Source organism: Salmo salar, chromosome ssa03 (genome assembly GCF_905237065.1).
Source record: "Salmo salar chromosome ssa03, Ssal_v3.1, whole genome shotgun sequence".
Lineage (NCBI taxonomy): Eukaryota > Metazoa > Chordata > Actinopteri > Salmoniformes > Salmonidae > Salmo > Salmo salar.
Genome location: NC_059444.1, coordinates 69,497,515 through 69,569,603, shown reverse-complemented (window position 1 = coordinate 69,569,603; position 72,089 = coordinate 69,497,515). Strand labels below are relative to the sequence as shown.

The following is a 72,089-nucleotide window of genomic DNA, read 5'->3' as shown; positions in this document are numbered from 1 at the left end:
CACAGACCCAGAGCTAGCCCCTGCAGTCACAGACCCAGAGCTGGCCCCTTCAGTCACAGACCCAGAGCTGGCCCCTGCAGTCACAGACCCAGAGCTGGCCCCTGCAGTCACAGACCCAGAGCTAGCCCCTGCAGTCACAGACCCAGAGCAGGCCCCTGCAGTCACAGACCCAGAGCTGGCCCCTTCAGTCACAGACCCAGAGCTGGCCCCTTCAGTCACAGAACCAGAGCTGGCCCAGAGCAGGCCCCTGCAGTCACAGACCCAGAGCTGGCCCCTTCAGTCACAGACCCAGATCTGGCCCACAGCAGGCCCCTGCAGTCTCCGACCCATAGCTGCCCCCTTCAGTCACAGAACCAGAGCTGGCCCCTGCAGTCACAGACCCAGAGCTGGCCCACAGCAGGCCCCTGCAGTCACAGACCCAGAGCAGGCCCCTGCAGTCACAGAACCAGAGCTGGCCCACAGCAGGCCCCTGCAGTCACAGACCCAGAGCTGGCCCCTGCAGTCACAGACCCAGAGCTGGCCCACAGCAGGCCCCTGCAGTCACAGACCCAGAGCAGGCCCCTGCAGTCACAGAACCAGAGCTGGCCCACAGCAGGCCCCTGCAGTCACAGACCCAGAGCTGGCCCCTGCAGTCACAGACCCAGAGCTGGCCCACAGCAGGCCCCTGCAGTCACGGACCCAGAGCTGGCCCCTTCAGTCACAGAACCAGAGCTGGCCCAGAGCAGGCCCCTGCAGTCACAGACCCAGAGCTGGCCTCTTCAGTCACAGACCCAGATCTGGCCCACAGCAGACCCCTTCAGTCACAGACCCAGAGCTAGCCCCTTCAGTCACAGAACCAGAGCTGGCCCCTGTAGTCACAGACCCAGAGCTGGCCCACAGCAGGCCCCTGCAGTCACAGACCCAGAGCTGGCCCCTGCAGTCACAGACCCAGAGCTGGCCCACAGCAGGCCCCTGCAGTCACAGACCCAGAGCTGGCCCCTTCAGTCACAGAACCAGAGCTGGCCCACAGCAGGCCCCTGCAGTCACAGACCCAGAGCTGGCCCACAGCAGGCCCCTGCAGTCACAGACCCAGAGCTGGCCCACAGCAGGCCCCTGCAGTCACAGACCCAGAGCAGGCCCCTGCAGTCACAGACCCAGAGCTGGCCCACAGCAGGCCCCTGCAGTCACAGACCCAGAGCTGGCCCACAGCAGGCCCCTGCAGTCACAGACCCAGAGCAGGCCCCTGCAGTCACAGACCCAGAGCAGGCCCTTGCAGTCACAGACCTCAGTGATCCCACTGCTCCAAAGGGTCAGTGGGCAAGACTGTCACCACCAGAGTTAATATAGGCCACTTAGGCCACTTATGATCCTAGCCTTGGGACACTGGATGGCTCTGGAAAGTCTCATTACTAACTTCCCAAGTCAACATACTTTTTCTGTCACGCTATGTGGAGACCATTATACGACATCCAATGGTGTGCTTCTGCTGGAATGGAAAATTATTTTAACAATGTCCCCTCCGTCCCTGAACAGTCTCTGCAGCTCTGGACAGGCTCACACACCGACTCACTGTAACACAGCTAATGAGAGTCCTGCAGTCTGACACTGGTGTGTGTGTGTGTGTGTGTGTGTGTGTGTGTGTGTGTGTGTGTGTGTGTGTGTGTGTGTGTGTGTGTGTGTGTGTGTGTGTGTGTTAGAAAGAAAGTGTGTATGAGAAAGAGAGTGGATGTGAGTGTACCTGCAGCTCCTCACGGACACATTGATTCCATCTCCCCTTGTCAATCCCCCCTCCCACCCTCTACATCTCCTGGCTGCATTCCCCCACACTCTGCTCCTTTCCTCCACTGTCATTCTGCCTCCTCTTACTACAGTCAATAGAACAACATGGCTGCTCATTATGGGATTGCAATGATAGAGAGTCTCTGGCAGCATGGACACATGGAACACCAGCCAGCTTCACAGATACAGCAGGTGAGCCTACAGCACCGACATGATGTTTACAGTGATTATACTATATGAATTCCAAGACAATGTGGACACACTGGACAGTGATGTATACAGTGATTATACTATATGAATTCCAAGACAATGTGGACACACTGGACAGGGATGTATACAGTGATGATGCTATATGAATTCCAAGACAATGTGGACACACTGGACAGGGATGTATACAATGATGATGCTATATGAATTCCAAGACAATGTGGACACACTGGACAGGGATGTCTTGATCTGTCTATAGGCTTGAGGACATGATGACTGCCTGGTCCCATTTCTTAACTTAGACCATTTACTGCGTGTGGATAGCTATTGAGAGCTTGGAGGAAGTGATCCATTAGAGTGTAACTAGACTGTGTCATGTCCATCTAATTGGCAGTTCAGTGGGAGCCAGGATGATCACTTCACTAATGGGCTGCTGCAGCCATTAAGACACCACAGAGATAATCAGCTGCCAATTAATGCCTCTAATGAAGAAGGACTGGCACCACTAGAAATGACCCCAGGTCAGCTCATTGGGGAAGAATACTGGGTAACATCAAATCAAACTTTATTCGTCACATGCGCCGAATACAACAGGTGTAGACCCTACCGTGAAATACTTACAAACCCTTAACCAACAGCGCAGTTCAAGAAGAAAATATTTAACAAATAAACAAAAATAATTTAAAAAAGTAAAACTATAAAATGGCAATAACAAGGCTATATACAGGCGGTACCGGTCAATGTCCGGGGATACAGGCTAGTCGAGGTAATTTGTACATGTAGGTAGCGGTGATAATAAACAGTGAGTAACGGGTCAGATGCTGAGCAGTTGCCATACCAAGCGGTGATGCAACCGGTCAGAATGCTCTCGATGCTGCAGCTTTGAGGATCTGGGGACCCATGCCAAATCTTTTCAGTCTCCTGAGGGGGAAAAGGTGTTGTTGTGCCCTCTTCACGGCTGTCTTGGTGTGTTTGGACCATGATAGTTTGTTGGTGATGTGGACACCAAGGAACTTGAAACTCTCGACCCACTCTACTACAGCCCCATCGATGTTAATGGGGGCCTGTTCGGCCCGCCTTTTCCTGTAGTCCACGATCCGCTCCTTTGTCTTGCTCACATTGAGGGAGAGGTTGATGTCCTGGCACCACACAGCCAGGTCTCTGACCTCCTCCCTATAGGCTGTCTCATCGTTGTCAGTGATCAGGCCTACCACTGTTGTGTCGTCAGCAAACTTAATGATGGTGTTGGAGTCGTGTTTGGCCACGCAGTTGTGGGTAAACAGGGAGTAAAGGAGCACACACCCCTGAGGGGCCCCAGTGTTGAGGATCAGCATGGCAGACTTGTTGTTGCCTACCTTTACCACCTGGGGGCGGCCCATCAAGAACTCCAGGATCCAGTTGCAGAGGGAGGTGTTTAGTCCCAGGGTCCTTAAAATGTAATTGAGTCAGACAAGGAGAAGTGTCATTGTCTGTCCTTCCTATTGTAACAGTGCTCAGGTAGTCACTCAAGCAACGTCTGTGTGAGTACAGTACACTTCACAGTCATTGTCCTTGGGATATGGCTTTTTGGTCAGTTAAGAAACATCATCCAGACATTAGTCATCTCTAAACAAAACCCCATTACTGATTTTCTATACAGAAGACTGAATCACTCACATTCCCTCAAATATACAAAAACACATTGAAAACCATCTTGTAAGTGAATGAACACACATTTAATCTGCACCATTATGTGAGATGAATGGTGTGTGTGGTGTCTAGTGTGTCAGAGTGCAGATGGTTGGTGTGTGTGGTGTCTAGTGTGTCAGAGTGCAGATGATTGGTGTGTGTGGTGTCTAGTGTGTCAGAGTGCAGATGATTGGTGTGTGTGTGGTGTCTAGTGTGTCAGAGTGCAGATGATTGGTGTGTGTCAAGAGTGCAGATGATTGGTGTGTGTGGTGTCTAGTGTCAGAGTGCAGATGATTGGTGTGTGTGGTGTCTAGTGTGTCAGAGTGCAGATGATTGGTGTGTGTGGTGTCTAGTGTGTCAGAGTGCAGATGATTGGTGTGTGTGGTGTCTAGTGTGTCAGAATGCAGATGATTGGTGTGTGTGGTGTCTAGTGTGTCAGAGTGCAGATGATTGGTGTGTGTGGTGTCTAGTGTGTCAGAATGCAGATGATTGGTGTGTGTGGTGTCTAGTGTGTCAGAGTGCAGATGATTGGTGTGAGTCCAGTGGATGATTCATTAGAAGACTTAATTACTTTGGTGGTAAGACACTGGGACTGGGCTAGAGCGTCACAGCCACTTAAGCAATAAAGACAGGATAACTGATCGTGAAGACTGTAGACGTCATCGCCCAAGCAGCGCTGGGGGACCTGTGACGAGGATGGAGGGAGAGGAGAGGAAGAAGGATGGCAGCGGCTAACTGTGCCTCTCTTAAGAGCATACAGGACAGATGAGAGAGAGGACTGTGAAATTATGTTGGGAAAGAACGAGACAGTCTGGGGCTGTTGGACCAGGGAATAATAATATACTACTCCTCATCCCCATTCAAACTCAACAGCCTCTAACGGAAGTTAATAGTTGTATCCCACTGGAGAAAATCACTTACTGCTTGAGGAATAAGTTAAAGACATTTTACAGAATTTGGCAACCTTTTATTGACTATATGGAGAATCTCCCCTCACATCACATTGATTGAATCTCTATATAATTCTTATATAATGTTTCACACGTAATGTATAATATGTAGCTTACGGCAGGTGACCATATGATTCAATGTCTCATTATTATTATTTTTTATTTTACTCTTTATTATGACTTATGTATCATGTATGTTGTTTATGTATTATGTATGTCCGTATATATAATTTTTTTTTTTTTATTACGCTCGTCTGTTACCGTCACTTTGTCCTTTGTTGTCTAACATATTTTCACTTTTGTTTTGAATGTTCTTAATTGGAAAATGCAAAAAAATATATAAAAAAATAAAAACTCAACAGCCTCCCTGTGGCACATGGGAAATAGGAGACTTGAATAATCACATGCCCTGTTTGCCCTTTTCATCAGTGACTCTCATAGGGCCATCTTTCTAGAGCAATTGTCGTTGTCAAGGAAATGTCAATAAAGTTAGGTATCTATTGAGTACAGACCGAAGCCCCTGTGTGTTTCTCTGCAGTACTGCATGGAGCAAAAGATCAGTGCAATTAGGCATAGTCTCTGACACAGGTGGATGGAGAGAACACATGATGGACTAATGATCCAGGAAAAGGGCCTTTAGTAAATTACTGTATGTGTGTGTACATGCGTGTGTGTATCCACACAAGGTGACTCAATCTATCCAAGCACCACCCTGCTCTGACAGCAATAACCTGGATAGACACAGAACATATTAAATCTCTCCGGGGCCAGAACCAGAACTTCCCACCAACCAGAACTTCCCACCAACCAAGTCAGACATCAATCATCTGGAGGCCGGGTCTGGAGCCACAGGGCCAAATCCAACTGAGAGACTCCACAGCAACTCCATTACAGAAATATAGAGCAGTCATACTGTACCTTGCTAAACAATGCATACCAGCACAGGGATGACCTCAGCAGAGTATAAGTACCAGTTCTGCCCCACAGTCCTGGTGATGTGAGTCATCACAGACACATCATGTAGCAAAACATCTGGCTCCTGACTAAGATACACACGCCCCGTTTATACCTAGTTCTAACATGCGTCCTATGTTCAGATCTTGTCCACATTCTGATTGTACCAACATTTTTAGACAGGTGTAGATGATTAAAAGATCCATTGTGATCTGATTGTGATCAGATCTTATAAGTGTAAACAGACAAGATCAGGTCAAGAGTACAGGAAGCGTGTACTGTGTTTAAATGGGGAAAACAAACTCCAGTAGAATCAAAGTTCAGTAGGCTACGGCAGGTCAAGTTGAGTCAAATTCGAAAGACGTGCATTTCAAATCAAAACCTGAGCTGAATACTTATGAACAGCCTTTCTACGGGTGGTGCCCAGTAGGAACCTGGGAGTAAACAGTGTTTTCGTAATGCACAAAGAATGTGTTTGCAGTGACAACACAAAATCTCCATTAAAGATGCTCATTGCAGTCAAAAGCATGTGGCCTAAAACAGATTGTTCTCTGTCTGATCTCAGTCAGCACTACACCTGCTCTACAAAAGCCAGGCTCTTGGACAGCCTCTTGGTTCTGAGAGGGACTTGACTGTCAGTCTCAGCCCACCAGAGGAATAGTGACAAAGCTGATGAAGGCTGCTGAGAGCTGAGCTGCTGATGAGACAGATGCTGAGGGCGTCAGAGACCCAAACTAGTAAACACAGCTTAGAGATGCTCACATGGCTGCTGTGGAAGACGGGGAGAGTGGCACGAAGGCTGGTACTGAAAACATGCACTGACTGGTTGTCCATTAAGCCTCTTTCCAAAAGTAGTGTTAAATAAATGTAATAAGACAATGTAGTATCTTTATTAAAGAGGCTTTTACAATGAATGAGTGACCCATTTGTGTTAGGTCCGTAATGATTACATATGATCATTGAACTAGAGCACATTCAAAACACATTTGACATCAACCCTACGCAGGTCCTAAAACCTGGCACAGTGATATTGAATAATCCCTGGTATGACACAGGCAGAGGAGTGGTGGGACACAGCAATAATCCCAGGATGTGGCTCTCACCCCAGGTCACCATAGGGACCGGCTCCTAATCCAAGGTCACTTTGTCAACCAACCAGTCTGGTCATTACATAACATTATAACTATGTTACAACAGGACAATAACTGAATACATGGGGAAATGTTCCATTAAACTGCTATTTGTGTCCTTATATTTCTTGGATTGTAGAGTTTGTTTACAATATCAGGCTACATACACTACAAACAATTTATGATAGGCTAAATCCATTTACAGCAAGACAAGAACACATTCCCCCACAGATTTATTGTGTGAGTCAAACTGTGAAGAAATACTGGACTTGAAAGTGAGAGACAGCGCCATAAAAATGCAAATCCAAGGTAATTGTAGAGAAGAAGCGAAACAAACCAGATTATTTTATTTTGGACTGAGTGAACTAATTCCTTATTGATGTTACAGAACTGACATCCCTGAGGCCTTTTACCAAGTTATGTATAGTGGACGTAAGGACAGATGCAGTACTTGAGACTTTTGTTTTCAAAACATACTCTACTTTAGAATTTCATAGAACTTACTACTTGATATAAAATTACATCTATCACTCGTTGAAAAGTTCAGTCCTTTTGAGGACAACTAGTTTTGCTTTATTGCATTTATATTAATGTAGATTCTGAATGGGTAAGTAAACTAGCTCCAGCAAGACCTGTGAAGAAATAATAGGCACCACAAGTACTGAGGATCTGTCCATAGCCCTGCCTAGGCAGGGTGGTGGTGAAGGACAGCCTTGTCACTGGTTGCTGTCCATGGTCCTGTGGAGGTGCTGAAAGGACAGCTCTAAATTGAAGTCTCTGTGGTCACTAGGGATGTCCTCTAATGGTCCCACAATCACAATTAAACATTTTCTTTTGTTTTGAGTGACTCGATGTGTTGTTTATTCAAGGTCAAAGTTCTGAACACCCTCCTATCTTGATTCCGCTTTAGTGCATAATATCAACACGTTTATCAGATTGGATGGAGAAAATAATAAAATTTAAACCTGTAAACAACTATTTTTTATGCTGTCATGCAGCGTGTTTGCTGCATCGAGACAGAAAATCAGAGAGCTGCTATTCAACTTCAATAAGATCAAACAAGGGCATGATATGAAGCCATTCTCTCTCTCATTGTGGTAAATATCATTCTTCCCTGCCTCACAGAGAAAAATATTTTCAACCCAGACCAACGGTAAATGAGGACAATCCATTACAATTCACTTTCTTTGATGGGTGCAACACACTAACAAGTGTGTCCTCAACCCAGCCCCTCCCCAGCTCAGTGCTAAATTGTGTCGTGACTGATCTAATCTCTAGCTCATAAATCAAATATTCATGAAAAACCTGGTCAGCAACGGCGTTCCAATTTCTATGGACGTAGGTCTGTTTTGATAATCCCACAATGGCTACAATAATTTGATATCGAATTGACATACACATATATGAAAGGCCTCGAATGAGTCAGTGTTATCATGTAAAGTGTATCCTTACAGGCTTTACAAAGTAAACTGGGTGAACAGTGAAAACCATTTAATGCTTTTAACTAATAGTGGGTTTATAGAGATACAGACTGCTTTAGCCGGTGGTCTTATGACAGATAACCAGGCTTTGATACAGGCCCAGTAAGACCAGTGCAGTGCTCTATTCCACACAAGACGAGCCCTATGGGCTGGGTCAGAGGCCCATTTAGTCCCTGATGGCGTGACTCGCTCTGTAATTACATTATTGTCTCGTGGTGCCTGCGATGCCACAGCTTAACACTAACACAGGGATTATTGTTAACGTTATTTGATTATTTCATTGGCTACCTAGGTCAGCTTTCAGTATAGTAGTTAGAGAAGAGGCTACCATTTGCATTTCACACAAAATTAAATAATTATTTTGAAGAAATGGTTCCATTTGAATGTATTTGCATTATATGCTCTAGTAGAGCAAGTTGCAAAAACAAAGACATAGGATCAAACTCAGTGAATTACTTTAAACTGGACTTCACTGGCTCACAAATAGACAAAGCACTCACAAATGACAAAAGTTTGTGCTGACATCAGCAAATGCAGTCGATGAAAAAGAGCAAACATTTTCCCTCCAAATCCTGGTAACCAATTTTAAGGGAAGGCACAAAAATATCATGACCCCACATACAGATTTACCTGACATTTTTTCCTGCTGCAGCATACCTGACATATCTAGCCTTTAGAGGGCCTCTGCTGCTTTAATATTGATAATGCTCTGCTGAGGGGAAAACTCATTTTGCAGAGATGGAGGCAGGACTGTGCCTGTTTGGAGGAGAGTGTTTGACCTTTAAAATGAAATATGGCAGGCCTGGTAATTAAAAGAGCTTCTCCCCCTCACTTAGTTTGGACTACAGAGAAATATTTCCAGAACCTGAACCTCACTCCTGACGAGGAGGAGTCTACCGTGTCCGGAAGAGACTTCACCATACATTTTCTGGATTCAGGTTCACTCAAACATAATTTTAAGCTTTGTTTTACTATTGACAGTTACAGCTGATTTGTATATCAATTTGCTCTCCTTAAATAGTTGTCATCTGAAGTATTCATTTCAGTCTCTGAATTGTTTTAATCAAACTTTTCCCCACCTGCTCTGAATATCAAGGCATACAAACTACCATCTGTGTCCTGAATTAGCCTAGTGTGCATGTTCACCCAGCTATATCCTGTCCCGAGCTTGTTGTCCCTGGCTAAACTAGCTGGCTAGCTCAACTACGGTAGTTTTCATTGCCAAACTTAATAAATACTGTACCTTAACTTAAAAACTCATTTGCTAGTTATAGGATCATGTAACGAAGAAATTCGCTGGAAAGAGACTTGAAAATGATTTATTGTTTTGTGGAATAGTCAAGTACAGTTTTGCGATCCACCGGCATCATTGGTGTAGGGTTAGCTGACTGAGATACTGAGATACAAACGTCCCTCTCCCCACTTGGCTCCATGGGATATGTAGTGATTTTGCCAACACAGCCAGATATCTACACAGTCTTGTACCCTTAACTTTTTTTTACACTGACTATCTTATTTGTTGATTAAATCTGACTTTATTAATATAATGAGCAATCCAGGAATGTCATGAGTTAATTGACACGAGAAAACTAGAGAAAATAGCAACTCTACAGAGTGCCAATGGCTATAATGAATGGCTGAATTACTTTTGGACACGAAGGGTCCACGGAGCTCCTCCACCTCAGCACTCTGTGCCAGCCTGACAGAGGGAGTTGTTTAGGGTTAACTTCTAGCTCGTCTAGAAAACAGACATCTGTCACTGAGAGGACATGGAGAGCAGACAGCTTGAGCTACAGTAAAATAAAAGTATGTAAGGAATTGCATGAATCAGTAACACCTCTAAGTTAGACTGTAATTGCAAAATGTTCATACTTTCTCTCTGCCGTTTTCTCCCAACCCTTTAATTCAAGACAACTCTTACGAGTTAAGGTGAAGTAACTTTCCTGGCATGTGATGGCAGGCAAAGTTAAAGAGGAAAGGCTGTGGGATCCAGAGACAGACAGCAGTACTCTATGTTAAACATGCCACACTGTCAGATGCAATAGTCATTGTAGCCCTCTCTGCTGAGCTCTTGTTTTCAGAAGTGGGACAAAATGAGAGTACTGTCCAAGGTAACATATCCTTGCTTGATAAACACTTCATGGAGCTCCTCATCAATCAAAGCCATTCTACCGTGTATTCACTCATGTTATTCTTCTCTTGACAAAACAAATGGGAGTAGTGCTCTAACAAATGAATCCAGGCTGGAGAGGAAGGTGTGCTGTAAAATAATGAATCATAGGCTGCAGAGGAAGGTGTGCTGTAAAATAATGAATCATAGGCTGCAGAGGAAGGTGTGCTGTAAAATAATGAATCATACCGACGCCCACTACACTCAGACGCAGACGCAGACGCAGACGCAGACGCACCACACACACACACACACACACACACACACACACACACACCTAGATACATGTATGTTACACCATGGATGTCATTGTTAGAGGAATAGCATGAGTCCACTGCCTTTAACTCACGGGTGACGCATACTGTACCTTGTAGGAAAGAAAGGGTACACATGCTGTTTTCCTTACGGAATAGATGGTGTTATTTTTCCCTTGACCCAGGCTACTGTGTTGTGTAGTGTAAACTAGCTGTGGGTAATGGCACGTGTGGTAGGCCTTCTGAGTGGCAAATTGAGTGGAGGCTGGTTACTGATACATAAAGAGGGTTGCAGAGCGTGAATGGCTTCCTGGTGCCTCGTCATGGTGTTTGTTCATCGTTATGTCTGTGTGACTCTGATCCCCTGGCATCAGTCAGCCCCCTCTCTGTTCTACCATTCAGACCCTCTGAGTAATGGCCTGGGTGACAAAGCCTGTCTGGGTGCCATTTGTCAGCATTTGTGGCCAGCTTCACTGACTGGAAGAAGAGTGAAGTGATGATACATCTCAAAGTGGGGGATATTTAAAGATCAGAGCTGGCAACACAACCCTTGGCCTGGCCTGGCCAAAGATGTGGGCAACCCAATGTAGGGTACGTATGAAATCTACTGGGAGTTTTATAAAGTTGTTTTGTAAATGATTATTTATGCACTGACCTGTAAGGCATCTAAACCAGTCAAGTGTTACTAACACATGTCAAAGAGAACCCTTGAGAGTTCACCAGTTCACATACTTTGTAAAACATGGCATCATCTTACAACACCAATGAATTAAGAACCTTTCTTTGCCACATAACAAACTGCTATTTCTTCAGACTAGAATAGACTGAAAGATAACAAATCAAAACACTGGTGTATGTTCACTACATTCAATGACCGTATTTCCACCATCATTAGTAACTACAGGCAATACAACAGCTCAGCATTAACCCTGCCATCCCTCAGAGCTAATTCAGCCATTAATAACCACGGAGGATTGTTTCTCTAATGGGAGGGATTTTATGTTAATTTCACTGGACTCCTCAGCAAAGTCAGGGTAACTACCAGTTCTAATCTCTAATGGTTCTAATGCCCACTGACTTTCTTTCCAGTCATTAACCCATATACAAAACATTAGAACTGCTGGTGTTTCTTGGATTGAAAAGCAAATACATACTGCAGCTACCATGGTGAGAGTAAAATGTAAGACACAGGTAAGGGAGATCCTGTCCGATTATATAATATTTTTCAAAACGTAAATAGATAAGGATTATTTATTTGGATTGAAAGAGGTGCCGGTTCTCAGCTCCAGTGAGCTCCTGCCCAAGTCAAGAACTGAGTATTTACCTGTTTATCATAAATCACATATGCTGGTGTTATCTACATCATTTGCACAACAGCAGGTGGCAGCTGCCAGCACAGTGTTCTGAGAGGGAGGTTTGACTCTCTTATATACCTGGAAGACAGCAAAGGTAATCCAAAGCATTCTGTTTACATTGCAGAGACGCATCTGTTTGTGTCAGGTGGATGAGACAGGTGGCTCCAGACATGTAGAGAGGGAGGTGTGTGTGTGTGTGTGTGGTGTGTGCGAGTGTGTCCGCAGAGGGTAGAAAGTTGTGCTACAATCATGCGATGTCATCTGGGTGGAGCAGAGCACACACAAAGAATCTGGTCCTCAGCACAGAGAGAGGTTTGATAGAGATCCCAGATTCCCAGAGCAGAGTACAGCCTAATCTCTACCAGAAGGTACTGCGCCTGGAAACAAAATAACACAGATTGCTCCTCATGGACCCTGTATGTACAATATACACGTTCACACATACAGTACATGAATGGGAATGAACAAAGATCCCTCCCAGTCACACACACACAGTTTTCCCTTTGACGATACACAAATAGCAATCTTCGGATGTGATGGAAGCACTCATCATAATAGACAAAGGGAACCATCGTAGCTACACTTAGCATGATGGATTTTAGCTCCACATTCACTAATAGAATGGCTGAACATTGTCGCGCCATTGTAATAACATATCTGCCGCTATTGTGCCAATTTAGTTACAGATATGCCTGTTATTCTAATGCCTTTAGAGGCCTTGGATCTCTCTATTTCTTCACCTCAGTGTTCAGCCCTGTCCTCCCCCTCCTCGTCTCATATTGACATTCCATCTCATGTACTTCAGATCTTTGCCGTTGCTCTTGTTGTCATTGAAGATTCTGACGTAATGCTATTCACAAAGGCTCCAACAGTGCAGCCGAGGGGGAGGGAGGGGGCGGCGACAGCAGCCTTCATCTGTAAACTACTCAAAAGCCCAGTCCCTCATACTTACAAGTGCTAAAAACATCAATGCTTCCATCTCTGGTTTGTGATAAACATCAAACATGTCCAAAAGCAAAATGTACACTGTATAAGTTCATTTATGCTTTGGTCTTCTGTAAACAACGCCCTCACGCCTGTCTCTTTCAAATGCAAACATATGATACGCGCTCGTACGCACACATGCATGCATGCATGCACACGCACACACGCACAAACACACACAAAGAAAAACATGTTAGTTGGTGTATTTCTATCTGGTTTACTCATCTGATGTTTTTTTAAGTGTATCAACCATGTGTCATTTACAGTATCTTAATGCGATTGAAAATTCCCGACCATTTTGAATTCTGATTTGTTTCTATGAGAAATGTATAAATGCTTCTACAACGGCTGGTTTGGGATTCCCACTGTTAGAGCCTCTCCTGCCCATGATATATGAGACAACATACACATGGCCGCGTTCATAGAGGCATCGTTACCTAGCAACGCACTACGCTACTACTTTTACAACTACTAGTCTTAGCCCCTGTAACTCGTCATGGATGATTTTAAAGTTACTTTTGATTTGTTTTATCCACCAACGTTTAATGAATGGTGCCAACAAGAAGAGGAGGAGGAGGATTTTAAAGAAATAAAACAAGAAGAAGAGTTAGTAAATGTAGCATCACCTTTTGTTGAAATATTGATGGTTTGGGAAATAATGTTGATTTTAATGCTGGTAACCCGTTGTATAAAAGCAATAATACACTCGAGTCCATGTGTTATGACATTTTATCATGGTAAAATGTCATAACACATGGCCTCTCATGTATTATTGCTTAAATAGATAATTTCCAGTAATAGTTTCCTGTAAATGTTCAGATAAATATGAGGGAATATTACCAGAATTTACAACCCTACTCCGTGAATCCTTCCCGACCTTTTACCATTGTCCTCAGCTACCCTGTTCTTCTCTCAATGCTGGCCTGGATATTTAAATCAACCATCCAATTTACACCCCATTATCCATCCATCCTGTTCCCACTCCTAATGCCATTATAGTTTTGCAGATAATGCAGCCAGAGCTGAGGATATAGCAACGCTGGATCAGTAGAACAATCAAAAACAACCCAGGCAGGAGTCAACCTAGGATGTCTATCTTCTCCCTGTCCTCTTCCTCCCAACACCACGCAGTCTTAACACTACTCCACTCCACACACAGTCCACCCAGTAGGATCTGCCCATACAAAGAAGGCATCTGGCCAATGACTTGCATATAGAGGAGTAGAACTGGATATGTGTTTGTTTCCACACACCGTGCTGAGCAGATTGATGCTTTCCTTGCCTGGCTGGTTGGAGGTGCAATATTGATCCATGGGATAATACGGCAGCAGGATACTGTGTAGGAAAACATGAGATGGCTCCCAAGTCAATAAAACACCACATTCTCCTCAGAAGGCTATTTACTGTGTAATGGTGCTGAAAGACACCTGGTTCCACACCTCATAGAGAGTGTGATGTGTTTTATAGGCTACGCCTCAGCCCTCAATGGGTGAAATGAAAACACACTCAACTGACCCACATTGAAATGCTGAAAGTGTTTCTGGGAAAAGCCCTAATGTAATGAAAATGCTGAGTTCATCACGGGTTTGAACAACAACTAATCAAACAAACAGCAAGCACAGCTTATAAATAATCATGATGAACAAGCATATACTGTATGAGAGCAGTCATACAACCACATTCTCTTCCATTAGTCTTGTTTTTGATATCAACAAAAGTGAGAACAGAGCAGGAATAATATTCTGTAATAATCTATACCAAACAAATAGCAACTGCTATGATGGGGCTCAGTTCAAACACAGATACTGTATTAACAATGCTAGGACAGGTTAGATAGAGTTCAAACCCAGACTCTACATGCCACTCTATACCCTTGACAAGTCATTAATATTAAGTCCCCATTCATTTTACATTTTCATATTTTTTTTTCATTCATCCATTGATATAAAGCGGTCTCCACCCCTCACATGCACTGGTCAGCCCTGGACCAATAGTTGGAGAGGTCAAAGTAACATCAATTAACCAGTGTGGATGGAACAGAGGCCAGTTATTCCCAGAGTTGTAACCTTAACAGTACACTCTTAGAAAAAAAGGTGCTATCTAGAACCTTAAAGGGTTCTTACAGCTGTCCCCATAGAACACTTTGAAGAACCCTTTTTGGTTCCAGGTAGAACCCATTTGGGTTCCATGTAGAACCCATTCTACATGGAACCCAAAAGGGTTCTACCTGGATACCAAAAAGGGTTCTTCCTTGAACCAAAGAACCCTTCTGGAACCCGTTTTTCTAAGAGTGTAGCTGTGAGACCAAACAGCACAGCCAGCCACAGAGCCAGCCCAGCAGTAGTAGCAGGCAGGTAAAGTTTGGTACTTAGACCTCCCATTAGTCAGGCAGTCAGGCAGGCAGTCAGTCAGCCAGTGTGAGGAAGTGTGAGCTGGGCACTGCCCTCAAACTGCCGCCCCAGCCTCACCCCACTGACCCTCATTCCCAGACTCGCACAGGTGCCCGCTTGCATTGCTGTGCAATTGAACCCTGGTCTGACTAATTTGGGCCACAGGAGTAAAACCCATAAATCACCTTCCCCCGCTCTGTCTGTCACTAAAAAACCCTTCCCCGCCAGCTGGGAAGCACAGCTTGGCTCGCAGGTTAGCAAGACGGGAGAAGAAAACAATAACTCCAGCAGGTATTACCTCGTTATAGACTTAATAGGCTGGCAGGATTCAGAGGGAGGGCAGCAAACATGGGCGCCACTGATTGTTTTATTAATAACGAATTGATTGTAGCTCATAAAAAAGGATTTACAACAGAGAGAGCATGGCTTTGATTGATTCAGGTATTAAAAAGGAAGTTCACTATCCTCAACACAAAAACAATATGCCTATTGTTTGTTATCCAGACCTTGGTAAAGTATCTGTTAAACATCTGTACATTTGGCACATGGTCTTCAGTCTATAGGTGTGAGGTGGGAGCCACAAATAAACAATATAGTGCTAACATAGATAGGAAGCCTAATGTAAGTATAGAGAATACAGACCCTAGCCTGATCAATTCTAACATCAGTCACATCTTATCAGTAGATTGCACCTATGATTCCCACATAAGGCGCCAATCATGGCTCATGCTCGACTAAGTATGATTCATATGTGCACACTCATACCTACCCTCCACTTTGACACTCGTACCTACACTCCCCTTTGACACCCCTTCGACACATCTGAAATCAGGCTACTGATGGAACTTTTGATAAATGCAGAAAAAAAAAATCGACAATCAAAATAAACGTTCTACCACAGTGACCATGATATTTTTTGGAATACAATTTGATTCTGACTTTGGACATATAAAGTTTGTATGTGAAAACTATTTCTAAGAGAGAGAGAGAGAAACATTCAGCTTTTCCAAAGTCACTTCACTCGCCCATAAGAGGGAGGCTTGTGTTACCTGTGCTGGCACATGTACAGATCAAATATACCTCAGGAACCGCAACCTGGACTCATACATGCTGCTATGAGATCCTGTGGTATAATGGCTAAAAACAACATGCTTAATTCATTCAAACAGATGACAGTGCATGGCATGAAACCAGCAATCCAAGCACTTGTTGTTAAGCAGACTGAATGTGTGTCATTCGGACAACTGCGATGACAGCAGGGGAGAGATGGGGCTACAGCTTGGCTGGTTCAGATCGGAACAGACACCTCAATAACATCATTGATTTAGTAACACTTTATTTTAAGGGTCCGTAATAAACCATTCATAAGGCATTTATAAAGTATGTGTTCACCATTTATTAATCATTACTCTCACATTTATAAACAATTTACTAATCATTAGTAAAGTATTTTTGCAGCCCCTAATCTAAAGTAAGCGCTGTTTATGCTTTATTAATACTTTATAAATGTATTGAGTGACCAGTGTAATTTCTCACAAAAAGCTGGGCATGCTATTGGTAGATATTCCAACAGTACCCGGTAAAAGCATAAGCGCACAACATAGGATGTTTAAGGAAATATATATACATTTGTGAAGTACCTTACTAACTTTTACAAATGCAGGAGTAATGAATAATAAATGGTGAGCAAACTGTTGGTAAATGCCTTATAAATGGTTTATAAATGCCTTATAAACGGTTTATAACGGACCCTTAAAATAAAGTGTTACCATTGATTTTCAGTGAGCAACAAACTGATTGGATTGGTATCTGAATCTTCAAATGAAATGGTTAAACGAGACAGGTTGTTAGCAGTGAACTGAGATAGTTACACAGCAACATGTAGTCATTGAAGGGCTTGAACACAAAGAGCTGAGGTGGAAGCACCCAGATCAGGACACAACCTTAGGGTAATGGGGCTGGGCTAGATAATAACACTGGTAACTGTTCCTTTCTATTGCTCTGCACAAGGCAAGGTCTGGGGAAACTATTCAAACTGAAATTACATTTTAGCACTGCAGCCCTCGGGAACATTACAATGAAATTCTGCAAATTTCCAACACTCACCTGAGGCAAAGACCATAATGAATTTTTATTATTCTGTGCAGGCAATCAGTACAGAATTGAGTGAGGACTGTGAGCATTTAAAGCTGCAATGGATCATTTCCGTTACTGCAGTCAGAGAGAGGGAAAAGGACAGTGGGGGTCCATTTTGAATCATCTCCGTTATCACACAAGGGGACGAATACACTAAGCTCAGCACAGTTCAAGTCAACCAGGAGTACCAAGATATCCCAAATCCCCAAACTCTTTATCTAAATCCTCTCATATATCAGGTGTACATCTGCATTGCAGATCAGTAGTGTACTCCATCAGTCCCTGTGCATGTGCCACTTTGAAGACTTCCTAGCTCTAATCACGTTGAGTAGAGGAAATCCCCAGCCTTGGCATGAGCACACCTTACGCCGGTCCCTGCCACAGAGGCCCAGTCTGGACCCTTTCATCTACTGAGAGTGTGAGATGCGTTTAATCCGGACCCGGCTACCCTTGATTCTAACTGACGCTAGGATCAATCAGATTACACTGAAGCATATGCTGGAACAAAGGAGAGGAACGCCAAGGCATCTTGTCATACTATTCACTTTACAAGTACGAGTTATGGGATACAATTCTGACTGCACTGCTAAGAATAATGTAAACTGCTGCTTAAGTATAGGTTACAAACTTCCATCAATTTAAAGTGATGGTACTGTACTCAAGGACTGACCCCCCTCACCCCTCTCTCTTTCTCTGTTGTGATTAACCAGGCATGGTCTAATTGTCTCAGTTGAAGATCCAACAGACTGATCTAACATAGAGATCCTATTCAAATGCTATTATTATTCTAATTCCTAATTCTATGGTTCTAACCATGAACTTGTTGTTGAGTCATACTGATTAAAATGAATGATTAAAATGCCCACCAAATGGCACTCAGTCACTTTGTGATCAAAAACAATATATTAATGCAGTGGATGATATGACAGGAGTGAGAGAACAGGGTCTGACAGCCAGACAGAAACGTTTGCATCTGGAAGACGCGGATAATAAAGTGGAGATAAAAAGCTTTGTTTGACTACGTAGAATAAGAAACCCATAGAATATGCATGAGGTTGTTGGGCTCACTGCTCAAAACCTTTCTTATGAAAAGATTGAGGAGGGCTTAGAGACGACAGAAAAAGATAGATGGAGAGAGAGATCATGAGGACATACAGTATTGTACAGACACAAACATGGGGCTCCTGTCTGGTGCAGAAAAGCAGAGAGGTGACATCCGGTCCAGACATTGCAGCAGAGCAGAGTACAGAGCTGCTGATGAGAAGTGAAACAGCACAACCAGATGGATGAAAAACAGCTTAGCAGCTTGCTCAACCACAGAGCTGTAGTTTCTCCCAAACCCTAACACAACGATGGCATATCAATATTTGGCACATCTGAATTATATTCCTGTACTATCCAGTATATCTAACTGTGGCTTAAAATGTTTTGGATTAAATCGTTGATTAATGCTGATCAATTATTTCCTTAGTAGGCTATGTCCTACATCCTACCAATAGAAATCACTGTCGAGCACTCCATCACTACAGTTTTCCACTTTGATAACAGGGGGATTCACATGAAACTTGACACACGAGAGCATGATCTTATTGTGCTTTTTACAAGGTCACCTATCATAGTCCTCCTCAACACCGGATGTTAACGAGCCTTTTAACTCCGTTTACTGCATGTAATTCCTCAGCACTCCTCAGGACATCATAGAAATCAATTGCCAAGTCAGACGTTTGCTCTCTATAACCTGGACGGGACCTGCACATTTCATAGCGAATTGCTACCAATAAAAAAGCCAGAAAATGTGGTTGAGCGAGGCAATACTGGGGTATATTAATGTACTCCCTGTTTAGTGCAGTTCACTGCGTTGTTGTGTTGGTCTGAGAGAGGAGGACTGAAAGAGGAAGACAGAGAGAGGACTGAGAGAGGAGGACTGAGAGAGGAGGACTGAGAGGAGGACTGAGAGAGCCCATTTGGATCTGCTTAGTTTTATCAGTGCATCAGGGTGTAATGGCAATTTAATGGAACAGGCTTGAAAGCATTTTCCTTGAGAGGCTGACGGTGAGGTTTATCACTCAGTACACCCAACCACAGAGCCTAGTGATGTCCAGTGAGGACACACAAAGAGTGTCAACGAAATAGAAGTAGCAATGTGTTCACTCAGATCAATTCAGTTAAGAGATAGTTGAGTTATTTTACCTGATCCAGAGAGCAAATTGAAGATGACAAGGGAACTTTACAGGTTGAAGATTGGTCATGTGAGGACATGCCATCCATAACAGTCCCCTGGCTGTCTCTCGGTGCTCGTCTGCTTAGCCATCAGGCTAACCATACAGCCAGAGCCATCGAACAGATGCTCCATGTCTCCTATCAGACGTGCATATATGCTCACCACTAAACAACACAGCATCCATCATGTCTGCTGTGGCGAGCCACTCCTCCTAGCCAGCCTGCTGAGAGTGACTGGGGGAATAGTAAATACTACGTACACACACTGACAAAAGGCCATTTCCCATCATCCATCAGACTTAGACGACTTCTTTAGATGGGATGCAGGAAAACATGGAGTATCCAGACTAATGCTAATATCAGCTTTAAGGAGAGCCTGGCAGCAAGATCAAGTCTCATGGGTAATTGTCTGAGATGTATATCTAGTGGTAAGCCCCTCCTTCACTCGCAGGCTCTAACTGGCTTGTTGGGACGCTTTTTCTTCTTTTCACCGTTGCCAAGGTGACACAGACACACTACCATGACCAGATGACCAGACTGGACACCTGCAGTTGGACAACTCCTAGTGAAAAGAACTCTCCATTGAACGCAGATTGTGTTGACAAATACCATCTAATATAGAAAAATTAAGATTGAGCCCAGCTAAACAGTGATTCACTTTTTAAGGTATTGGGGGCAGTATTTTCATTTTCGGATGAAAAGCGTGCCCAGAGTAAACTGCCTAATACTCGGGCCCAGAGTCAAATATTTGCATATTATTAGTAGATTTGGATAGAAAACACTCTGAAGTTTCTAAAACTGTTTGAATGATGTCTGTGAGTATAACAGAACTCATATGGCAGGCAAAAATCTGAGAAAAATCCAACCAGGAAGTGGGAAATCTGATGCTTGTAGTCTTTTCAAGTCATTGCCTATCTAACACACAGTGACTTAGGGTTCATTTTGCACTTCCTAAGGCTTCCACTAGATGTCAACAGTCTTTAGAACCTTGTTTCAGGCTTTTGCAGTGAACAGAGAGCGAACAAGAAGGCCGGGAAGTTGGTGACTCAGAAAATTACATGAGTTCATTGGCACGCTTTCACGTGATGAGGTAGCTGTGTTCCATAACATTTTTCAAGAAATTGGAATTGTCCGGTTGGAATATTATTGAAGTTTTATGTTAAAAAGGCCCTAAAGATTGATGCTATACAACGTTTGACATGTTTCTACGAACGTAAATATAACTTTTTTTCACTTTTCGTCATGAAATTTTCGGCACGCTTCCTACATTTGGAGTAGCTTACTGAACACGCAAACAACAAGGAGGTATTTGGACATAAATTATGGACTTTATCGAACAAAACAACATTTATTGTGGACCTGGGATTCCTGAGAGTGCATTCTGATGAAGATCATCAAAGGTACGTGAATATTTATAATGCTATTTATGATTTTAGATGGCTCCAAAATGGCGGGTATCTGTATTGCTGGTTTGGTTTTCTGAGTGCTGTACTCAGATTATTGCAAAGTGTGCTTTCCCCGTGAAGCTTTTTTGAAATCTGTCACAGCGGTTGCATTAAGGAGATGTTTATCTATAATTCTTTGAATAACAGTTTAATATTTTATCAACGTTTATGATGAGTATTTTTGTAAATTGTTGTGCTCATTCACCGGATGTTTTGGAGGCAAAATATTTTCTGATCACGCGCCAATGTAAAATGGGGTTTTTGGATATAAATATGATCTTTATCGAACAAAACATACATGTATTGTGTAACATTGAGTCCTAGGAGTGTCATCTGATGAAGATCGTCAAAGGTTAGTGCTTCATTTTAGCTGTGTTTCTGGTTTTTGTGACGCCTCTCCTGCTTGGAAAATGGCTGTGTGGTTTTTCTTGTTGACGCTCTGTCCTAACATAGTCTAACTTTATGCTTTCGCCGTAAAGCCTTTTTGAAATCCGACGTGGTTGGATTAAGGACAAGTGTATCTTTAAAATTATGTAAAATAGTTGTATGTTTGAGAAATTTGAATTATGAGATTTTGTTGTTTTGAATTTGCCGCCCTGATATTTCACTGGCTGTGTCCCGACGCTAGTGTCCCACGTAGCCCACAGAAGTTAAACATGTTGAATAGGCATGTGTAGTAATTCCCTGTCTCCTCCGCCAGATCATCAATCAGACAGGATTGTCCTTTCCACAATAAGTGCATAATAGGTTTAGCAGATCAACACTGCACAAAGACTCTGGATGTACAGTCTTATCCTATCTTGACAGGCTATTTACAGCAGTCCATTCAGGCTGCATGGTGATGGGGCTCAAGCCTTCATCCCTGTCAAGAATTCCCAGCCAGCCAATATGGATAGTTATTGAGTGTGGAGCTTGTTCATTTCCTAAACAGGCCATTACTGGCAAGAACATGGTGGCACATATCTAATGTAATTCTGTCCCAGACAGATTACATTTTCCCTTCAAGCACTGCAGGGCCTGTCAGACTCCATCTACTGTCAGTCTGCTGTCAGAACCACTCTTCTCACAGTCCCCACGGACAGACAATAACAACAGCCCCATCTGCATCTCTGGGAAGAATGACTGTTCCTCTTTTGGACAGCAGAGGAAACGTTGGGTGCATCTCAATTGTCTACAATGGCTTCCTCTGTCCATCTCCTTTCCTTGCTTTGCACTGATTAGAATGAGCAGGGCAGGTGAAGCAAATTCCCAACAGACACCTACCAGGTTGCTTTCACCTATCCTGTGTTATAAGATTAGTTCAGATGAAGGAGAGGAGACGAGGGGAGGAAGCCACTTTAGACAATGAAGATGTCCCCCCCGTCTCTATGAATGTACAGCCCAATAACCCTTCCTGACCAGTCTACCCATACCACTACCCTGGGCTACAGCCCCTCAACCAGATGGACAATTAGTGTCACAGTGGATAGCAAATTGGGCCAACGGGCCTATCAGTCTCCTCCACTGGCCTTAACGATGTGTAATCAGGCCCAGACTGATGGTGTACTTACTGTCAGTGGGCCACATAAACACCAGAGAGGAAAGGCATCCCTCCACGGCCTGAAATGAATGATCTTAATCAACAGTTATGATGAAGCAGTTTGTTCATACGAGCTAGGAAGACACACGGGCTACAAACACAGACAGATTGAGTTGGTTGCCAGTATGCATCATGGGAGCGGTTACGGCCTGGCTTACAGTAACGACCCCATCAGTATAGTAAGAGGGTGAAGACATCATCGCTGCCAAAAAGCATTTTCCTCACAGAGCTGTGCTGCTTCTACTTTCGCTCACTTCTCCCTCCCTGGTCTCTGCTTCATTACAGCTGCATGGAAAGTGCATCTAAGGGCTCAGTACAGGTAACTGCCAAAATAAAGGAAACACCAACATAAAGTGTCTTAATAGGGTGTTGGGCCACCACGAGCCAGAACAGTTTAAATGCACCTTGACATAGATTCTACAAGTGTCTGGAACTCTATTGGAGGGATGTGACACCATTCATCAATGAGAAATTCAATAATTTGGTGTTTTGTTGATGGTGGTGGAAACCGCTGCTTCAGATGCAGCTCTAGAATCTTCCATAAGTGTTACATTGGGTTGAGATCTGGTGACTGAGACGGCCATAGCATATAGCATACATCGTTTTCATGCTCATCAAACTATTCAGTGACCACTGTGCCCTGTGGATGGGTGCATTGTTATCTTATGTGGGCATAGCCATGGTAGCCAAAATAATCGCCTGCTCAGCATATTTATACATGACCCTAAGTATGATGGGATGTTAATTGCCTAATTAACTCAGGAACCACACCTGTGTGGAAGCACCTGCTTTCAAAATACTTTGTAACCCTCAATTGCTCAAATGTTTCCATTATTTGGGCAGTTACCTGTACAGAACACTTCCAGAGGTTGCCGTACACAGTTGAATACTTTTTACCCATAGAGACTGAGAAGGGGAAGAGTTCACTGGATGAACAGACAGAGGACTAAGGAGAGTGGGACAGAACAGTGGCATTGTTGAGACGCCCAGCCACTAAAACAGACGTAGCCACAAGCTGCAAAACAGAAGCCCCTGACAGGAGTCCTGCAATACACCCTCCAAAATAACATTTCAGCACAGCATGAGACGGGAGAGAAAAGGGCCAACAGGCAGCCTGCCAATCCCAAAGGATGCCCAGAAGCTAGCTGTCCTGAATCTCTGTGTCTCGGTCTCTCTCTCTCTTTATCATCTGACCTCCAACCCTTTCTTTTTCTCTATTTCAGTTATTCACCTTGTCCCAGAGTATTGAGGGCTGCCATGCGGCCCGCAGCCTGCCGATACAGTCAGCCTGTGTTCACTGAGGCTTGGCAGGTAAGCCGGTAGAAGAAGGATGTCTTAGACAACGCCCTCTCCTCCCTTCCCCACGGTCTGATTGGCCCTGCCGGCAGAGACAGATATGTCCAGGTAATCACAGCAGACTTTTCCCTCCTCTGCACCAACCATGGTTCCATCTAGACTGGGCTCATTCTAATGGGTCAGGGAACACAGACTGAGAGCAGACTGCTCTGAGCTACACAGCTGGGCTCTCAGTCTAATCTGTTTACAGAAAATCGTATGCAAAAGAATATTCTAGCTATATTGACTTTCATGTCTTGTAGTACGTTCAGAATGTTTTTCAGTTAGTCAGTACCTAGTGTAATTCAAAGAGTGTACATTTTCTATTGCTATTTCACAACATACCAACCTGAGCCATTAATAATTGAAGAAACAAAAGATATTCATGAGCTGAGCCTGGCATTCAGGCTGAAATTGATGGGTGCCCCACGTCAGGGAAAATGGATGGCTTGATGTTCTCGTAACATTTAGGAAGGGCCAGCCTATACCTGACGCACCAGTCCCGCCCTCAGTTTAAGGGGTTATGGAACGGAAATGTCAAGTCTGGACGGCGGTCGGCCAAAAAAACACACCAGAGAAATAACACCAGGATTGATCTTCAGGAACCAATACAAAATGTACTTAAACATAACAGAGACAGATAGCTACAAACAAGGGCAATGCTTGGAAAATTGTCCTAAATTGAGGATAGATTGATGGCACTATTGTTCCAGGGAAAGCAATGCAGTAAGATATGAGAGATAGGATGAGGAATCAGAGAAATAGACTTGAATGTATCTATCTTGTTGTGGACAAATCAGGCCATCATAGTGTATTACAGAATATGAATTTGGTTATTCGACAGCTTTTAATACAACTGAGATACTCAATGTTCTCTGAGAATATGTGTTCCCATGGCTAAAAACTGATCAGTATTCTCTTATTAGACTAACCTCAATCAAAGCGCTGAGGCATGGAGTCAGAGCTGTAGAAACTTTAGACACCGCAAACTAACATGGCACAGGCATTACTTTAAACGTTTCTGTTCAACTTCTTCTTCCCTAAACATTATTTTCCAGACTCATCCGGAATTCTCCTTTTCAATTAACAGGAAGGTCAGGCTTTTCAGATGGAAGCGAAAGAAACACAGCCCTGGTTTTTAATGAGAAGCCAGACTCAGGAGCATGACTTTCTAGCCGTCTGTCTGGTTACACTTACTATGGTCATATGGAGCACAGGACTGAGAGATGGACAGAATGTAGCCTGGGGTGCCGAAAGAGAAGAGGGAGAAAGAGACAGAGAGGGACATAGAAAAGCAAACACATACAATGAGATGCCCTATTGACATCAAACAGAATGAGGCACAGTAAATAAGGTATAGCTAGCTATTCAACATGAATAGCACACAGCATACAGGAAACAAAGTGCAGAGTGGCAGGCAGCAATGACATGATGGTATCACTCTACTTTATATCAATGGCTTCCTAAGAGATTTCAGCCAACTCTGGAAAGTGGCACATGGTATAGAATCATCCCCCCAGCACTATGCTCATAATAGATCAACATCAGTGACTCATCCTGGCAAGATAGCAGCACTCCTCCCCAGTCTGGACTGTGTGTGCATCCTCAGCATACTGTCTACAGAGGTCCTCCCTAACCGCGGCAGCATGTCTATGGTTGAGGTGCCACTGCAACATGGCCAATGCATACACAACCCTGGAGATGAAGGTTATTTCCTGAAGTCAATCACCATCTCTCCACTTTAAAATCAATGGCTGAGCTGTAAGCATGGCTGAGACGTTCAAATTCCTGGGGTCCATCATCTCCCACAACCTCAAGTGGGAGGACAACATCACAGCAATCGCCAAGAAGGCACACCAGAGGATGGTTCAGGTCAATCATGACCAAAACCTCCCGCCACCTGGTTCACGATGATCTTCTCATTCATGGACTATGCACCCTGCACTATCATCCTAGAACTGCACATTGGTCTTTGCACTCTCTACACATCCTCATATGCACCAAACTCATAGATATTTCCCACCGCACATCATCCAGTACATTTAAAAAAAAATAAAAAAAGGTAAACATCTCTACATACATAATTTAAAATGTAGCTTAGTGAAGCTTGTAGTTCTTAGCTTACATAAGATTGTACATACCGCATGTTGATGTGTAAACTCTGATTCTACAGGTTGTCTGTATATCTTGTGCATTGTATACTCCGTGCTCTTACATTTTCTTTTATTTCACCTTTATTTAACCAGCTAGGCCAGTTGAGAACAAGTTTTCATTTACAACTGCGACTTGGCCAAGATAAAGCAAAGCAGTGACAAACAACAACACAGAGTTACACATGGAATAAAAAAACGTACAGTCAATAACACAATAGAAAAGTCTATATGTGTGCAAATGGCGTAAGGAGATAAGGCAATAAATAGGCCATAGTAGCGAAGTAATTACAATTTAGCAAATGAACACTGGAGTGATATATGTGCAGATGATGATGTGCAAGTAGAAATACTGGAAATACTGGTGTGTAAAAGAGCAAAAAAGTAAATTAAACAATATGGAGATGAGGTAGGTAGCTGGATGGGCCATTTACAGATTGAGGCGGAGCTAGTTTGTCTGTCTATCTTGTATATATACAGTTGAATTTGGAAGTTTACATACACTTAGGTTGGAGTCATTAAAACTCCTTTTTCAACCACTCCACAAATTGATTGTTAACCTGTTGGGGCTAGGGGGCAGTATTTTCACGGCCGGATAAAACATGTACCCGATTTAAACTGGTTACTACTCTTACCCAGAAATGAGAATATGCATATAATTAGTAGATTTGGATAGAAAACACCCTAAAGTTTCTAAAACTGTTTGAATGGTGTCTGTGAGTATAACAGAACTCATATGGCAGGCCAAAACCTGAGAAGATTCCATGCAGTAAGTACCCTGTCTGACAATTTGTTGTCCTTCTAGGGCATCTCTATCAAAAATACAGCATCTCTGCTGTAACGTGACATTTTCTAAGGCTTCCATTGGCTCTAAGAAGGCGCCAGAAAGTGAAATGAGAGCTCTGCAGTCTCTGGGCGAAAAACAGCAAGAGTGTTTGTGAGTGGTCAGGCAGGGAACACTGACACTGGAGCGCACGTGCACGAGAGGACTCCATTTATATATTTCTCTCTTTGAACGAATACAACGTCGCCAGGTTGGAATATTATCGCTATTTTACCAGAAAAATCGCATAAAAATTGATTTTAAACAGCGTTTGACATGCTTCGAAGTACGGTAATGGAATATTTTGAATTTTTTTGTTACGATATGCGCCCACGCGTCACCCTTCGGATACTGACCTCAACGCACGAACAAAACGGAGCTATTTCAATATAACTATGGATTATTTCGAACAAAAACAACATTTGTTGTTGAAGTAGAAGTCCTGGAAGTGCATTCTGACGAAGAACAGCAAAGGTAATCCAATTTTTCTAATAGTAAATCTGAGTTTGGTGAGGGCCAAACTTGGTGGGTGTCAAATTAGCCCGGCCATCACAGCTAGCTATCTACACAGAATATTGCAAAATGTGCTTTCGCCGAAAAGCTATTTTAAAATCTGACACCGCGATTGCATAAAGAAGTTCTGTATCTATAATTCTTAAAATAATTATGTATTTTGTGAACGTTAATCGTGAGTAATTTAGTAAATTCACCGGAAGTTTGCAGTGGGTATGCTAGTTCTGAACATCACATGCTAATGTAAAAAGCTGGTTTTTGATATAAATATGAACTTGATTGAACAAAACATGCATGTATTGTATAACAATGTCCTAGGAGTGTCATCTGATGAAGATCATCAAAGGTTAGTGCTGCATTTAGCTGTGGTTTTGGTTTTTGTGACATATATGCATGCTTTGAAAATGCTGTGTGATTATTTTTGGCAGGGTACTCTCCTGCCATAATCTAATGTTTTGCTTTCGTTGTAAAGCCTTTTTGAAATTGCAACTGCACATGGGGACAAAGATCGTACTTTTCGGAAAAATGTCCTCTGGTCTGATGAAACAAAAATAGAACTGTTTGCGCATAATGATCATCGTTATGTTTGGAGGGAAAAGGGGGAGGCTTGCAAACCGAAGAACATCATCCCAACCGTGAAGCATGGGGGTGGCAGCATCATGTTGTGGGGGTGCTTTGCTGCAGGAAGGACTGGTGCACTTCACAAAATAGATGGCATCATGAGGAAGGAAAATTATGTGGATATATTGAAGCAACATTTCAAGACGTCAGTCAGGAAGTCAAAGCTTGGTCGCAAATGGGTCTTCCAAATAGACAATGACCCCAAGCATACTTCCAAAGTTGTGGCAAAATGGCTTAAGGACAACAAAGTCAAGGTATTGGAGTGGCCATCACAAAGCCCTGACCTCAATCCTATAGAACATTTGTGGGCAGAACTGAAAAAGGTGTGTGCGTGCGAGGAGGCCTACAAACCTGACTCAGTTACACCAGCTCTGTCAGGAGGAATGGGCCAAAATTCACCCAACTTATTGTGGGAAGCTTGTGGAAGAAACGTTTGACCCAACGCTACCAAATACTAATTGAGTGTACGTAAACGTTTGACCCACTGGGAATGTGATGAAAGAAATAAAAGCTGAAATAAATCTCTACTATTATTCCGACTTCACATTCTTCAAATAAAGTGGTGATTCTAACTGACCTAAGACGGAATTTTTACAAGGATTAAATGTCAGGAATTGTGAAAAACTGAGTTTAAATGTATTTGGCTAAGGTGTATGTAAACTTCCCACTTCAACTGTATATTGTATACTCTGTGCTCTTACATTGAGGCAGAGCTAGTTTGTCTGCCTGTTTATTGTACAGCACCATTTCACCAAGTTAAATTCCTGTACATGTAAATGTGTTTGGAAAATAAAGGTGAATACTAATGTTTCTCAACATAGCTTGGATATGACAGAGATTTGGTCGACCCCAACACAATGCGGATGGTTACCCGATCAAGAGAACGGAATTAGACTGTAAAGGGCACAAAGTTCAATAATTAACTGGCCAATGAGACTTGAGGAAGTGTGGCCCCGAGTCGGAGTTTGTGGACAACATGTGTCCCAGGAGGTCATTAGAGCGGAATGAAATATTCAGCAAACATCCCCCTGGTAACAACAGACAGCACACTTCCTGTTTTACCAACACTGACAACCCAGCAGGGAGCCCAACAACCAAGCACTGCCAAGCAGGCCGCCTCTCAACCAAGCACTGCAGCCGCCAGCCATTTCATTGTGCACGTATCAGCAGCTACTGTATAACACAATACAGTCAAGGGCAACGGAACGACAAAAGGAAAAATAAATTAGTCGGCTTTAGCTCGAGGCATCTGATAAGTTTATGGAAATTAAAAGTTTTATGTAAATCACAGCCGCACACAATCACAGGGCGGGCGGAGGAACGCAATCCTGCATTTAAATGAGCAGGAAATAATAAACATGTAACAACCCAGTAGCCTGTACCACCTTGTTGACGCAAGGTCAAATAGTGTTTTAGAAAAGACATGACGGAGGTTTAGGAACCTCTCACAGTAATATCGCTGACAGACCATATCAGTTATAACTTATGCCTTTCTCTATTTCAGCAACACAACTTTAAAAGGTTGAGTACAAAGGAAGGAGTGACAGAGTGGCTGGTACGACAATCACTGGCTGGAGAAGGGCTACTGTAGTATGGTTGTGTGTAGCACCGTTCCTCATGTAACACACTGACATCCTATGGTGAATAAGGGTAACTTCAACAGTACCATCTGAAACAGTAGTCATCATTGTATTACACAAATGCTGAAAATAGGAAGTGCTTTATTGTTCAGTTTCAATAAAATGGGAAACATTTGTCACTTCCCTTAAAAAAGAAAGAGGATGATGATGGTTTGCAAGACAGCAGATGTTCCACTTCCAGAGCAATCTTAATGTCACAAATTATAGATACAGATTAAAAAATGTACATGTATATTTTAATAATATATTCCAGTGCTTTAAATCCAAGTACTAGAAGGTGCTCACAGGTAGGAACTCCACTGTTCCACCACATGGCATTAAGGATAGGCTATCCTTGTTCCACACAGTTCATAACAGTTCTCTCATCCCCTTGGCTAAGGTTAAGTCCTCGTTGGCAGGTGTTGGTACGGCACTGGTTTTTCTTTAAGGCAACAGGGCAGAAGTCAACAGTATCAGAAGTCAGTTAGATCCTAAATGGGATCTCCATGTTGCAAAACTCAAACTCCTTCACCTCCTATTGGCTGGATGCTACCTTGATACAGTGGAGCTGGACTGTGATTGGCTAGAGGTGGTGGTGGCGGCACTCAGCTGGGAAAAGCCGCTGTGACTGGACTCCAGACTGGTCATAGAGCCCCTGGACAGACAGACAGACAGGCAGTAGATTAAATATCCATCGAACACCTTTTCTTAGAGCACTGTTTCCTTAAGAATCTTTATAAAAACCCTTATAAATTACCACAAATACATTTCCCCCACACAACTACACACTGCCTAAAAAAACCAAGCTAGCCTAAAACATTTACTCACTGACATGCAGCAGTCCTACACACTAAGCATCACTATAATAATACACTGCGTTAAACAGTATAGTATAGTGAATGGTTACTGACCTGAAGTCTTTGGAGCCCAGCACCTCGGTGTAGAACATGACCTTACACTTGTGGGAGGAGACCTGCAGGGAGGCCAGCACGTCGTCCACCCGGGGCAGGCTGGAGGTAGAGCAGGCCGGGGAGCAGTGGAACCGCCATTGGAGGATGTAGAACCCGGGCCACCGCGTCACATGGGAGCCCTGGGGAGAAGAGGAGGGGACAGGTGAGGTGGAGGGTTAGAGGCAGCATTTCCATTCAAATGCCGGCTATAGCGAATAGCACATTCAATATCTAAAATGACAGACTTTATGTAATAGAAACCCATTAGAATTCCCTCACATGTAGGAAAATACTTCTGAAGGCGTGCCCACTGCCGATTGACACCACATGGAAGTGACTGTAATGATTATTGAGCTACGCAAGGAGGAAGGAAGGATAGCCTACCAACTGAACGTCAGCTCCTTGCATGTCTCCCTCTGTCCCTCTGGCTACTCGACCAGGCATGAGCCTAGAAGAGGGAAGCTAAATGACTTCATCTAAATTCTCCTTGGTGGACATCTCTGTAAATTGTCTTTTAGATTCATCTAGCAAAACGTAATAAAATACTTGAATATTTATCCTCTGTATTCACACAGCTTTGTCTGTTAGACTCACTGGCACGGGAAACTTTGTTGATAAAATGTTGCAAGTTTGCTAGTGAGAGTGTGAACTAAAGACAGACAGCCAGAGTAGACAGATGATGGGATTGAAAGACAACCTGAGCCAACTTCCATGCATTGCAATGTTTTTATTTGTCAGCTTTTAGGTGTGTGTATATGTATGTGTACACACACACACACACACACACACACACACACACACACACACACACATATACTGCTCAAAAAAATAAAGGGAACACTTAAACAACACATCCTAGATCTGAATGAAAGAAATAATCTTATTAAATACTTTTTTCTTTACATAGCTGAATGTGCTGACAACAAAATCACACAAAAAAAAAAATCAATGGAAATCCAATTTATCAACCCATGGAGGTCTGGATTTGGAGTCACACTCAAAATTAAAGTGGAAAACCACACTACAGGCTGATCCAACTTTGATGTAATGTCCTTAAAGCAAGTCAAAATGAGGCTCAGTAGTGTGTGTGGCCTCCACGTGCCTGTATGACCTCCCTACAACGCCTGGGCATGCTCCTGATGAGGTGGCGGATGGTCTCCTGAATCTCCTCCCAGACCTGGACTAAAGCATCCGCCAACTCCTGGACAGTCTGTGGTGCAACGTGGCGTTGGTGGATGGAGCGAGACATGATGTCCCAGATGTGCTCAATTGGATTCAGGTCTGGGGAACGGGCGGGCCAGTCCATAGCATCAATGCCTTCCTCTTGCAGGAACTGCTGACACACTCCAGCCACATGAGGTCTAGCATTGTCTTGCATTAGAGGAACCCAGGGCCAACCGCACCAGCATATGGTCTCACAAGGGGTCTGAGGATCTCATCTCGGTACCTAATGGCAGTCAGGCTACCTCTGGCGAGCACATGGAGGGCTGTGCGGCCCCCCAAAGAAATGCCACCCAACACCATGACTGACCCACCGCCAAACCGGTCATGCTGGAGGATGTTGCAGGCAGCAGAACGTTCTCCACGGCGTCTCCAGACTCTGTCACGTCTGTCACGTACTCAGTGTGAACCTGCTTTCATCTGTGAAGAACACAGGGCGCCAGTGGCGAATTTGCCAATCTAAGTGTTCTCTGGCAAATGCCAAACATCCTGCACGGTGTTGGGCTGTAAGCACAACCCCCACCTGTGGACGTCGGGCCCTCATACCACCCTCATGGAGTCTGTTTCTGACCGTTTGAGCAGACACATGCACATTTGTGGCCTGCTGGAGGTCATTTTGCAGGGCTCTGGCAGTGCTTCTCCTGCTCCTCCTTGCCCAAAGGCGGAGGTAGCGGTCCTGCTGCTGGGTTGTTGCCCTCCTACGGCCTCCTCCACGTCTCCTGATGTACTGGCCTGTCTCTTGTTAGCGCCTCCGTGCTCTGGACACTATGCTGACAGACACAGCAAACCTTCTTGCCACAGCTCGCATTGATGTGCCATCCTGGATGAGCTGCACTACCTCAGCCACTTGTGTGGGTTGTAGACTCCGTCTCATGCTACCACTAGAGTGAAAGCACCGCCAGCATTCAAAAGTGACCAAAACATCAGCCAGGAAGCATAGGAACTGAGAAGTGGTCTGTGGTCCCCACCTGCAGAACCACTCCTTTATTGGGGGTGTCTTGCTAATTTCCTATAATTTCCACCTGTTGTCTATTCCATTTACACAACAGCATGTGAAATGTATTGTCAATCAGTGTTGCTTCCTAAGTGGACAGTTTGATTTCACAGAAGTGTGATTGACTTGGAGTTAAATTGTGTTGTTTAAGTGTTCCCTTTATTTTTTTGAGCAGTGTATTAAAACAAAATGTAAAAAACATCGAAAGCCAGCAATTACCAGCTAACAGAAACACTGGTCAGAGATACTGCCTAGGGATGAAGAGACCAGATATGAGCACAGCACAGAACTCCCATTGACATCAGTGGATGTTTCAGTTACACTCACGTCTTAGGATTCAGCCCTGAGGTTAGTGGTTAGTTTCCGTAGTGTAGTGGTTATCACGTTCGCCTCACACGCGAAAAGTCCCTGGTTCGAAACCGGGCAGAAACATGTTTTTTGGGGGCTCCCGATTGGCACAGCGGTCTAAGGCACTGCATTCTCAGTGCTAGAGGCATCACTACAGACCCTGGTTAGTTTCCAGGCTGTATCACAACCGGCCGTGATTGGGAGTCCCACAGGGCGGCGTACAATTGGCCCAGCGTCGTCTGGGTTTGGCCGGGGCAGGCCGTCATTGTAAAATAAGAATTTGTTCTTAACTGACTTACCTAGTTAAGTAAAAGGTTAAAAAAATGTATACAAATAAAAAGCAGTACATGTTATCACGAACACATATATTCGGAGACGTTCAGAAACACAGCCAATTGAACACACCCACTTACACAAATCAAAATGAGGTACTACCAATCATCAGACCCACCTGTACCAGCTGTGGATGTGACGGTGCCTGTTTCAGTCTCTTACCTGAACACTCTCTCCCTCCTTGCAGGTGAGTGCTGTCTCCACCATACTGTAGTCTTGCCCCAGAATCCAGGATCTGTCAATCAGCTGCATGTTGTTGGTGGCTGGCGACACGATGCTGCTGTGGGCCCCCTGGACGTCCCTCTTGGGGGGCTGGGGGGCCCTCCTGGAGTGGTAGATGTTGAAGATGACGTCCCCTTTACACACGTCAAAGTCCCAGGTGATCACAGAAGAGGGCTCAGAGATTTCGATCAGCAGCTGGAACAGGATTGGTAGTGAGTGAACACAGTAGGACAAAACTACAGAGAAAAGATCATTAAATCACTGTAATAGGTTTTTACAGCTTTTTGCTGGTGTGTTGTATTTCTCCACTAGGGGGAGCAACTCAACCCACTGTTTAAGCAGAGTCAACTGAGAAGCTAGAAAACACATACTGTAGTTACTGTTTAGATCAGGTTACCTCATGTGGGGCCCCCTTGAAGACACTGGCAGTCTTGTAGATGGTGTCTGTCCACAGCCGCAGCTCCTCACTTTCCAGCGTCTCTGCTGTTCTGTACAGAGATTTGGGGACCATACCTCCTTCAGGGATCTCACACTGGATATGACATGACAGACGACACAAGAGACAGAGACAAAATCAGCCCCAAGTTCTATCAGCACACACAGCTAGGAAAATGGTTAACTATATTATGTACTAGCAGCATTAGCCATTATGAATTCATATGCATGTAGAAGGGTACTGTATACAACAGCCAGATGAGACTCCGGTCTGCCAGACAGACTCACCAGGCAGTCTCCTCCCAGGAAGTCAGGGATGACCTCTCTATCGATGTAATCCACCAGACCTCCAGGCCCCTGGTAGTCATTCGCAGCATACACCAGGAACTTCTTCCTGGTGTTCTCGTCAATGAATGGACTGACCTGAGAACAGAGCACAAACACTCAGGGTCAAAGGACGTCTCATATGTTTGCTCTGCACATGCAATTGAATACAACTGAATATGATCAAGTTGGAGAGAAAGAGAGAGAGCACTGTACAATGTAATGTACACCACAATGTGTGATGTTAAAGGCTCTCACCAGGGTCCAGAGCACAGGGAAGACCCGTGGAGCCCTCAGAATGAGCAGACATCCCAGGGTCTCTGGGTAGTTAGCCTCCACCACCTCTATGATCCTCAGCAGGGCTTTAACCCCCGGACGCCACAGGTGACGCATGTTTAACCCCTCCAGGTCCACCAGGCACGTCCAGCAGCTGACAGATAGAGACAGGAGGGTTATTGGACATACTGTATTCAGGGATGAGAGACATAAGAGGAGTGAGTATGAAATGGTAGCTACCTGATGGGTCGGCCAAAGACTCTGGTGTTCTCTTCACAGCGCCTCAGACCTTCTTCGTTGATGGACAGGACCTGAGGGAGAGTGAAGAAGTGAGAGGAAGGGAGAGCATTTGCATATACTATGCGTTTATGTATTTATGTGTGTGTTTATACCCAGCATCTGGATGTGTGTGTGTGTGTGTGTGTGTGTGTGTCATACTCACTTGTCTCAGAAGGGACTCCTCGCCCAAGGCGCGTACTAAACCCTTGGTATCCATTTGACCGAGTCGCAGAATATACAGAGGGCGTCCATCTATAGACAGACATGGACACAAACACATGACCTCACTGTTAAAGCTACAAGAGGATCAGTAATGATCATGACGCAATGGACAGTATTCAGTTAAATCGAGAATTAGATGGTGTTGACCATAATCACATCTACAGTATATCATCCATTTACAACTCACATTAAAGTCATTTATGTAAATATAGGCGTTTTACTACCAGCTGTATTTGCTTTTAGGTGGGGGTTATTGTTATTATGGTTACTATGGGCCACTTCCTGGTCTGAGGTCGTAGATGTCCGATTGGCTATCATCTAAGTGGAGATAATGGGTAATTTCCTCTGCCCAGACGTTTCTGACACATGCCAGATCTTACAATGCCTGGACAGGTATTTTACGTCTCTGCTAACCACATCATATGCTATAGAAATCTGTCAGTTGATGACACAGCAGGAAAACGCGACCAACAGCTACCCGTCTGACTCATGCCCACAGACTGGGAGATTTCCCTTGACACATAGTAGGCAGGTTTCCATTGACCCAGGTTTATACAAATATAAAAAACTTGTGGCAGTGTAATGGAAACGGCAGCTGTAGGAGAAACGTTCTAAAGATCAACAACATTGTATCTGTTTGACAGGGGTGGATTTTTATTTTGTCCAACATTCTTTATTGCGACAAATTTTAGAAACGGTGCTTTCGAATAAATAATGATTGCCCAATCATTTTGACGGTACGCGGGTCACGTGACGTCATCATGTTACTATAAAGCTCCACTCCACACTTCATTCTAAATGCCTACTGCTTGCTAAATCAAAATGTTCAACTATATAAATAATGTTCTTTGCAGGACAAGGATTGTCCTGAATTTCAAGAATGCCTGAATTGCTTTGCCTTGCTTTTCTGGTTGTTTCACCATCCAACTACTTCTGAGCGAGAGGAGTGCAAGTTTCACCATGGCACAGTTCGTGGCATACATCGGCACATGAGAAATATGTCATTTCTTGCATTCTATCCATGCTGACATTTGCAAGCTACCTGAGACATGAAACGGATCGGTGGGAGTGGGCATACAGGCATATTAATGCACAATTTGCCAAAATGGATAATGAAAACACTTCAATCACTTAAATTTGTGTTCAAAACTAGGTTTTTTCAACAATTTTTTTATTTTTAGGTGTGACGTCATTACGTCCAGCTGTTTTTATCAGCACAAAACAGTTCAACAGAAATGCACCATAGCAGGCACTTGTTGCAACTATTTTTTATGCAAAATGGCAAAAAATAAACTACAAATAATCACTGGACAAGTTCATGGAAACATAGCTAGTGATGTCACTTCCAGAGAAGCAACCAGACATTACCAATACATATAAGAGCTGGGACACATTCACTAGAAACCAAACGGAAGAAAACACTGTGAAACTGTGGTGGTGCAGTACTTCCTGAATTTGTGCAATAAGAACTCATTTCCCATTTTAAATATATTTTCATCTTCTGTCTGTGCCCATTGAACACAACCCTGCCGTTAAAACCCTATCCTGCTCCGAGAGGTACCTACCTCTGTCATGGTGGTGCCAGCCCCCGGTGTAGTAGTCGTGTAGCAGCTGAGGTCTCTCCCAGGAGTCCAGCAGGAAGTCCACCTGGTGCTGCTTCCTCCAGGTGAGCGACTGACACAGGATCTCCCTGGCCTTCTCCAGGTTAAAGTCCCGGGCCCGCAGGAAACGCAGCACGTGCTGGTCTTTAGGGATCTAGGGGAGGGAGAGGAGATTGTGTTTATTCAGATGTTGTGGTGTGTGTGAGTCGGATGTGACTTTTACTTACATCTATGTTCTTTGGATTCAGGTTTTGCTCTTGTTTGCAGCTATTTGAGTCAGAGTTTGAGTGTTAGGTGTGTTCATACACATCTCACCTTTCCCTTGTGGGTCTCCTGCAGCCACTGGCGTAGTCTTATAAGACAGCTCTCCTGCAGCGGCGTCAGGTCTCCTAGGTAACGCCTGATGTAGTCTGCATCCAACTTGTCTGCAACCGAAACACAGTCAATTCACACACATACCCCAATGCATACCCACAGTCTACCAGCCCAATGCAGCCCAAGGCAAGGCCAGAATGTTTGCTTTCAGAGCCAGTGGAATGGGATTGGGACTTCAGCCGTGACAGATCCTTCAGATTGTGTGTGTTTATTATTGTGTTGATTCTGACTCGGAACACTGACCATCTGGGGAGCCAGCCGGTAGATCTGTGGGGCTGGCAGAGGGGGTCTCTTTGGCAGTGGGCACAGGGATAGCATTGGCAGGGGCACTGGTGAGTGGCAGCTGGAGCCTGGCAGTGGGTGGGGGGGCCTGAGGGGGGCTCCAGCGGGGGATGTGGGTCACCCCCTCGTCCTCCAACTCCTTCAGGTAATACTCTATGATCTCTTTGCCCTGGAGGACAGAGCACATGACTGCATAAGGACAGTACAGGTAGCTAGTGTAATGAGCAAACACTGTGGGCAAATACTGCAGGTTTGTTTAGACATGCGCCTGTCCGCAGACGAGCACACACCATTGTGTGACAAAGCTGAGCAGGATATATGGCCCAACAGGCAAATGTGAGAAGATCCTGGTTAACACACAGTTTACACAGACCTGCCAGACTGGATCACAGAAGGCCTGGAAATAGACTGCGCAAGCATGCTCATGTAACACTGGGTCTATATGGGGGAGCAGCATGCTGGATGATGATGGTATATCCTATAGCCTCATCCATCCCCCACACTGACATGTATACTGTACTCACATGCTCACAGACTGACACATGAACACACCTTTTTAATACTGTTTGCATACTGCTTCATGGCTAGCTTCTCGGCCGCGTTCTCAAAGCCAAAGAAGGACTTGATGTCCAGACTGGCTGTCTGCTCGAAACACGTCCACTCCTCATTCTCTGGGTGAACCTGTGGAGGAAGCACAACTCATCACATAACAGACGTCAAATGGATGAACCCTTTACACTGGTGGGAATTGGCCTGTATGGATAGGGCTAAATTGAAATGTTTCTTACAGAAGAAACATGAAAAGCATATGCGTAAGCATGGTAGCAATTGAAAGGGAACAGTTTGGAGAATATGGGAAAATTGTTAGGCCACAAACATTACACTGATGATTTTACATTTACTATATTTTTCGGCGCATTTGTTGATCTGAAAATACTCTGGATACATTCAGTAACATGATGAGACTATTCCTGGAAAATGTGGGTAGGTGCAACATAAGAGAAAAGAAATGACAAGGGTTTGAGTGAGAGGACTGGTGTCTCCAAGCAGCTACACACCTCTCCAAAGTGTGCAGTTCCTACGTAACTTCCATGCACTTAAGACACAAATAACAGTGCTAAGATGCTTTATTTTGGCTCTCTTGTCGTTGTTATGTAAGGAACACAACCCTGCATTCCTACCATCACAATTACTGTTGTTGCTTACACAATCCAAAAATGTCCCATTATAAATCGCAATATGGGTCAGGTGGGCATCGATTGAAAGCTTGCTCTATTGCCACCATGACAAGCTAAGTTATAAAATAGGATTTTACAGTGTTAGGCTTTCACAGGGTAATTCAAAGAAACAGATCGTAATGTTGGTGCGCATAGAAAGGAGTCACGCATGCATTCAAGTACACTGAGATTTTTCTTCACAACAGACAAACATGTGCTCATTTTGTTCAGAACAACCCAGGGTATGATGTAGAGGTCGACCGATTAATTGGAATGGCCGATTAATTAGGGCCGATTTCAAGTTTTCATAACAATCGGTAATCGGTATTTTTGGACACCGATTTGCAGATTCTTTTATACCTTTATTTAACTAGGCAAGTCAGTTAAGAACACATTCTTATTTTCAATGACGGCCTAGGAACTGCCTTGTTCAGGGGCAGAACGACAGATTTTTACCTTGTCAGCTCGGGGATTCAATCTGGCAACCTTACGGTTAACTAGTCCAACGCTCTAACCACCTGCTTTACATTGCACTCCACGAGGAGCCTGCCTGTTACGCGAATGCAGTAAGAAGCCAAGGTAAGTTGCTAGCTAGCATTAAACTTATCTTATTAAAAACAATCAATCAATCAATCATAATCACTAGTTAACTACACATGGTTGATGATATTACTAGTTTATCTAGCCTGTCCTGCGTTGCATATAATCGATGCGGTGCGCATTCGCGAAAAAGGACTGTCGTTGCTCCAACATGTACCTAACCATAAACAGCAATGTCTTTCTTAAAATCAATACACACGTATATATTTTTAAACCTGCATATTTAGTTAATATTGCCTGCTAACATTAATTTCTTTTAACTAGGAAAAATGTATCACCTCTTGCAACAGAGTCAGGGTATATGCAGTGTGAAGACTATTTCTTCCTAACAAAGACAGCCAACTTCGCCAAACGGGGGATGATTTAACAAAAGCGCATTTGCAAAAAAAGCACAATCGTTGCACGACTGTACCTAACCATAAACATCAATGCCTTTCTTAAAATCAATACACAGAAGTATATATTTTTAAACCTGCATATTTAGCTAAAAGAAATCCAGGTTAGCAGGCAATATTAACCAGGTGAAATTGTGTCACTTCTCTTGCGTTCATTGCACGCAGAGTCAGGGTATATGCGACAGTTTGGGCCGCCTAGCTCATTGCGAACTAATTTTCCAGAATTTTACGTAATTATGACATAACATTGAAGGTTGTGCAATGTAACAGGAATATTTAGACTTAGGGATGCCACACGGTAGATAAAATACAGAACGGTTCCGTATTTCACTGAAAGAAAAAACGTTTTGTTTTCGAGATGATAGTTTCCGGATTCGACCATATTAATGACCTAAGGCTCGTATTTCTGTGTGTTTATTATATTGTAATTAATTAAGTCTATGATTTGATAGAGCAGTCTGACTGAGCGGTGGTAGGCACCAGCATGCTCGTAAGCATTCATTCAAACAGCACTTTCGTGCGTTTTGCCAGCAGCTCTTCGCAATGCTACAAGCATTGCGCTGTTTATGACTTCAAGCCTATCAACTCCCAAGATTAGGCTGGTATAACCGATGTGAAATGGCTAGCTAGTTAGCGAGGTGCGCACTAATAGCGTTTCAAACATCACTCGCTCTGAGACTTGGTGTAGTTGTTCCCCTTGCTCTGCATGGGTAACGCTGCTTTGAGGGTGGCTGTTGTCGATGTGTTCCTGGTTCGAGCGAGGAGAGGGACGAAAGCTATACTGTTACACTGGCAATACTAAAGTGCCTATAAGAACATCCAATAGTCAAAGGTATAGAGAGAGAAATAGTCCTATAATCACTAAAACCTAAAACTTCTTACCTGGGAATATTGAAGACTCATGTTAAAAGGAACCACCAGCTTTCATATGTTCTCATGTTCTGAGCAAGGCACTGAAACGTTAGCTTTCTTACATGGCACATATTGCACTTTTACTTTCTTCTCCAACACTTTGTTTTTGCATTATTTAAACCAAATTGAACATGTTTCATTATTTATTTCAGGCTAAATTGATTTTATTGATGTATTATATTAAGTTAAAATAAGTGTTCATTCAGTATGGTTGCAATTGTCATTATTACAAATAAAAAATAAACAAATATTTTTTAAAAATTTTAACAAAATAAATAAATAATAAAAAATAAAAAAAATATATAAAAAAGATACTAAATAAATAAAATAAATAAATCGGCCGATTAATCAGTATGGCCTTTTTTGGTCCTCAAATAATCGGTATCGGCGTTGAAAAATCATAATCGGTCAACCTCTAGTATGATGCCATGTCATCTTGTAACTGTACATCAAACAGTGATCATAAGCACTGACACTGTATATGACATGAGTTTTATGATATGGAAATGTGATGTGCAGATATGGACTCACGGGTGTTTGGCTTGTATGACATCAAAGCGGTATTTATTACCATCTTCAACGTCTCATCCTTAAAAATACATAGTCGTCTTAATTTACAGCATGTTCCTCACTCAGACAACTAAAAATTTGCACAAGTTGTCCAATTAGCAGGAGGGATGGGGGCAACTTCCTGTCGAGTGCTGTGCTCAAGTTCAAAACCCATACTGAGCTGTGAAGTTCAGAGCCTGAGCTCTGATGTCATTAATAGGCGCTTATCAGTCCCCAAATCTGACTTTTTCAACCCATATATGGGTACGAATGTAAAGGGCTACAAGTCCTGTTGCAGTGATAGAGAGAGTATGGCTGCATTTACACAGGCAGCTCAATTCTAATATATTATAATCACTAATAGCCTTCACACATTTAAGAAAATAAAGAGCGTCAAACACACACGACTTCTATATGTTGCTAGTCTTTTGACCAATCAGATCAGCTCTGAAAAAGATCTCATGTGCAAAGATCTGATGTGATTGGTCAAAAGACCAATGAGTGTAAAAAAGATCAGAATTAGGCTGCCTGTGTAAAACGCAGCCCATGTAACTGATGATTATTATAGTTGTGGGACACACCGTGTAGTTGCAGATCTCATGGACGATGACTCTGTTGGAGAAGGTCTCGTTGACGACCTCGATGTGCAGCGCCCTCTCCCTGCGGTCCAGAGTGTTCTTATGGATGAAGTACAGGTAGTCCACACCAGCCATCTAGACACACACAGTAGACCACGGTCAATCAACTCTGGACAACACTAACACAACCTCAACACAACGTCCCTACCAGGATACTCAGGTCTGAGGGGAAATAATCACTAATAGCCTTCACATAAGAAAATAAGAGAATCAAACAGACACTATTATACATTGCTAGCTTGAGTAGCTTCACTGCTCAAGGGAAAAGTTAAAGGTGAAAGGTTAAAAGGTAAGATACCCTTTTGAACAGCCGGGGGGCGTCTGCCTCCACCTTACAGCGCCTCTCAATGAACACAGTGGCACCGTCATCACTGTGCTCCTCCTTCACCACCTCACTGTCCACAAAGATGGGGATCAGGGGGCAGTTTGGAAACCTCCGGACATAGGCCTAATGGGAGAGGGGGAAGGAGAGGGAAAGAGGAAGAAAATATGCAATATTACTCACATGATGAAAAGAAAACGCAATCCATGACATACAGTGAACTTATTTTCTGGGTTATAATCACTTTGATCAAAAAAAGGCCACTGTTACTGTTTTTGTTTCCATGGCGAAGCAGAGGTGGGGAGCGTTGCGCATTAAGGTAAAATAAATTGCATTACATGCTGCTGTTCCATCACGCCTGCAATGACGTCCGACAGAAAAACAGTCTGTTGTTTGCAGAAACGTCTTCGTTGTTGTAATATTGCAAACGGACGTGGCAGTTTCACCATTAAGGATTCCAGCTTTAAGTGCTGATAATCCAACAGTCATCTGGCTCTTTAAAGTGTGCTTTCTCTTTGATTTCATGGCTTATATGACGATCAGGCCAAGACAGACCTACCAGGCTTCCTCTGTCAAGATTGGCCCCCGGTCTGAGTGATATCTTTATAAAGCTGCTAAGGCCCCTGGAGGACTCCCTCTGGACAAAGGTCACCAGATAAGTTAGTAGGTCATGTGACAACCACAGAGTCCAACCAGAGTCAATGTCAAGAGCTGAGATAGTTATGTCACCCCCCCACACCTGACCAATACAAAGAGCACCCATGTTGATGACACATGATGGTTCTCAACTGAACTCTACCCGTAACTCAATGAGTCCCACTGTAACGCTGGCACGTTTTGGACTTCTATCCCCTTTAAAACATGTGTTTCAGCTACAGACTACTGAGTTGTACCATTGGATTTGACCATTAGTCTGTGGTACCAACCATTAGTCTGTATGATTAACGGGGGCTGTATTAATGGCTGAAAGGTCTGAGCTAAACTATATATGAAAATCTGAGACTCTCACAAACACAGAACCTGCCGACTCTGCACAAGAGTCGTTAGAAGGTAAAGGGTTCTTCTACATAGCAGATCCCAGTACATTTATTTTAATTAACTAGGCAAGTCAGTTAAGAACAAATTCTTATTTACAATAACGGCCTACCCCGGCCAAACCCTAACGACGCTGGGCCAATTATGCGCCGCCGTATGGGACTCCCAATCACGGCCGGATGTGATACAGCCTGGAATCGAACCAGGGTCTGTAGTGACGCCTCCAGCACTGAGATGCAGTGCCTTAGACCGCTGCACCACCCGGGAGCCCAGTGTCTACATAGTGTCTATGAAATAATAATAAGCTCACAGTGTTGCTGTCCAACTCCAAACAGTTGTCAGTGACTTGTTGGATATTCATTTCAGTGCGCAAACAATTTCTGTACATACAGCATTCGTATAAATTCATTTTATCAGGTTTTTGTTTTGGCGGACCTTATTGTCCCCAACGATGAAATCGGGGAGGGGACTTTGGATCGGTCTCTGTCCATCCAGCCGTCTGTCCGTACGTTAGTCACACACGATCTCCACAGCACTGGCCCGACGTTGACGAAACTTGGGTGAATGATGCGGCATTTACAATGCATCTTTCGTGGGAGACAACATGTTTACTGTTGCTTTGTTATTGACATTTGTCAATAAAACTCATGAATGCAACTGTTTATTTAAAATTGTTTAGTGTTCTACTTGTATCCCTGGTTGTCCTGAAAAGAAAATGGTAAAATACTTGACTGTGAGGTTAAATATAAGGGCTGGACATGCAGATATATGAAAGTCAGATAAACGGAAAGCTGATTTTTGCTGGAATCTGATAGGGTGAAACCCCAAATTAGCACAATGGTGCAGAGTACACAGAGGTCAATCTGCTGACTCACACATAAAACACCCACCCTTTTCAGAGTCACTGTCTAGGTTTCCATCCAATTGGCGACAGATTTTCATGCAATTATTAGAATAGAACATTTCCCACCAGTGGTGTTTCTACCAAACAGACTTGTTGTGGATAAAAATCAGTGTGATGACGTAGTGCACACAACATGTATTGTTTTGCTTAAGTTTTAATGTACCAAATAAAAATCTAAAGTTCAATGGGTTTCCATCGCATTTTCTACTCTGGCTATAGTTTTGTAACAAAAACTGTTGTATTAAATAGCAAATGTGTCTACTCTGGTCTTTGCACATGTAATCTAGGGAACAGCTCACAGTTACAGTGAGGGTAGTCTACATGACGACATTATTATGGATAAGACCGAGAATATTTGTATTTGTCAAATGGCAGTCAAGCACTGATCACGTCACCAGAATAAAACCCTCAATATTTATTGGAGAGAAGTATCAATCTCCTCACAGTGCACTTTCACCACCCTGTGAAGTTCATCTTAACTTATTTCATTTGTAGCCTAATAAAGTGCATGGTTTCCCGAGTCGTAGTGGGAGGACCAAATGCCATAATATGGCTCCAATATGATGCTTATTTTATAAATATTTACGTATAAAAAGGAATTTCCTACTCCATTTCTCGCATAATTAATTTTACAGATACAAAAAGATCCCAACGAACAAATGATCTGGAGGCATTTATAAAATTGGACCGGTACTTCCTGTTTCCATCACAACATGGTTAATGACAGTGCAAGTCTTCATGGATCAAACAAAGCTGGTGTGCAGTCTGATCGATAGAATGACGAGGCACGAAGACATCATCCGTGAATATTGATTGAATAACATGACAGAAGGATATACAGTTGACTACAGTTACACAACCAAGACATGTAACAACTATCTTTCAATGCTTGGGAACATAAGATAGCGAGTCCATTTCCTTCTTCCCCATTACCAAGCCAAAACACTACACTAGTAAATAGGCTTCAGTGCATAAACCAAGAAGCCTTCAGTTAGATAGTTGGGTGCATTGTCCATCGTCTCTAACAGTGCCTGCATTCAGACAACCAAACTGCCTCAGACGTTCTGAGCCTACATGCATATTCTAAATATTTAGGGCTAAATCTTGCTTCACGATAGATAAAACATATCCATTATGTTGTGTCTGGATTGTGTGTTATTAGTCAATAATACTGGCTTCTTGTTAAGGCTAGGGCTGATTTCAAGGTTTTACTGGTAACCTACAATGCATTACATGGACTTGCTCCTACCCATTTGGTCCTGTTGTACATACCTAGACATACGCTACATTCACAAGACACAGGCCTCCTTATTGTTCATAGAAGTTCTAAGCAAACAGCTGGTGGCAGGGCGTTCTCCTATAGCGCTCCATTTTTATGGAACGGTCTACCGATCCATGTGAGAGACACAGACTCGGTTTCAACCTTTAAGTCTTTACTGAACACTCATCTCTTCAGTAGGTCCCTATGATTGAGCGTACTCTGGCCCTGGGGTGAGAAGGTGAACGGCAAGGCACTGGAGTGACAAACCACCCTTGCTGTCTCTGCCTGGTTGGCTCCGCTCTCTCCAATGCGATTCTCTGCTTCTATTGCGGGGGCTGAGTCACTGGCTTGCTCGTCGCTCTCTCCCATGCCGTCCCTAGGTAGGGTGCATTGTGCCAGGCTTTTTTCCACTCTACCCTACTTAAGTGGGTTGAGTTACTAACGTGATCTTCCTGTCCGGTTTTGCGCCCCCTCAGGCTCGGGCGGTGGGGAGATCTTTGTGGGCTATACTCTGCCTTGTCTCAGGGTAGTGGTCTGTTGATATACCTTTGGTGGTGTGGGGGTTGTGCTTTGGCAAAGTGGGTGGGGTTATATCCTGCCTGGTTGGACCTGTCCGGGAGTAACTTTGGACGGGGCCAGTGTCCCCTGACCCCCCCTGTCTCAGTCTCCAGTATCTATGCTGCAATAGTCTATATGCCAGGAAACTAGGGTCAGTCTGTCCTATCTGGTGTACTGTGTGATCTTAGCTATGATCCCTCTAAAGCCCCCCCTCCCCAAAATCAGCCAAAACACCTCAAAACATGAGATGGTATCAACAGCAAGCTGAAATTAGCCATTTACGATTCCTCACATGGAAGTTTGTCATTCTTGCTAACAAATCTGGCCATCCAGAATCACAACAACACGCTGACTTCTGCCCCATGGAGGCGCGCACAATGTTTTTGTGACATTGTCTGCTAACCCATCTACGGAACCCTGACCTGTTCACCAGACGTGCTACCTTGTCGTGCTGCTGATCCAGTTTCTGCTGCGGCTATGGAACCCTGACCTTTTCACTGGTCATGCTACCTTGAACCGGACCTGCTGTTTCCACCCTCTCTCTCCAGCACCGGCCACCCCTCAGAGCAAGGTTCCTCTCTAGGTTTCTTCCTAGATTCCAGCCTTTCCTGGGAGTATTTCCTAGCCACCGTGCTACATCTGCATTGCTTGATCTTTGGGGTTTTATTCTTATTCATTCTTTTACACTTCTGTGTATAAGGTAGTTGTTGTGAAATTGTTAGATTACTTGTTAGATATTATTGCCTGGTCGGAACTAGAAGCACAAGCATTTCGCTACACTCGCATTAACATCTACTAACCATGTGAAGGTGACCAATAAAATTGTATTTTTATTTGAATATGAAAAACAAATCTGTATACATAAACGTTCCCGAGAACGGAGGAATGTTGTCGTCAGTGATAAGCGGTAAACCAACATGCCAGGTTTGGTGTGATGATGGTGTCAGGACAGGAGTGATACTGTAATGGCTGTCAGTGAGCCAAACCAAGGATCAGTCACTGGGACGGTCAGTCAGAGGACAGAGGAAGCCTCTAGTATGGCTAGGCCCTCTATCTAGTGTGAACTGCTGTCATTAAAACAGCCTTTTTACAGCCAGGCAGCCGCGCAACCTTAAAATAAACTGACCATCTTTGAAGTGGCTTTGAATCACGCTGACAGTGTGTGAATGGAAGTATAACAAAACATTACACAGACATTTAACAGATGTTGCAGAGACTAGAACTGAGATAATAACTCCTGGGGGTCAAAGGGTTGGGTTTTTTGGTGAAGCAGAGCCACGGCTGCAGTTAGAGAAAGAACAGAGCACCTGACTTCCACTGTAATCAGGTTGCGTAACACAGGACACTTACAAAATAAACAATTTCAGTGTTTTTAACGAGCTAAGCTTTTGTTCAGTAATGACCTTTTCCAGCACTGACCTTCTTATTATACAATGTAACTTGCTTCTGGCTTAATAGATAACCCCAAAGAACAGGAAGTGGCACAGCGTCTCAAACAGAGCAGAAACAAGGTAAACAGATGCCGAGCCAAGACAGAGCCAAGAGCTTAAATTCAAGAGTTTAGAAAATAAAAGTGGATATAAAGCATAAGATATAGTGATTGCATTTTAATGGATTTTGGGCCAAGCTATTCACCGTAAAACACTGAGGCTGTGCACTGAACAGATGTGGGGGTTGATATGATATAAACAGCCCTTCATACAGCGTGTTCTGTCTGAGTGAAACTGTACTAAGCCACAACTTCCCCAGGATGGAGTAGTCCTATCAGCCCTAACAGGGCAGACCAGCTGTGGCGGTAGGCCAGGCAGCAGACGGGACTAAGCACAGCGAGGGGAGGCCTAATGACACCCAGGGCCAAGTTCAGAGAGCAGCCAGTCAGCCACAGCTAAGCACGAAGTCACAGTGGGAGCAGCAGACACAGACAGTACTGTACAACTAGGCCCAGGGGAGAGACGAGAGAAGATAGAAATGAGAGAAGAAATTATATGGGAGGAGGAGCGACGACTGGAGTACTGCTTGTTCTGTGTCACAAGCCAGAATGCACCCCATATCAGAATGAGAAGACTAGTACATCCAAAATAGATAACCTTCCCAGGCAGCCACACCAATGCTCTTAAACATAAAACCCATAGAGCATGATGGGGCCTCTGACAGATGATCCTGAGACAGACAGCTGGTGGTGAGAGAGAGGCAGACTATGGGAGGCGCATAGTAATACATAGTAATCCTTCTAAACCCCCCCCTTAAAAGATTTAGATGCACTATTGTAAAGTGGTTGTTCCACTGGATATCATAAGGTGAATGCACCATTTTGTAAGTCGCTCTGGATAAGAGCGTCTGCTAAATGACTTAAATGTAATAAATGTAAATGTAATGTAATGCATAGAACTGCATAGAGCCATGGCTACATGGAACTCTTCCACATCAGGTAACTGGAGGTAACTGATGCAAGCAGTAGAATCAGATTTTTTTAAAACTGATAGAAATACACCTTATGGATCAGCGTGGACTGGCACATGATAAGACATGCACGTACACATGGATTTTATATTGTAGATATGTGGTAGTAGAGCAGTGGCCTGAGGGAACACACTTAATGTGTTGTGAAAAGTGTTATGAAATGTAATGTCATGTAATATTTAAATAGTATATAACTGCCTTAATGTTTCTGGTCCCCAGGAAGAGTAATGGGGATACTAAATAAATATAAATATCATGGTTAAACATAGATTGTGGTTTGGGCCTGACTTCCTCTCCAGTTAGGATCTGACTGTTAGAACGCTGTGCCCCAACCACCCCCACTCTGAAGCCCTGCGAGCTTCACTGAACTGGGTTTAGAAGACTGTTGACATCCTGCCAAGTCACAAGATACACATTTGTATTTATTTATACACACACACACACACAACTGTTCAAAAGTTTAAATTAAATAGTACCCGCAAAACACCAGTCTCAACATCAACAGTGAAGAGACAACTCCGGGATGCTGGCCTTCTGTGTTCTTTTGCCCATCTTAATCTTTTCTTTTTATTGGCCAGTCTGAGATATGGCCTTTTCGTTGCAACTCTGCCTAGAAGGTGATAAGGGAATTTATATGTTTAAAGGTAATGATTAAATAATTCTACCCTGAAACCTAACTATTAGTGATTATTAGGTTATGTAGCATGTATAATGAATAATTAAAGTACTAAACATAAGTCCAATAAGGTTTGGTAGAGATGTGAGGGACAGAAATGGAGTGAACTATAAAATGGATGACTTTGTATTATGGACTTCAGAATGTTCTCTGAATAAACTGTACGAACCTTTTGCAGAAGCTGAGTCTTTGACTAATTATTATTAACACAGTGTCTTACAAACCTTGGGGATTGGTCAAAGCTTATTGATTGATAGTTATTATCATTGGGATTGAAAATTCTCATGACAGAAGGCCAGCATCCCGGAGTCGCCTCTTCACTGTTGACGTTGAGACTGGTGTTTTGCGGGTAGTATTTAAGGAAGTTGCCAGTTGAGGACTTGTGAGGCGTCTGTTTCTCGAACTAGACACTCTAATGTACTTATCCTCTTGCTCAGTTGTGCCCTGGGGCCTCCCAATCCTCTTTCTATTCTGGTTAGAGCCAGTTTGCGCTGTTCTGTGAAGGGAGTAGTACACAGCGTTGTACGAGATCACCAGTTTCTTGACAATTTCTTGCATGGAATAGCCTTCATTTCTCAGAATAAGAATAGACTGACGAGTTTCAGAAGAAAGTTATTTGTTTCTGGCCATTTTGAGCCTGTAATCGAACCCACAAATGCTGATGCTTCAGATACATAACTAGTCTAAAGAAGGCCAGTTGTATTGCTTCTTTAACCTGTCTGGGCTAGGGGGCAGTATTTTCACAGCCGGATGAAAAACGTACCCAATTTAAACAGGTTACTACTCTGGCCCAGAAACTAGAATATGCATATTATTATTAGATTTGGATAGAAAACACTCTGAAGTTTCTAAAACTGTTTGAATGGTGTCTGTGAGTATAACAGAACTCATATGGCAGGCAAAAACCTGAGAAAATTCCAAGCAGGAAGTGGAAAGTCTGAGAATTGTAGTTCTTCTTTTGATTCTCTATCAAAACTACAGTGTCTGTGGGGGACGTTGCACTTCCCAAGGCTTCCATTGGCCGTCTAAAGCCTTCAGAAAGTGGTTTGAGCATTTTCCTGTCACTGGGCAGATAATAGGAGCTCAGTTTCTGAGTGGACTGCCTGGCAACAAAGGGATTGGATATGCTCGGTCCCGCGAGCACGCCCCTCCTTTTTCTTCTTGAATGAATATGCCATTGTCCGGTTGGAATATTATGGCAATTTTACGTTAAAAATACCATAAAGATTGATTTTAAATAGCGTTCGACATGCTTCTAAGTACAGTAATGGAACATTTTGACTTTTCGTCTCTCGTTCTGCGCTCGTGCGTTATGCCTTTGGATAAGTGATCTGTACGCACGAACAAAACGCGGTATATGTACATAAATATGGATTATTTCGAACAAAAACAACATTTCTTGTGGAAGTAGCAGTCCTGGGAGTGCATTCTGACGAAGATCAGCAAAGGTAAGAGAATATTTCTAATACTAATTCTGAGTTTAGGTTGTCCCGAACTTGGCGGGTGTCTGAATAGCTCGCCGTGATGGCTGAGCTATGTACTCAGAATATTGAAAAATGTGCTTTCTCCGTAAAGCGATTTTAAAATCTGACACAGCGGTTGCATCCAGGAGTAGTCTATCTATAATTCTTAAAAGAATTATATATATTTTGTCAACGTTTATGAGTATTTTTGTAAATTGATGTGCACATTCACTGGACGTTTTGGTGGGAATACATTTTCTGAACATCACGCGCCAATGTAAAATGCTGTTTTTGGATATAAATATGAACTTTATCGAACAAAACATACATGTATTGTGTAACAATGTCATAGGAGTGTCATCTGATAAAGATCGTCAAAGGTTAGTGCTTCATTTAGCTGTGTTTTGGGTTTTATTGACATGTCCTTGCTTTGAAAATGGCTGTGTGATTATTTTTGTCTATGTACTCTCCTAACATAATCTAATGTTTTGCTTTCGCTGTAAAGCCTTTTTGAAATCGGACAATGTGGTTAGATTAACGAGAAGTTTATCTTTAAAATGGTGTAAAATAGTTGTATGTTTGAGAAAGTTGAATTATGACATTTTGTTGTTTGTGAATTTTCCGCCCTGATATTTCACTGGCTGTGTCCCGCAGGTATCCCACCTAGCCCATAGAAGTTAAATCAGAACAACAGTTTTCAGCTGTGCTAACATAATTGCAAAAGGGTTTTCTAACGACCAATTAGCCTTTTAAAATGATAAACTTGGATTAGCTAACACAACATATGTAGATATTCCATTCTTTTTTTTTTTTTTAAATCTGCCGTTTCCAGCTACAATAGTCATTTACAACATTAACAATGTCTACACTTTATTTCTGATCAATTTGATGTTATTTTAATGGACAAAAAAAATTGTTTTTCTTTCAAAATCAAGGACATTTCTCAGTGACCCCAAACTCTTGAACAGTAGTGTATATGACATTGTGGATTGGTGTATTTCCTATGACTTTCGCAACCATCTGCAGAAGTACTGCTGTATCAGTACAGTACATCTATGCAGTGGTGATCGGTGACTGAAATCAAGAATGATGCATATTACATCAGGGCAAGTGGAAAAGCTAATATGGTATTGCATTTAACAGAGAGTATCGCTTTAGTCAAGGTGCCTGCAAAAATACTAAAGGCAAAAAGTTACTAATTAAATCGTACTCTTACAGTTTCATACTCAATAATAAATATGATATTGTGTTATCTGCTGCCACGACTAATTAGGTTGGGTGAACAGAAATACTGCAGACTGTGTTTCCACAACAAAAAGGTGGATAAACAATGATCTCACCAACAAAACACTAGAACATGACATAATACAGTGTCCAGGGACACTGTAATACAGTGTCTAGAGATATATTGTATGAGATGAGATTGGCTGCATAGAAACTTAACCACACTTTGTTCCTGCAGCACAAAACACTGGCAGTCTGACTGACTGGGTGTCTGGGTCTAATTTGCACATGAGCACTCCAACCTCTCACAAACTTCCCACACTACCCACCCACACATATACGCATAGACAAAGCTGCAGCCTAAACACACAAATGTATATAACTTACCGCCATTATCAGCTCAAAGGGGTGTTTGTAGACCCTTACAGGTGACTGGTATTGTTGCACCATAGCTGTAGCTCAACCTCTGGAGCTCTGCCCTGAAATGTACAATAGACAAACCCCAGTGTGAGTTAGAGATCACTTGACACAGCACTGAAGAACTGTAACTAACAAAACATCCTCTGCACATCACAAGTTCACATCATCATGAAGTAAAGGTCAGAGGAATGGGATTTGTAAAGACAACAAAGAGAAATGCTGTATCATCAGCTCTAAAACCAACTAGACAGCTGGCCTGATGCAAAACGCTTGATTGTCCTCAATTGCAAAGGCACTATTCTTTAGGTCATAAACAGTAGTAGCTGATTGATCGGTTAACATGCTGAGATCAACGGTAATCACAGGATGATGATGATGACCATAATGATACAATCAGCTACTGAGCCAGACCAAAATCATTTACCTAGCTGGGATTTGAGAAAAGTGTCATCTAGCATCTGGGCTAAGCCTACGGACTCAGTGGCATTGTGTTATTTTCTTATTTGTAATGAAATTAGTCCATTTTATACAGTGAACAGCTTACACAGATACAGTACAGTAGACTAGCTGTAACTTGGACTTCAAAATAAAGAGTGGTTTTGATGGCATAGCTTTCTAGTTACAAAAACAAAAAATGTACAAGAGTACAGTGGATACAATTATCACACTTTCAGGAAATTCCCTTGTGCAATGACACGTTATATCCAACTATAACTATTACAACCCACAACACTAACTAGCCTGTTTCTCGATACGTAAGCGGCAAGTTATTTATGTCTCTTGACAACTTAATTTTGATGACAGTCAAATCGGCAAAAAAAAAAATATTTAGATGGTCGACATTTTCAGAACGAATTCTACTCCCTCAGACATTAGCGAAATGACTAGGCCTAAACGGCGAAAAATTGACCTAAAACTTACCAGATCGATGACTTTCGGAGATAAGTCAAGTAAAGTTTGTCAGTAGACGATCTACTTATATTAAATCCATGGTACGCTCCAACAAATACGTAAATAAAGCAACTTTCTGAGACGTGTTTGATGTTGAATCCAGGCAAGCGACCGGCGTAGCTAACTCCGCCTCTCTTGACTACGTCACATAATTGTATAACATATTGTCATGGAGCAATGTGTTTTCAACTGAGGATAGACATTACTGGGAATAAGCTAAGGTAACATTGTTGAAACCATTGACAGTAAAATAAAAGGTTGCAACATTGTATATGCTGTCATGAATGAATGAAACCATCATAGTAGCCTATCCTAAAAAATACATGTGTTTGTATGGAAATATACTGATGTTAATCAATTTAATTTCAGCTTTTGTTGTATTTTGTTTTTAATTAGTTACAGTTAAAGTAATAGTAAAATAATAGTGACTCAAATATGATCAAATGTAACTTGATCAAGGGAATATACTGTGTGAACGGGTTACATTTTAAGAAAATGGTCTGTAGATGGCGATAGAGATTCACTATTAACACTACATCAGGACAGTATAGCTTTTTCCATTAACTTGTCCAGTGATTTTTTTTGTCAACATTTAAAAAGTTTGCATAGAAAATACACTGAACAAAAATATGAACAGCAACGTGTAAAGTGTTTTTCCCATGTTTCATGAGCTGATATAAAAGATCCCAGAAATGTTCCATATAAACAAAAATATTTCTCTCCAATTTTGTGCACAAATGTGTTTATATCCCTGTTAGTGAGCATTTCTCATTTGCCATAATCCATCCACCTTAAATGTGTGGCATATCAAGAAGCTGATTAAACAGCATGATCATTATACAGGGGCACCTTGTGCTGGGGACAATAAAAGGCCACTCTAAAATGTGCAGTTTTGGCACGCAACACATTGCCACAGATGTCTCAAGTTTTGAGGGACCGTGCAATTTGCATGCTGACTGCAGGAATATCCACCAGAGCTGCTGCCATGCCAGAGAATTGAATGTTCATCTCTATACCATAATCCACCTCCAACGATGTTTTAGAGAGTTTGGCAGCACTGTACATCCAACCGGCCTCACAACCGCAGACCACGTGTATGGCATTGTGTGGGCGAGCGGTTTGCTGATGTCAACGTTGTGAACACAGTGCCACATGGTGGCGGTGGGGCTATGGTATTGGCAGGAATAAGCTACGGACAACAAACACAATTGCAATTTATCGATGGCAATTTCAATGCACAGAGATACCCTGACAAGATCCTGAAGCGGTACAGGAGGTACAGTGACGTTGCGTAATTCAGAGCAGGTGGGGCAGTTATTTTGACATTAATACACGTCACATATCAGTTTGCAAACAATGGGTGCTGGGTGCTGCCATAGACTTACATTAGAAGTGCCCACCCAAGAAGGCTCAAGGTCATTGGCCATAGATAAAATTACGTCAAATCAAGTTATATCTACCGTAACTTTGATTGGGTTGATCATGTCATACTTTCAAAAGCTAGCAAGCTAGACAAGCAGTAATCATCATGCATCATGTTGGCAATCTACTGGCAGTGGTGTAAAGTACTTAAGTAAAAATATTATAAAGTACTACGTAAGTCGTTTTTTTGCGTATCTGTACTTTACTATTTATATTTTTGACAACTTTTACTTTTACTTTACTAAAGAAAATAATGTACTTTTTACTCCATACATTTTCCCTGGCACTTTAAGGTACTCATAACATTTTGAATGCTTAGAAGGACAGAAAATGGTTCAATTCACACACTTATCAAGAGAACATCCCTGGTCATCCCTACTGCCTCTGATCTGGCAGACTCACTAAATACAAATCATTTTGAATGGTCATCCAACTCAGAATTCCAAGTCGGAATTTCTGGCCTCTTTCTAGAGCCCACAAGAAGGACCGCCACGCCATCTTCCTGTTCAGGTGAGCACAGCACAACAAGGTGAGTCCAAAATATATTGTATGCTGCTGCATAAATTAAGGAATATGCCAAGGAGAAAGTAATACTAAGTGTATGTTGTGTAGTAAGCTGTTAGTAGCCCATGTGCCCCACCCTAATAATTTGATCCCCTTCTTCCCTCATAACCTACCCTGCTGTTCTGACTTGATGGTGCACATGTAGCCTGTTTTAGAGAAATGTAATCATTGAATATTGTAAGAACTTTCATTGTCTGCTTATATGCCGCCTTTATTTATCCCACGGTTCTGACTTGGTGTACAGGGAGATTACTGTAAGAACGACCCATGTTCTGAATTCTGTCGCTGTACATTTCAAAGGTGCTGAACAAATAGTTCTTGACTACGTCCGTCCTAGCTCGCTCATTTCTTAATCGAAATTACGGATTGCCTCTTATCCACTCATGCCATAGTTTGTACATCTCAATTGTCAGTAGAAATCACATTTGTTTAAGCAAGTCAGCCATATCAGCTACAGTGGCAAGAAGAAGTATGTGAACCCTTTGGAAATACCTGGATTTCTGCATAAATTGGTCATACAATTTGATCTGATCTTCATCACAACAATAAACAAACACAGTCTGCTTAAACTAATAACACATTTTCATGTCTTTTTTATTTTAATAGACAAGTCAGTTAAGAACATATTCTTATTTTCAATGATGGCCTAGGAACAGGGGCAGAACGGCAGATTTTTCACCTTGTCAGTTTGGGGACTCGATCTTGCAACCTTCGGTTACAAGTCCAATGCTCTTACCACTAGGCTATCTGCTGTTCTTTATTGAACACACCGTGTAAACATTCACAGTGCAAGGTGGGAAAAAAAAGTATGTGAACCCTTGGATTTAATAACAATAATCTCAACCAAACGTTTTCTGTAATTGCAGATCAGACCTTCACAACGGTCAGGAGGAATTTTGGACCATTCCTCTTTACAAAACTGTTTCAGTTCAGCAATATTCTTGGGATGTCTGGTGTGAACTGCTCTCTTGAGGTCATGCCACAGCATCTCAATTGGGTTGAGGTCAGGACTCTGACTGGACCACTCCAGAAGGCGTATTTTCTTCTGTTGAAGCCAATCTGTTGTTGATTTATTTTGTATTTTGTTAGGTTTATATTCTTTATTTTCTTTCCTTCTTAACTTGGCATAGATTATGGGAAGAACACAGCTGCAGAGATAAGAACTGGTTTATGTGGCAATAGCACTTATCTTGTAGACCTGCCTTTTATAGCTTGTTTATATCTCTTAGTGAGGGTAGAGAGAAATACACTTAAAACCTCTGATTTCTCTGTATTTCTCTGTATTTTTTTGCCAAATACACTGACTAAACATCCTCAAAGATGACATAGGTCAATAGTTCATTGCATACCCTTCATTTTGAGGTGATGAGGGTTCCACGTCCAGAAATGATCTACCAATGATATCCCGCATAGCAACCAACCTTGTCCAATCCTTTCTAAATGAAATAAAAGCCTGGCATAGTGAACCTCTCAGCCTACCAGCCCCGTACACAGGAGCAGAGCTGCAGATCCCAGCACCTTTTCACCATGTCAGTGCTCCACTGTTTTTTTCTGTCTTCTGAGCCTAGCTGTAGGTGTTCTGTCTGGCCAGGATGGAAAGCTTTTCCAGGGCTCCTGCTCCATGGGCTGGTACAAGTAAATTGCCATGCGTGTTGATTGGGCCAATGCAGAGTCACACTGAGTGTCTCAGAAAGATAACCTGGCCTCTGTCCAATACCTGGATGAACACTACATTATAAACAACCTGATCAAGAGCTACGACCCTGCTGAGAGTCCCACCTGGATCGGACTGAGTGACACTCACAAGGAGGGCAGGTGGATGTGGTCTGACGGCTCCCAGGTGGACTTCACCCACTGGAACGGAGAGCAGCCAGATAATGACCAAGACACTGAAGACTGTGTTCTCACATACTGGCCCGGTGGAATGCAATGGAATGATCTCACCTGTTCCAACCTGTTTGCCTTTGTCTGTGCCAAGCGACTCAACTAGATGGTCATAGTAGTGGAGGATACTCAGTCAGACTGTGTCAGAAATCTGCCTTGATTTTCAATAATAAACCCCTTTTATTGAACAAATGTTGTTTGTGTTGTTTGTCACAATAATGTATTGCATTATATAACCCATTGTTTAAAATAGTCCTTATCATCACATTGCACTCAGTTGTAAAATGAGAGCTCACCAAAAATGTACATAGTTTTTTTATGGCTATGGTGGTAGCTGTCTTAACTGTGTGTGTCTGGACATCCTTTGCCTCAGCCTGGCTGTGGCCTTGGTTCTGGCTCTGGTTCTGGTTAGTAGTATGGCTCATAAGGCAGCATCTGGAGAGGGATTCAAAGCTGCTGGATCAAAGATGTTCTGGCAGAAGCTAAAAAATCATTTGCATAGAGCAGGGGCAGGAAGGGGGAATGGAGTTAAAACAGTTAGACTTGAGCTGACTGGAAGAGAGTTTCCTAGTGTATAATGCCATCTTGTGCCACTATGCCCTCCCAAAGATCTTCTAGACAAAAAGAGACTGCATTATAACATAACACTGTTTTGGCATTGAGGGGCTTTTATCTGATAACACAGCCCCTGGTTTTAGATCAATTGAGTGAAATTGTGCCATCTTTGGCATCAGTTAAGAATGCTTTAAAATACAAATGGCCAAAACAAAGGCAGAATATTACTTCTCGCCCAGCTAGCACATAATGTTCTGAGAACCATACGTTTCTTAGCGCTTGGTGAGAGCGTGTTTGTCCTATGGTTCTTTTGCATACAATCTTCCCACAACTTTCTGGGAATGGTGAAGGAAAGTTGTGTGGCTTTGGAACATTCTCAGCACATTTAAGGAACTTGACAAAAAAATGTTATTTTCTTGGTATTTCATTACTTTAACAGAACGTTTCCTAAAAGTTCAAAGATAGTTACATTTAATTTCAATTTGGTAATGGTCTAGGAAGTTTGTCCAACTGGAATGTTCTAAAAGAGTTCAGCGAACATTAAGGAATAATGTCCTTCTGTGGAAGTTTCAGTACTTCAGCATAACGTTTCCTCATGGTTCTATTTAAAGTCATATTCTCAAATTGTTCCTAGAATGTTAAGAAAACTTTCCATAAAAACCACAAAACTTTTGTAACGTTCTAAGAATGTTATTTAAAAAGATGCACATTCTATTCTTCTCAGCATCAACAAAACTCTATCCTTTATCTTGTTAAGTGTGTTCAGGTTTGTTGGCTGCGCCCACTAATTGGCCACACCTGATCCTAATGAGTGCTTGATTCCTTTGAAATGGGGTCTGCTTGAATAGACTAAAATTAACCACTTTGTACGAGTTTAAAAAAACATATCATGCTAGCTCTATCCTGAAGGCGCAGTGGACTAATTCCATGGATAGAGAACAGAATATTATAGGTTTGAATCTACAATTTAAAAAAATTAATTGTTTGCATGATTAATGCCTAAGCAAATTCATTTCCATGTGTCCCATCTGTGCTTGGAGTTTAATCCAAACTAAGCTAGGGGTTTTAATAAAAGTCTTATTGAAACATGTTCTCAGAAAGTAATTGAATTATCTTCAAGTAACCTATAATTTCCGTTCTCAGCAGAAATTAATAAAACCTTTCAGGAAAACATTAAGGGAACCACAGTAAAACATTCTCACAAACTCCCTGCAGCCTAAAAATGTACATTCCCAGAACAGGTGAAATTTTCACTTCCGTTCTCAGAACGTTTAAAAAAACGTTCCGTTAAACTGGACAGGAACCATATGGCTTCGTTCCAGAACTAATGGAAAAACTCAAACGTATGTTCACACAACTTCCAAGAAACCAAATGTTCGAGCTGGGGCAATATGCCATGGTTTTCAGGAGGATCCTGGTTGGGTTTGTGTGTTGACAAACCTGCCTTCAACATACTGCACAAAATAAATTAGTGGAGGTTACTTAACAGCTGGGACAGCAGAGGAAACTGTAACAATGTATTTCACAGTCCTGTTTCAGACTCTATTGACCTGGTACTGAGTCACAAATCACGTCGTACAGTAACAGTTTGTACATTCAGTTATTTACCAAATGATACAGAGGGCTATTTTCTCCATGAATCCCAAAGAAACCGAAAGGTAATTATAATAATCATCATTTTGACCTAGTCATTTCAAAGAAAATTCCAAAAAGGGCAGACTGTTTAATAAAACACCAATGCATAAATGTTATTTTTACACACGACTGAAATGCACAGCTGGAGCCTGTAATGTGCTGGCCATGCCAATATTTGAAGTATGCTTCTGCATTTTTCTGCTATTACTCCCACAACTGCTGTTGCTTGTCAACACGGATAATGATCACTAAAAGACGACCGTCTGAGTAAACAATAAAGCTCTATATCTCTAGAAATGTCATTAAGGTAGCCACAGCACCAATAGATGTATTCACTTTCTCCAGCCGACCTGTATTAACCCTTTCATTGCACCCATATGGGTATAGCCCCCATCCTTTGTTCTCTTTTATATCGATGTTATTGTTTCCTATCCCCATTTTGAAAGCATCTCAGTGAGCATCTCTGCAGACAGTCCTGTCCAAAGGGAGGTTCCAGACCTGCAGTATTACACTCAGCTCCTCTCTCCCCTCCAACCTGACCTTATCATCCTCATTACTGACACATTATCTCTCCTGTCTGATTAACTGTAATTCTGCAATTGGCTCTAATTGAATGTTGTCCTCCCCTGTACGCCGCCTCCAGATCTCACACACATCCAGAGCGTCACATCTCTCTCACAGACACACACACACACACACACACACACACACACACACACACACACACACACACACACACACACACACACACACACACACACACACACACACACACACACACACACACACACACACACACACACACACAGATTGTGTTGTCCCCATCTTTGTCTGTATCTATAATTCTCCCTCATCTTTACCATTGTCAACAGAGAGATCATGAACATCTAGGCAATAGCAACCTTAACACGTGATGTTCATGTCCTGGGTGACACCATCCTGTTTCATCTCCCTTATTGTAGTCTTTAAGTTCCCTCTTTTTAATTTGCAGCAGTGAGTCAGTGTGATAGATAAGGCTTTCCCCTGGTGATTCAGTGTCACCATTGTGCTTTCTTTCAGCTCCGTATAGTTTTCTGTGTTTCTCCTATAGTAGTTTTGGGGAAAATATCCTAAGGGAAGTCAGTTGAAATTATAACTAAAGCCCTCTCAGAAAACGAAAAATACAAAAGGCTTTGAAGGAATTTAACTCACTTCAGAACCAACAGTAAACTTGTTCCAAAAGCCTCACACTGTGGAATGGATCATTCAAAATCCAATTAAAATACCCCCTCACTCACTCTCAACAAACAGCCCAGGAAATCCCCTTATAGAAAGAGAATGTGTGCGTGTGTGTGTGTGTGTGTGTGTGTGTGTGTGTGTGTGTGTGTGTGTGTGTGTGTGTGTGTGTGTGTGTGTGTGTGTGTGTGTGTGTGTGTGTGTGTGTGTGTGTGTGTGTGTGTGTCCAAGATGAAAAGTACTATTGGCATCAGAGTGAGAGAAGTGTGCCCGAGGCTGAACTGACTCAGGATGATAGCCAGTTGATCTGTATCAATAGCTAATTAAAACACACAAACACAAAGTCTAAAATGTTTTTGTCTCATTACAATCCCTTTAATTTGTCTCAGTATGAAGCTGGAGCCTGTTTGTGTGGAGTGATTGACAGCTCGGTGTAGAAGGCACGGATCTAGTAATTACTTCGGAGAGATTGGGGGTTCTGTTTTGATTGCTTGCCTTGCTTTTAAATTTTGTTCAGTCTTCAATCTGGTAATTAACTAGTGCCGCCCAGCCCTTCTTTGTTCTGCAGAAACAGCTTCTTCTACATAGATGTGATTTCTTATCTGAGGTCTTTTTGAGTTCAAATATGAGGGAATTACTATTTAGTGCCAATAGCCAATGATTCATTGAAGAAAGTACTGCAGGTTAAAGCTATGTCCGAGAGCACTAACCACACTGTGCCTTGGTCTACTCCATTCAACAGTCGTTACATGAACTCATAATTGAGGAAAGGCTATCTGATCATAGTAGGTAAAGGTTACACCCAATGCAAATACCCATGATGAAGAGAGAGATTCTAATGAAAGCAATTTCAGCCGTAATAATGAACAATATACAGTATGTAGGGGCTAGCGCGTCAGGAAAATTACACTTCAGTGTGTGTGCAGTAAAGGTCAAGATATATGAAGGAATGAGCAGAAGCAATTTATCAGTCCCTTAAACCCGGTCAGCCTTTTTCTATGAGTGAGAGATGGGGCTAATCTCTCCATTCAGCAGCTGGTTTGATGGGGGGGTGACAGTGAAAGCAGCCTGACCAAACACCAATAGCATGGCTGTCCCCCGTCCGTCCTCCATGTCCCCTGTGAGACAGACAGCACACCATCGGTGATCAACTGGGTGATTGACTCAGGGTTAATTTATTGTACAGTGACTGTAGTTAATCTTCAGTCCACTAGAGGTCCTCACCCCATTGTCAATTTAGGACTCCCAGGCAGGTACTTTGTCAATGACAAAAAAAACTGCATAGTTACCATCTGGGAGATTTGCTCAGCCACACACACAAACTCACACTCACACACTCCCAGCAAACAGGTAAACAAAACTATGATTCTTTCAGACTCGCAGCAGCAGTGTTCAAAGTAATGCACGATGCCAAAGACAGAGGCAGATTGTAGCCTAAGAATTATCTTGTCTGGGTGCAGGAGGTTCAGTCTCTCAAGGAATAGTTTTAATGATCTATTATCATTACTTGTATATTGAAGAGGCCAGAAATCACTTACAGAAATAATCATATATTATAATTCCTCCATGGATGATTCATTAATATAATTAATTTATGGCTGCAGTACGGATACTCTGTTTTTAAGCGGGATTATTTATTCCCTCAGTCAGTGCCACCCCCACACTAACCTCTTACTATACATGCAACATGATGTTCCAACAGCAGTCAGGAGTCTAATCTGAAGTGATGTCTGATGGGAAAGTAATTTCTGCACAAGGAGAAAGAGGCCAAGAATGAACACTTACATAAATTCTAATTGCTTGACAGATGTAATTAAGTTATTGATGTGTATAAGCCTACATTAAGACTGATACCCACTTAAAAAGGTCAGGGTGAATAAGTGGTCTGGAGGGGGGGGGGGCATTTACTGTATGTGTGTGGGTACAGGAGGAGACTTAGAAGACATGGGTGACATTAGCGAAACAACATGGAGTCCAAAGTACCAATACATTTACACTGTTTAGGAAATAATGGATGTGATGTGAAATTTTGCTACATATTTACAGTAACGGTACCTTGGGGGCCCTGGGGCCTCATTAATCATGCATAGGAACAAATCTGTGCCGTAAACCATGCGGGGGATCATTTCAACGCAAAGTGTAAGATTTATCCATATCAACGTTTGCTTGAGAGTTTGCGTACATTTACGCACCACCATGATCATTGGTGGAATAAGGAACTGCTTGTCAAGTGTAGAATGGGTCAAATATATGGTGAAAATGTGTGAAATTGTGAGAGTAATAATTCAATCATTTTTCCATTTCATTGTATTCCCATTGTGAATTCATGCAACATATCTTGACAAGCTACAGTATGTAATTTGACTACATCAGTGCATTTGTTACGATAAATCCATATAAAGTACAGTAATTTGTTAAATGACAAGTATGTGTGAAAGTGAAACCATTGTTGAAATAAAATAAAAGACTGAGATAATGGAAAATCGAATGAGTTGAGAGCTCAAGGGAGGCCTGCTTGGTGGAGAAGATGGCGGACAAGGAAAAAAGGATGAAAGTGGAACATATTATGAATAAATATGGAGTGGGGATTGCACAAGCCTTCTGGAAGATCTGGTAAAAAAGAAGATAGCGGATAAGGAAAAAAGTGGAATATGTTTAGAGGGAATATGGAATGGAGGATCGCACAGAACTTTTGGAAAAGCTAGAGAATGAAAGTGAACGTGACGAGTGAGGGTGAATTAATTGTAGTGGCAGGTGCAGTGATGACTGCCAAGAAGGAGCTGAGGGAAGGTTGGCTTCAAGTGCAAAAAGTAGGATACCTGCTCTATTAGCTCAGAGATGGAACCTGAAGAGAGTATGGAGGTAGTATATGCGGTGAGGCCTGCCGAGTTTGGACCTCATCCTGAAGATGAAAAGGATGATTCTGGCCCAGTGGGAGTGAGATTTGTGGGTCCTTGCATTTTGGCTGATCCATATTGGGTGAAGAGGCTGGGGACTGTTGAGTGGTGAGTGTAACTCGGGAGTGGAATAGTGATGATTTATCATGTTTCTTCCGTCCAGAGGGAGTGGGCACTCCGGATCACGTGATTGGGGAAAATAAATGTCTTGGTTTGCTCTTTGGAGCACGGCGCCATTGAAAGGAGTAATATTGGGGTGGCATTAAGTGTTGAGGAGGATCAGTTGAAATTTAAGAAATTCTTGGTATCTGTGATACCGGTCGTTTGGTGCGACACAGATCCGATGGAGAGCATGTGAAGAAGACATTGTCTGTCCTGCTGTAGAGTCTTTGCCCAACAATATCATGTACGTTATCCCGTGAGAGCATTGCTAAAAAAATACTACAGTGTTTTAGTTGTCAAGTTCATGGGCATGTTGCAGCAGTGTGTAGGAGGGAGATTCCTAGATGTGAGAAGTGTGCAGGAGGTCATGAGACGAAGGAATGTGTAGTTTCGGTGGAGAATGTTGTGTGTGTTAGCTGTGGGGGTGCCCATGGGGCTGGAGATTGGAGGTGCTTGGTGAGAGAAAGGCAGAATGAGTTTGCCATGGTTAGAGTTGTACAGAAAGTGTCATATGCCGAAGCAGTGAAGAGAGTGGTAGAGGAAGGGTGAGGGATACTTAGAGGATTCCTGTGAGTAGGCAGAGACCAAGCAAGAGAGATGGGAAGAATATGTGCTTCAGTAAGGTGGGCTTTTTAGCATTCATAGCCATGGTGGTCAATTGTAATGCAGAAGTGGATCAGAAGTCACAGAAAATAGAGGTTGTGGTGGAAGAGAAGTACTTGGAATTGTGAGGATTTACTGCAGAATAGTTGCAGGGGGTTTTGAATGGTAGTGTTCTGTCCTCTCAGACCGTTGGTCTCAAGTAGGATTAGATAGGGTTAAATAGTGGAATGGGGTGGTGTTTTTTTAGAGAGGGCTAGTAGTTGGCAGGGCAATTTTCCTTTTCCCCAATTTTGTATTACCGAATCAAGAATTTAATGTAGGTAGGCCGTAAATGGCCTCACACACCAGTACAGTAGGTGGCGGTGTATGCACCTAAAAGTTGGATGCGATCCGCCAACCAAATCCGAAAGAAGAAATCGAACGAGCGATATCTGATTTTGCTCTGTTTGAAGATTTGACACACTCTACATTTAGCAGAGTGCATTTTTAGAGACAGGTGGGACTTTTTCTGCAAAAAGTACAGATTGGATCAGCAAATATTGTTTCCAAAAACCAATCTTTAGGTTTTTTGAGGAGATTTAATACAAACACAAAAAAGGCAAACACATGCCATTCCGGTGCACATCCAAGCACTATCCACCCCCAGGTTTTTGTTTTTTGGCAATGGCACTTTTCAGTAGGAACTTGCCGATAGGCATCTCACAGCCCTCGATGAGCCAATGTTTTGGACTATAGGCAATGTTGGCCTATACGCCTGCAGGAGGGAGCTGTTGAGGATGGATGGCTTATTGGTGAGTGTTGCCTTCTCATTTAAAGTGTATTTTCCATTGCTAAAGCAACTTGAATCGTCAAATGGACCTCTTTGTAGCCATGTTTTAATTTTTACTGGTCAAGCCACAACTGCAGGGAGCTAATTAAAACATTTTGGTTGTACTCAATCTCTGACACCAGCACCTCCATTTCAGTCTCAGAAAAGTAAAAAAGCTATTTGCTTTTTTTGGTTGTGCCGTTGTATTTCGTTGTACTGTGTTGTATATTCCACACAGGCTTTAAATGGATGATTTGGCCATATGTTTAATTAGGGGAGTTTCAAAATGCAAACAGCCAAGGTCATGTATGACCACTGAGGCTGAGAACAATTGGTATTTATCAATGGTTATCGCCTACCAGTGTGTGTATGACGCATGTAAGATTGTTTGATAAATAACTTTCTATGCGTACGACCATTCTAAATTCCATTCGTAAGTAGTGGTTTAGAATAGTTTTTAACAATATTGATAAGAGGCCCATGGCCTGTTTGAATTTCATTGATGGCCTCAGAATATATTAATAGTAAACCCATAATGTGTTGGTTTTCAAATGGCGAGATGGATTCGAATTTGTTAAACTCAAAATTAAAATGGAACTTCCTTCAATCTCTTCTGGATCAAACAGGATGATGAACACACAAATCCTTCCACATTCAGATGATAAAGATGTAGCCTTCACAGGGCTGCCCTGCCATAGTAAGTGAAGTCTGCCAAAAGACCAGAGAGAGAGAGATGAGCTCACTCCGTGTCTGTCAGCTCGGCTTCATCTCATCACCAGGACATTAATAAACTGGGCACCTGAGAGGAGTCAGAGAAGAATCACGCATTGTGACCTTTTCTCAAACAGTGGCTCAAAGACCTCAGTGCCTTTTATAATGGGCCACTCCAGTCTGCTCACCTACATATCTACAGTAATGGAGAACCTAGAAGATTTAGCCATACTCATCATATTATTCCATTCAATATTTTAGTCTGCATAGTAACCCAATATAACATGCCAGACCACAGGTAGTCACAAAGAAACAGGCATTGACCATAGGCAGAACAGGCTTTCAGATAAGTGTTTATCAAGTATCAAGTGTTTATCTGTGCTGGCTCTAATTAGCAGGCCCTGACAAGCTGGGTGACAGCTGTTTCTGCTGCAGCTGAGGCAGCCTTAACCAGCGCAAATGAGATCAATTAGGCCTGATCAAAGCAGGAGATTACAGCTGTTTGTGAGACGGGCCTGAGTCATGGCATCCTGATTCATTATTCAGCCTGCCTCTGCTCTGCCACCCAGATACAGACGCCCATCATTCAGGCCCTCTACGTCAGCGCAGACAGGGAACGGGTGAAGCATAACATTAACTGTTTTGTATGTTTTTAAAGTTATCGTGCACTTATTCCCTACGGGAATAGTTTTTTAGAGTATCCTTATTTACAAACTTGGTGGTGTGGTTTTATATATTTTAATTGTTGGTTATTTCTGGGGCTTTGCTTGGCTTGCTTAAGTGACAATAGCAGATCAAAAACCGTCCACTGGAAATAATTGTGTGATACCAAGCGGCAATATTAATGTTCTTGGGGCGAAAAGGTGAATTGAATAGTGAGAAAGACAGAGCGAGACAGAGGTGTGTTGCAATGAGGAGAGAGACAATCCATAATCACACGGTTCACTATGTCTCCCCAGGAGATCCATCCTTAGTGAGATTGCTGCAGTCACTTCTAAAGCTTGGCCATCTCATTTGGAGAGATCAAAGGGGATTAGACACTATCAGAGGCTGGCGGAAGTATCTCCATAATCAGAGCAGACGACTGGTGACTGACTACTGGTCATCTTTGCTGCGGTTTCACAGTCTACAGGAACACTATCATTGTACTGAGGTTCTATCGAGTTCTGGATCAATCCACTACATGCTGAAAATCAAGGATAAATATATGCCAGGCATTTAATTAATCATTTATTAAGGTAAGAGCAGTGAAAAACCTCCCCCCACTCCTCGCTAGCTTCCTTTAACTCTCATAGTTCAGGGGCAGCAAGGAGACTGAATGGAACTTTTTGTTTCACTCTCTCTCTCCTCTCTCTCTTCCCTTTCTCTGAATTGGACCCACAGCTGTGCCCTGTTCCCTGTGGCTGCACCATGTAAAGTGGGAGATACTAGAGTTCTCTTCTGCTGCGTTGCTGTGTCTGAGGATGGCTCTGGGGATATGCCTGCCAGTATGTAGTACAGCATATCCCTTCTCTCTCTCTCACACACACACTGACTCCCCCTCTCACTCCATCAATCCACAGCATGCTAAATAACTCATGAGAACAAGTGGGTTGGAAACAAGCTGGCTCTGAAATTCACACAGGCTTTGATCTCTACCAAGACTTTAACATCAAGGATCTAATTGGATGGATTTCAGAATGATGCCATTCTGTGAATCCCGTTTGAGGCTTCTTTCCTTCATATATTCTGGATTTGGATCAGAAAAGATCACTCACCCTGTGCTGTTTTCCTTTGAATTTGAAAGTTATATTGCTTGAAAGAGTTTCATGAGATCATTTTTGGGTATTGAGAGTGTATTTTTGACTGGTCTGTTCAAGACAGCCTGGTGTGCTGCCAATGGATCAGTGGTGCTGAGACTGTGAATAAGTCCAGAGCAATAGCAAATACCCACTGGGCACAGACATCAATTCAATGTCTATTCTACGTTGGTTCAACATAATTTCATTTAAATGATGTGGAAACAACGTTGATTCAACCAGTGTGTACCCAGTGGGTAGAAGTGTCTTCAGTTTACCTCTCTCCTGTTCTCTCCCTCACTTATTCAATCTACCTCTCTCTTCCACTATTCTAAACTCAGCAAAAAAAGAAACGCCCTCTCACTGTCAACTGCGTTCATTTTCAGCAAACTTAACATGTGTAAATATTTTTATGAACATAACAAGATTCAACAACTGAGCCATGAACTGAAGAAGTTCCACAGAAATTGAATAATGTGTCCCTGAACAAAGGGGGGGGTCAAAAGTAACTGTCAATGCAGCTGGTGGCCACACCAGATACTAAGTACTGCAGTGCATCTCCTCCACATGGACTGCACCAGATTTGGCAGTTCTTGCTGTGAGATGTTACCCCATTCTTCCACCAAGGCACCTGCACGTTCCCAGACATTTCTGGGGGGAATGGCCCTAGCCCCACCCTCCGATCCAACAGGTCCCAGACGTGCTCAATGGGATTGAGATCTGGGCTCTTCGCTGGCCGTGGCAGAACACTGACATTCCTGTCTTGCAGGAAATCACGCACAGAATGAGCAGTTTGGCTGGTGGCATTGTCATGCTGGAGGGTCATGTCAGAATGGGCCTGTAGGAAGGGTACCACATGAGGGAGGAGGATGTCTTCCCTGTAACACACAGCGTTGAGATTGCCTGCAAAGAGAACAAGCTCAGTCCAATGATGCTGTGACACACCGCCCCAGGCCGTGACGGACCCTCCACCTCCAAATCGATCCCGCTCCAGAGTACAGGCATCTATGTAACGCTCATTCCTTCGACAATAAACACAAATCCGACCATCACCCCTGATGAGACAAAACCGCGACTCGTCAGTGAAGAGCACCTTTTGCCAGTCCTGTCTGGTCCAGCGACAGTTTGTGCCCATAGCCGACGTTGTTGTCGATGATGTCTGGTGAGGACCTGCCTTACAACAGGCCTACAAGCCCTCAGTCCAGCCTCTCTCAGAGTATTGGGGACAGTCTGAGCACTGATGGAGGGATTGTGCATTCCTGGTGTAACTCGGGCAGTTGTTGTTGCCATCCTGTACCTGTCCTGCAGGTGTGATGTTCAGATGTACCGATCCTGTGCAGGTGCTGTTACACGTGGTCTGCCCCTGCGAGGATGATCAGCTGTCCGTCCTGTCTCCCTGTAGCGCTGTCTTAGGCGTCTCACAGTACGGACATTGCAATTTATTGCCCTGGCCACATCTGCAGTCCTCATGCTGCCTTGCAGCATGCCTAAGACATGTTCACGCAGATGAGCAGGGACCCTGGGCATCTTTCTTTTGGTGTTTTTCAGTCAGTAGAAAGGCCTCTTTAGTGTCCTAAGTTTTCATAACTGTGACCTTAATTGCCTACCGTCTGTAAGCTGTTAGTGTCTTAACGACCGTTCCACAGGTGCATGTTCATTAATTGTTTATGGTTCATTGAGCAAGCATTGGAAACAGTGTTTAAACCCTTAACAATGAAGATCTGTGACGTTATTTGGATTTTTGCGAATTATCTTTGAAAGACTGGGTCCTGAAAAAGGGACGTTTCTTTTTTTGCTGAGTTTATTTTCCCCATCTAAGTGACAATTTTACTCTCTTTTGATCCCTCACTCTTGATTTCTGTCCCATTATATGCCATTATTTTCATTCAGCCTCATGTGTCCCTCTTACTGTGTTCCCTCATTCTTTCTCTGCTTGTTTTCCCTTAGCGCTCTCCTTCTCATCTCCTTTCTCCATCAATACAAGTGGGCTCAGATAGTTTGGCAGGCCACTCAGACACCAGGATCATGTAAAGGGAATGTCTGGGGGATTAGAAACCTCTTCTCTATCTATCTGTGTCTTCTCGCTCTCTCTCTCTCTGCTCCACCTCTCACAGCCAACAGTCACCCTGCCACTCACCTTTCCTAAAAGCCAGACCACAGATGCTCTTCAGTCCTTCAGCAGCACCTGATTTACCACTGAGAGTGGGTATACCGTCTGTGTGTCATGCTGCTAGATCCCAGTTTATAAACTCTGTAATTGTGTGACCTTTGCAGTGACAGCGTGTCTGCCAGAACAGTGACAGATGCAGTATGAATAGACTGGTCCTGGATCTGCCAGCTGGCCCGAGCTGCACAGACTCACCTGCCGATGGGTATGTCTTCTGTACTCAGCTCCTCTCCACTGTCGGTTAGCACACACCTTTACGCCTTGATCTCTAGCTATTGTTCCACAAACAACTACTTTGGGTGGGTAGCATGTGTGCAGGATGCCATGCACCACTGAGCTTGCTTGATCGGATAGCATGTGACCACGCTGAGTGACATCAACTATAGATGACAACAACATCAACCATAGATGACAACAGAAGAGTGAAAGGGCATTTTGAGTGAGTGGGCTGATATTTGAGGGCATTTTCCAGGAGAGCCTATTTCCTCAGCTCTGTGGAAGACTTTGCTGCCTCTCTGACTTTGGAAACTGACTTTGGTATCCAAAATGAGAATGATTGGTGAATATCCCCTTCCAGATTAGTTTTAGCCCATCATTTCAGGCCAAATGAACTTTAACAGTAGTTGTGATTTGAAAATCTCTGCACTCGCTACCGAGTCAAACGCCTTGGATATGACCCTGAGCAGGGAAGCAATTAAGTCAGCCAGGATGGAGACTGCATTAGCCAATGTGATTACCACCTTACATATGAAAATAACTCCCATCCGTAGAGGTGAACTGCCCGAGCGTCCGGCGGGGTGACTGACAGATTGCTAATGAGATGAAGAGGCAGAAACACGGTCGGGTCCAAACCCAACCTTCCTCTTTTCAGATGCCTCTGGGCAGACTCGGCACCAGTGGCCCAGATCTGGATGATACTACCCAGCTAGCATATTTGGTTCCTTGGGAGTTGTGGGAAAGTATGTTTTTGGTTTCATGTTGGTGCTGGGAACATAAGCCATAAGTTTCTGACCAGTAAAACGGAACGTTTTTTTTTCTACATCCTGAGAACACATGCTACCCACCCAAAGTAGTTGTTTGTGGAACAATAGCTGGAAGGCCATTTGTTGTTGCATACAAAGCTGTTCCTTTTAGTAATTAAAACAGACCCCATTTCAAAGGGAAACAAGCATTCATTAAGATCAGGTGTGGCCAATTAGTGGGCGAGGCCAATCAACCTGAACACACTTAACAAAATAGAGGATGAGAGTTTTGTCGATGCTGAGAATGGAATGTATATATTTGTAAATAAATCTTAGAATGTTCTCTGAACGTTACTAAAATGTTCGTTTTTTTTATGGAAAGTTTTCTAAACATTCTTGGAACAATTTGAGAACATGACTAAGTAGAACCATGAGGTAACCAGTAGGAAACGTTATAATGTACTGAAATTTCGTTGTTCCTTAACGTTCTCTAAACTATTTGAAAACATTCCCAATGTCAAACCAGTTGGAGAATGTTTCTAGAACATTACCAGAATTGAAATCTAACCATGTTTGAACCTTTAGGAAACGTTCTGTTAAAGTAATGAAATACCAAGAAAATTACATTTTTGTCAAGTTCCTTAAATGTGCTGAGAATGTTCCAAAGCCAAGCAACTATCCTGCACCATTCCCAGAAAGTTGTGGGAAGGTTGTATGCAAAATAGCCATAGGACAAGCATGCTCTCACCAAGCTCTAAGAAACATATGGTTCTCAGAACGTTATATGCTAGCTGGGTATAGTCTAGAGCTGGTCCCCCCCTGTTTAGACTGCTCTCTCTCTCTCTACCTACCTGCCTGCCATGTGTCTTTCCTCTGGCCCAATTCAAATTGGACGAGCTTCCCTCAGAGAGACGGGAGCAGGCTTATCATGCATGCACAACACTGTCTGTGTGTCTAAGGGAGGTGCAGCAAGGTTTGAGTCAGGAAGTACAGACGTAGACAGGGATTGTGTCTGCATGCTCTGGGTCCTGCACTTTTATATGTTTTGGTGAGAATCACATTACTGTATACATTATGTACACATGTGGGTGTGCATGAATATGCAATATCCTAATTTGCATTTTGGGTATTTTTCTACACATTGACTTTTAATGAGCTCAGCCCCTCAAAAATACCGAATTTGGTTCATCAACACCGGACCGAATCTGAATCAATCATACACTTCACAAGTTTGGACATCAAAGTACAGCACAGTAGAGCTTAGTAGAGGACAGCACAGCACAAAACAGAGTAGAGTTTAGTTTAGTTCAGTACAGTACATTATAGTGTACTCAACTCTAGTGTCCTCTACTGTGTACTGAACTCTACTCTACTAAATTCTACTCTACTGAACTGTAAGCTACTTTTCTTTACTCTGCTGTACTGTACTGAACTATACTCTACAAGTGTGTACTGTACTGTCCAAACTTGTGAACCCAACTGTGGTTTGTGACTACTATGATTTCCCATTGTAGCCAATTTAATTGCAGAAATTACC

General features: G+C 42.9%; 1 protein-coding gene and 1 non-coding gene across 2 annotated transcripts; one reads left to right on the top strand and one right to left on the bottom strand.

The window, feature by feature from the left end:
* Positions 1–29,827: 29,827 nt before the first annotated feature.
* Positions 29,828–53,323, bottom strand: LOC106601407 (SEC14-like protein 1). The gene is made up of 16 exons (XM_014193602.2): positions 53,160–53,323; positions 52,206–52,297; positions 42,214–42,363; positions 41,859–41,990; positions 38,157–38,285; positions 37,566–37,773; positions 37,263–37,372; positions 36,912–37,101; positions 35,288–35,376; positions 35,086–35,156; positions 34,828–34,999; positions 34,534–34,668; positions 34,208–34,342; positions 33,751–34,005; positions 30,654–30,832; positions 29,828–30,397 (listed from the first exon to the last, which is right to left on the bottom strand). The coding sequence occupies exons 2-16, from the start codon at positions 52,266–52,268 to the stop codon at positions 30,292–30,294; spliced, it is 2,124 nt and encodes a 707-aa protein (XP_014049077.1). The 5' UTR covers positions 52,269–52,297; positions 53,160–53,323; the 3' UTR covers positions 29,828–30,291.
* Positions 33,267–33,339, top strand: trnav-cac (transfer RNA valine (anticodon CAC)). Its single transcript has one exon. It is a non-coding gene; the product is annotated as a tRNA-Val (tRNA).
* Positions 53,324–72,089: the final 18,766 nt, after the last annotated feature.

Coding starts and splice junctions, on each gene's coding strand:
- LOC106601407 (XM_014193602.2), bottom strand. CDS start 52,268: ATGGTGCAACAATACCAGTCACCTGTAAGGGTCTACAAACACCCCTTT. Junction 37,373..37,565: donor ACCGGCTGGCTCCCCAGATG/GTCAGTGTTCCG, acceptor TTTCGGTTGCAG/ACAAGTTGGATGCAGACTAC. Junction 34,343..34,533: donor TCCTGGGAGGAGACTGCCTG/GTGAGTCTGTCT, acceptor TGTCATATCCAG/TGTGAGATCCCTGAAGGAGG.